The 68,977-nt window shown below is 28.9% G+C and overlaps 6 protein-coding genes across 6 annotated transcripts; 2 read left to right on the top strand and 4 right to left on the bottom strand.

Moving 5' to 3' along the window:
* Window positions 1–2,873: 2,873 nt before the first annotated feature.
* Window positions 2,874–9,544, bottom strand: LOC137827656 (cysteine--tRNA ligase 2, cytoplasmic). Its single transcript, XM_068633876.1, has 9 exons — window positions 9,238–9,544; window positions 8,752–8,815; window positions 6,402–6,563; window positions 5,309–5,479; window positions 4,945–5,226; window positions 4,702–4,827; window positions 3,934–4,155; window positions 3,708–3,824; window positions 2,874–3,602 (listed from the first exon to the last, which is right to left on the bottom strand). The coding sequence occupies exons 1-9, from the start codon at window positions 9,411–9,413 to the stop codon at window positions 3,267–3,269; spliced, it is 1,656 nt and encodes a 551-aa protein (XP_068489977.1). The 5' UTR covers window positions 9,414–9,544; the 3' UTR covers window positions 2,874–3,266.
* An 11,569-nt stretch (window positions 9,545–21,113) lies between these two features.
* On the bottom strand, window positions 21,114–21,865 carry LOC137828199 (uncharacterized). The gene has a single exon (XM_068634670.1). The coding sequence runs from the start codon at window positions 21,725–21,727 to the stop codon at window positions 21,275–21,277; it is 453 nt and encodes a 150-aa protein (XP_068490771.1). The 5' UTR covers window positions 21,728–21,865; the 3' UTR covers window positions 21,114–21,274.
* An 11,549-nt stretch (window positions 21,866–33,414) lies between these two features.
* LOC137828064 (uncharacterized) lies at window positions 33,415–35,097 on the top strand. The gene is made up of 3 exons (XM_068634483.1): window positions 33,415–34,462; window positions 34,583–34,660; window positions 34,761–35,097. The coding sequence occupies exons 1-3, from the start codon at window positions 33,755–33,757 to the stop codon at window positions 34,764–34,766; spliced, it is 792 nt and encodes a 263-aa protein (XP_068490584.1). The 5' UTR covers window positions 33,415–33,754; the 3' UTR covers window positions 34,767–35,097.
* Window positions 35,098–40,809: 5,712 nt separating this feature from the next.
* LOC137828617 (protein LIFEGUARD 4-like) lies at window positions 40,810–42,417 on the bottom strand. The gene is made up of 4 exons (XM_068635264.1): window positions 42,031–42,417; window positions 41,823–41,936; window positions 41,246–41,403; window positions 40,810–41,168 (listed from the first exon to the last, which is right to left on the bottom strand). The coding sequence occupies exons 1-4, from the start codon at window positions 42,278–42,280 to the stop codon at window positions 40,968–40,970; spliced, it is 723 nt and encodes a 240-aa protein (XP_068491365.1). The 5' UTR covers window positions 42,281–42,417; the 3' UTR covers window positions 40,810–40,967.
* A 3,711-nt stretch (window positions 42,418–46,128) lies between these two features.
* LOC137829143 (uncharacterized) lies at window positions 46,129–47,547 on the bottom strand. Its single transcript, XM_068635938.1, has one exon. It carries the CDS (start codon window positions 46,933–46,935, stop codon window positions 46,147–46,149), a length of 789 nt encoding a protein of 262 aa, XP_068492039.1. The 5' UTR covers window positions 46,936–47,547; the 3' UTR covers window positions 46,129–46,146.
* Window positions 47,548–53,636: 6,089 nt separating this feature from the next.
* On the top strand, window positions 53,637–63,515 carry LOC137830127 (glutamine--tRNA ligase). Its single transcript, XM_068637287.1, has 23 exons — window positions 53,637–54,070; window positions 54,204–54,254; window positions 54,431–54,502; window positions 54,703–54,802; window positions 55,048–55,143; window positions 55,426–55,487; window positions 55,571–55,672; window positions 55,761–55,850; window positions 56,084–56,236; window positions 56,326–56,381; window positions 57,075–57,165; window positions 57,248–57,334; window positions 58,024–58,221; window positions 58,313–58,411; window positions 59,039–59,170; window positions 59,269–59,405; window positions 61,898–61,997; window positions 62,075–62,170; window positions 62,326–62,426; window positions 62,503–62,608; window positions 62,701–62,790; window positions 62,890–63,019; window positions 63,101–63,515. Exons 1-23 carry the CDS (start codon window positions 53,933–53,935, stop codon window positions 63,193–63,195), a joined length of 2,382 nt encoding a protein of 793 aa, XP_068493388.1. The 5' UTR covers window positions 53,637–53,932; the 3' UTR covers window positions 63,196–63,515.
* Window positions 63,516–68,977: the final 5,462 nt, after the last annotated feature.

The following is a 68,977-nucleotide window of genomic DNA, read 5'->3' as shown; positions in this document are numbered from 1 at the left end:
ATTAGGTGAATTACGACGAGTTGACATATTACAAAGTTAATTAGATTTTGGAGTTTTTGAGTAAGTAGTTTGTGTGCAATTAATACATGATTAAACATTTGGACTAATTATCTTTTGATACTTATTAATGTTATAACAGGTTGAAATTGTAAAATTATTTTTTATTTTATTTACATAGGAAATTGATTTTGTACATATGAGTTAGTGATTATCATTTTTTATTATTATTGATAAAAAAAAAAGCATAAGAAATCGATAGGTGAAATTTATTTCGTTTGGATTTGAATTTTCTATTTAAAGTAGAAATTCATTTGATGGTGTAGATGTTTTGGAGTTTATATGCTATATAGGTCTTGGATTATAATGTTAAGTTGCTTTTGGATTTGAGGTAATCATTTTGAACTAAACTAATATTATATGGATTTTCAAGTACCAATGTATTGAAAAAAAATTATTTTAAACTTGTTAAAGAAGTTGGAATTGGTAGAAAAATATTTGGGTGAGATTTGGAGGTTACAAATTTTTTAGATAATGAAATTTTTTATAAAGTATTATCACTCAAGAAAAAAATGAGAGAAATAGATTAAGTCACTTTCTGTGATATTTTCTCGCTCAAATAAAATGTGTATAAATTTATTGCTTTTTAGACGTGTCAAATCAAAATAATATACTATCATATACGAATTCATATAATTTTAATAATTTTTATTAAGGTAATATAATCTTAGTAAATTTATTAAGTTAATATATAATTGTAATTTAATAATTATTATTAATTAAAAAACACATTGTATATAATTGATGGTGTAAGAAATAATGTAACTTAGATATAGGTTGATTCATTTTTTTCATATATACTCAAAGATTTTGTAGATAAGATTAAAAAAATATATAACCAGTATAATAGACAGCAAAATTAATACAAAAGTTCTTATACTATCATCAATCCATTAAAATTCATTTTGAATAACGTTTAAGATAGATATTATAAAGTTAATATACATAGTATATAAAAAATAATTTCACTATTAGTATATATTTTATTTATTTTTATTTTAAAACAAATTAAGTAAGAAATTATATATTTTTATTTTAAATATATTATGATTTTTTAACCTATTAAAAATTAAAATAATCGTACTTTTCCTTATCCACCTTAAATATAAAGTGATCAGTTCAAAACTCTTCTTTTAGTAAGGACGTGAGTACAAAATATTCTTATTGAATTAGATACTCAAAGTGTAATTAAACTAAACCATAGTTTTTTATTCTAATTGACGAGTGCCTAAAACTTAAATTATTCCAATGAAGTAAGAAAGAAGTCTTAAATTTTCTTTATAAAAGTAAAAATATAAGATTGCCAAATCCTAAGCTCCAATTCGTTGAATCCTGAGCCATTAAAAGTGGTTTCACATCAGCATTTTCTTTAATTATTTGATTGATTTGCGTGATTTAAACACGCTTACAAAATTTTAAATAACATATTTTGAAACAATCCATGTTTTGTTTAGACGATATTTCATATTTCTTATTTCTATCGGTGTCAATGTTAATACATCAGATTAGTAGTGATGAATTAACAAAAGATATTTTAACATCATAATCCATAAAAATATATTTCAATAATTTTTTATTATAAATATTAGTTTAAAATTTTAATTAAGAATAAAAAATGAAAAATATACTTAACCTGGTGATAAGCGACGTGGAACAAATAACTTTCCAAGAATTTCTTTTCCCTGTAATTTCTAGGTGGCAAAACTTAATCTTAGACATTGCATTTAATTTTACAAATAAATGTTTATATAATCAACTTTACTCAAATCTTAATTTCATCTTTCAAAATCCTAAATCTAATAAAAAAAAGGGCCATAAAATAGATAAATTGTACCTCATTAATCTCAGAAAGAAAATAGTGTAATTTAATCCTAATTTTAATATTCTGTAGTGTACTGAATAGTAAACTAACATATAAATTACCAAGAAAACAATTCAAAAATGGGTACAACTTTAAATTTACAACAAAATTTTATCGTTTGTAAAATGAAAATAAATAAATAAACTTAAATAACAGGTTGTGTGCATTACGGTTATAATTTTGACTTTTATCTACAAAAAAATATTAAAAAAAAAATAGGAAAAAATCAGAAAAAAAACGCTTAAAATCTAAAACAGTTTTTTCATCAATTTTTGTGACGTATATACTTATTCAACAACTTAGCTTAAATGGGTTTAGGTTTTCCCAACCCAACATCTGGATTTAGGGTTCTTAAATGAAATCCACTTGAACATGTCTATTTTTATCCTTTTCAATTTAAGCACCCACACTCTACCCACCCAACACCTCAGAAAATTTCTGAAATGACTCCCACAAATCTCATTTTACCAGTAAAGATGTTCTGCTCAATTAAAAAAATAACAAATAACAAGATAAAAACCAAAGTTTAATATTTCAAGAAAACAGAAAACTAATACATAGACCCGCTTAAAAGTTAAGAAAACCTTGCAGCTTAAATGGTTCTTCTTGTTAAACAACGTGCTTATAAAAAAATAGTTGAGCAACCCCTCACCCCCACCCTTCACTAAATCAAATCCAACTCTACTCAATGAGGCATATTTCATAATTTGAAGAAACCTTAAATATCCCTCTTCATACAAGGCAGCATTGATTTGCTTATCTAGCTTCACTTTGACAGTATTACAATAAAACTTCAAAGAGAAAAACCATAAATTCAGACTGCTCAAATAACTTGTCTGCAAATTAAGGTATGCGGTTTCGAAAATTAGGCGATTTGACTGCCTAGACATAGCTCGGCAGCCTCAAATCAAATGAGATAACCACACTAACCAAAGAACAGAATAGAAAACCAATATAATAAACCAAACGAATATGATAATTTAAGCAATCATGCTAATGTTCATCAATAGCAAACAAGATAAGAGATAATCAGGCTCCAGATTCTTGAAAAAATATTAAGCATTCTGTAGTACGAATTAAGAGCTAAAAACCAAATCTGAGACTCAAAAATTTCGGTATGCAGCACTGTTCATGCAATGGTCAAATCAGTTAAACTAATAATCCACGGACAGGACCGAAAAAGACCCAATCTGAGAAACGTATAAAAAATATTCTTTTCCTAGACTGCTAGGTATGGTCATAAATAACCTTCAACTGATATACAATCTTCAAGCCTTGTGTAGTATTTGATAAATTATAACATTTCTGTATTAATCATAATAGCTAAGGAGAGCCATTTACTCTACCTTTATGTTGTACGAGGGTCATTCCCTTCTCGATCCCCTGGTATTTCTTCCACTTTTTTATTCACTGAAGGTGTGAACTGCTTTTCTTCAACTATAGGTGTCCTCTGGTCTCTCTGAACAACTCCAACTGGTTCACTCGGGATGCATGGTCTCCAAATTATTTCGTTGCCCACATCCATAAGTGCAATGCCCATTGCAGTCAAATCAGTCCTAATCTTATCACTTTTGAGAAAATCCTTATTAACCCTAGCTTGAATTCTTTCTTCTATCAAATGTAGCAATTCACCTTCTGCCAGACCTGCTCTCTTCAATGCCTTCTCTTTCAACTGCTGCAAAATCTGGTGAACAAATAATAATAACAATTGTTTTAACATTTGCAATGGTTTTCAGAAAGAATGTGTCTATTAGATTATATAAAACAGGGCAATTAAGCTAGTGTTAACCTCAGCATAGGATTTAGAGGACAATAATCCTAATACATCCAAAACTTTGGCAACTTCTTTCTCAACTTCCTGTAAGGATTGAATCAATTGCAATTGTGCTCTTTTCTGCATTTTCTTCTGGAAGATAGACAAAACATATTCATTAATTACTAGTGCATTTCCAACGCAAAAATGAATGCAGCAGCACCCGCACATGCAATACAAGAAATTGGTTCCATTTATGTACCTTCAACATCTTCAATGAACTGTTCACAAATTTCAACGCCTCTTGGATAGCACCAGTTAGTATCACTGGCGTCTGCAAGTCATCTGACATTTTTGTTTGAAACTCAACACTCAGTTTCTTAATACATTCCTTGGCAGCCTCATTAATTTGAGGCACCTTTTCATTCTTCTCGGATCCTTCTTGAAGAAATGGTGATAAAGCATCTCTACAATCTTGAAGAGTCTAACAACAAAAAGGACAAAATCAGTCTCACAGTTATCGACTCAGCAGATATAAAAGGAAGCTATTTCGAACAATTTCCCCAGCGTAATGGCATTGTTAAAGCTAACAAAATATCAGCGTCAGTTATCTGTAGCTTTAATAATTTATGTCAATACAACCAAATCACAGTGAAAATTGTGGTAGTTACCTTGATAAATCAAACTGTGTTTCATACAAGTCATGACAGGAACACCACAGACAAATAATTTGCCTTATAATGAGACTCACAAGTGTCAACCTTGAAACATTTGGACATTTAATAATAAACACTAGGGATTTTCATCACATCGGTAACTACCTTCGTCCTCAAAAACTCAAAGTAGCAGGAAAGAAGCACAGGAAATTCTATCTCCAAGATAAAAGTTGCTTAATTTACATAGCAGTATTTAGGTAGGATATATAGAATTACATAACAGAAAAACTCTCAACCTTGAGAGATGAACTCACCCATCAAAATCTAAGCAACAACACACAATTCCTGATACAGATTATTTGGAGGCTGCTTACCTGAAATATATAGTAAATAGCATCTGATGAATTCTCCAGCTGTGAGATAGAGTAATTTAGTGGAGATTTGTAATGGGCACTAATCAAAAAGTGTCTCAAAGCAAGTGGGTGATAGCGCTCAGTGATCTGCAAGAAAAAATATCATGAAAAATATGCATAAGACATCTTGTAAGAACTTCTACAAATTTAAAAAGAAATAAAACTGTCATTGACAAGGAGAATGGAAGTTGGCTAAGAACTGACCTGGCGAATGGTGAAAAAGTTGCCTAAGGATTTTGACATCTTTTCATTATTATTAGTGACATGGCCATTATGCATCCAATAACTGACATGGCTCTCGTTGTCTGCAGCCCAGCTCTGTGCAATCTCGTTTTCATGATGAGGAAATATTAAATCAATTCCACCGCCATGGATATCAAATTTATGAGTTAAATAACAAGCACTCATTGCACTGCATTCGATGTGCCACCCAGGTCTTCCAGGACCCCAGGGGCTGTCCCAACTAGGCTCACCTGGTTTAGCAGCCTGCAATTATTATTATTAAGAAATATAAGAGATTTCAAATGTTTACAAAACATATTTTAAAATAACTGGAAAGGGTTCTCACCTTCCACAAAGCAAAATCAGCTGGGTGACGCTTTCTTGAGTCCACAGCTACTCGTTCCCCAGCTCTATTGTGTTCTAGCTTTTGTCCAGAAAGCATGCCATAATTTGGGCATTTATCAACAGCATAGAAAACATCACCCTCAACTTCATATGCATAGCCATTTTTTATAATCTGCATAGTACATTAATGAATAATGACTAAGCATCTTTTGATAGAATTTATAAATAAAGACATACCTTCATCCAATGAAATGTTAACTTCTATGCCATACATTTAAATAAAAATGACATGCAACCTCAAATAGATATGTTTCTTGTTATCATTAATAAAAAAACTGCTACTTTGTCTCAGGTTTTAAAATTCCTATGCAGATCTGTGAAAACAATAAATAATGAGAAAATATAAGGTGACATTTTTGCAAATGAGACAAAAACAGGAAACTTTGAAAAAGAACTCAAAGCAAAGAAGCTGTAAGTTTGTTATCATTTTAAGTCTCATTAATATTTCAGTTGGAGATTGCATGCAGCTTCTGAGCTTCATATCTCTCTATTAAAAAATTAAAAACAACTGGCCTTTTAACTCTTGTTTTGCTTTCATAGTTCCTGCTTGATTTTAATCTATTTATTAACAAGATAACGAGTTAAATTATCATAATAGGATAAATTATGCATTACATTGCTGCAAAAAAGAAGGAATAGCTTTTATATTTAATATTATATATGTAATCATATAGAAGGTTCAATAGTTTAGGGAAGCATGAGGACAGAAAATCAAAACGCATCCCCACAAATCACTACAACAATAAGAGTAAATATCCAAGATTCTTATAAAAAGTACACAAAATAGCATAATAGTGTATACAGGAAGTTTATTAACATGTAATGTATACAAGGTTTAATTTAACCTGTCCAAGGAAACATATAAATTCAAAATGCACTTGAAAAAAGGGAAGTATTGATTAATATAAAACAGCAAGCAAGACTGTCAACTGGAATTTAATTGAAACACGTGGAGCAAAAAAAATTTTACAATGATATTCCCTTAAAAATTTCAAACTAAAGCGGAGACAGCAATATGTTTAGCAAAATTAAACCTGGGTTATCATGTCCTTTATATCGCCAAGATGTTCAGAAACACGAGGTTCCTTAGTTGGTGTCTCACACTGAAGATCAGCCATATCAGCATTATATTCATCGCAAAAACGGTTACTCAACATCAATGGATCTTCCCCAGTCTCATTTGCTCGCTTAATTATCTGCAGCAATTCTGATATTAGCAGTCTGTAATAAACATTAAAGATTCAGATAAGAAGTGTAAAATCATATGCTTTCAAGACTCATGTTTTCAAGGATGGTGAAACTTGTAACCAATGTTTTGTGAAAGCATAGATCCTACCAAGGATTGGGAAGGGGAGGGGAACTGTGTGAATCATGGTATTGTTATACGAATCACAAGATCCTACCTAAAGCTCTACCATGTATTTATGCATATAAAACAGATGGGAAATGAAAATAACCTTCAAATCACAACATTTAATTAAAAGTTAAATTGAGCATGAATAAGATCAAATGCCAACTCAATAAGTCAAAAAACCATGAGGTAGAGAACCACTGCCAAAAACTATGTTGGGGTGGAATAGTCCACATAGAGACTGAGTAGAGAGATTTGAACAGAGAAAGAGATTTGGGGCACAGACAAAGGAAAATTAAGCTCCACACAGAAGACAGGAGAAATGAATGGGGAATTGAGAGGTGGGACAGGGGGTTGAGTGATAGGGGACAACTGAGGTCAAAAAATGGAGAGGGTGGTCTGCTGCTTCTCCAGAGACAACCAACACAAATCACCTCAGTTGCAGGTTCACAACTCCTACAAGCTTGTTGATCCTATGAGTTTGTCTGGCAATCTTACTCCAATCCCACCATATAAGAAAGCTAGGCAGGGAAAAAAATTGAAGATGTGAACTTGCAGGGTCATGCAATCCTGTGAGTAAAATATATTGCAATTTTGACAGCAATGCTTCAAACAATTATTGTTATCACTTACCATGCAGGTAAACCAGTATTGCTAAAAATAGGCTCATCGTTCAAATTTAAAAGATACCAACTTATAGTAAAGAAATAAGAAGAACAGGAAGCCAACAACAAAAAGAAATAAAGATAGTCCAAACAATAGCAAAAGAAAAAAAAACACCATATTTGAAGATTGACACTTGAGGTATTCTCAAAAAGGATGGTGCTTCCAAACACTAAAGACTCCTGAAGCACATAGAAATATGTACTGTGTGAATGGCTTATTCTAAAAGTTATGCCCACGTAAAAGTTATAGTTAAAAGCACAGACTAAACCTATCTCAATGAAATTCTATCCAGTTGAAAAAATGTTGGAAGATAACACTAAACAAAATATAAGACTTGATAGCAATTAGAAAACCTACAAAACTCGATCCTCTACCATACACTTGAATCACTTTGACAAATGAATTCTAAAGTCACAGAACAGAAATATGGTAACTAACAGGGGTGACTAGATGTCTGAATCAAAGAATTTATATTTTGACTCCCAAAATAATATTATTTAAAATCATTATTCACTACATCTCCCCATTTCCCAGTAAGTTTACTCTATAACATTAAGCCCTATTCATTTCTGAAAACGATTTCATAGATTTGTATTGCTTATATGATAAGGGTCGGTCGGTTATAGCATATGTGACAACAATTGAGATTCTTGCAAACTCTAAGAGAACTGCTCTCAATAGTAGAATGGCACATGACTGAATAACCATACAAGCCACTCCATTAAATTTAAACTTTTATTCAATAAAAATTAAAGAAAATCTTAATCACTTTAGAGTATTGCTCTCAATATATTAATATTAATAGAAAAAAAATGAAATGGCTCAGTTTTTAATACTATTTTACAAAGAAAACCAAAAATGAATTTTTCTTAACCCATTTTTACCTCAAACTGACCATAAAAGGAATGATCATGAAACATTACAAAATTTGTCTGAGAATGAACTGCCATATATTGCCCAGATCTACTTATAATATACACTACTACCACCTGATCTACTTATAATATAACCCTTTTTTCCCTCCATACCAAACTGACTATGAAAGGAAAGATCATGGAAAGATTACAACATTTATTAGAGAGGGAACTACCATATATTGACCCAGACTTCAGAGAAGGAACACAAATCTTATCCCAATTACCATCGCATTGAAAGTATACATTCATATAGTTTCATATTGCAATTGTGTATCATTCACAGGTCCAAAGGAACATGTATGTAGGAGTGACAATAACCAGAATCGTGCAAAGGAAAGAAGGATGAAAAATACTCAAAAAAAATAATTAACAAAAATGGCAGCTGGATGGTGAAAAAGTCTAAAAAGCAGGGAGTTGTCAGCTTTGGTTACAACAAGATATCATCCTCACCTTGTCATCAACATCAGTGAAATTCCGCACATATGTTACTTCATATCCCAAGTGTCTAAGGTACCTACAAGTTTTCATATCAATCAGAGTACAAACAGTGAGTCAACTCTTAATCTTCACATCTAGAAAAAGCAAAATTAAAACAAAAAAGAGTGAGCAGAACAAATGTTTCAAAGAAGTATTCCAATTTAACCTTTCAAATACTGAGATAATCTAATATCTAAACCTACTTAAATCTGGCTAATAATAACAGTCAGACAAACCAAATTAAATCCAACTACACATTTACATGGTAATAAACAAAAACAAATAAGCCCAATACAAAGTGAACCTTAAATCCAGAAAAGACCGAGTCTGAAACAACTTTAAAACCATGGGCTAGATTCTCAATTTCATCGGTACAGAAACCAGTAGATTGAATTGAGGCATGCCAACGAAATGAAAAGAGGGTTGGTGGGAATTGAAGAATGAATGATGAAAAAGTACCTGGTGAGAATGTCAAAGGAAACCGCGGCACGAGCGTGGCCGAGATGGCTGAAGTCATAGGCAGTTACTCCGCAAACGTACATGAAAACCTTGCCAGGGATTTTGGTTTTGAAGATCTCTTTCTGCTGAGTCATGGAGTTGTAAATCCTGAAAACACCAAGCTCCTCTTCAGCCATTGTTACCTGCAGATGAGCACACTCTCTCTCACACTCTGCAGCTATGACCCCTTCAGCCCTAATTTCTTTTCTGTTCTTCAACCCCAAACCCTTCTACCATTTACTTTTGCCTTCATAAATAATAAATAAAATAAATCATTATGTTAATAATAATCACCATTTATAATAATATATTCTTATTTTGTTTAGAGATTTTGTCTATGGTCCGAATGTAATTATATTTTGAATTTTGCATCTATTACAAATAGTTAGTATAAATTATATCTCTATTACAAATAATTGTACCTATTTGTACTATTCTGTAATTTTTTTACTCAAGTATAGGTAACTTATATTATTTTTTCATATTATTATATTTCAAAATATAAATTAATAATATAGGTTTTATTTAGATAAATATAAAATATATTAATATAAATATTAATTTTAAAACTTTAACTTACTAAAATACGATAACATAAAAAAAAAAACATTTCCACCAATAATAATAATAAATACAATATATGATTTCCTTATTTACTTTCTTTTAACTCTGGCGTTGCCTTTGGTTATTCAGTTGACTTTTTTCCTTATTAAATCTATTTTATTTACCTTAGGTTATTCATTTATTATTCTTAAATGATGTAATTAGTGGTTTCTTTATTTTACTTCATTTCCATTCTGGAGTTTTCTTTCTTTCTTCAGTTACCTAACTTACTTTCTTTACTTTTAAATATTTTTACTTACTTCAAGTTGATTATGCATCCTCCTACTGAAATAAAACATGTAATTGTGACATAAAAAAAAACTTATATATTATCAGTAATGGAAGAGTATTGAATTTGTAACATTTTTATTATATTTAGTAATTAGTCTACAAATAAAAACTCTAATTGATCTAAAATTTTATAGACAATACCATTTGAAAGAAGATTTGCCTAATCCATCTAAACAAATTCATCAAATATAATACTTGTCACCTGACCATATAAAATTTTGAATAATTCTATAATTGTCTTGAATATTTTTAATTTAAATGTATCAATAGTTCACATTGTATAAAGATTGTATTTTTCTATTTTGTAACCCTTATACTATACTTATTTTTGTCTAAATTATCACTTATATTATTTTTTTTAATTAAACTTATATTGAAAAATAAAGTTTATAATATAATCCTGGTGGGGTGAGAACAAATAATGTAATTGATGTCCAATATATGAAAAAAAAAAAGGTGACACTAACTATTTTCTTTTAAATTATTATATATTGTATTATACAATAAAAAGCAACTCCAGTTAACAGGTAAATAATCCATCTATATATTTTTTTTCTAACAGAAAAATATACTGGACTCAAAGAAGATATTAAGTAAGGCTGCTTCTTCCTGCACCTCCATAGCTTATTCTCTCACCTCCATAGATTTTCATATTTCAAAAAATGCCCCTCTGTAATATTCCGGATTACATAATCCGGAAGTCATTTTTCAAATTTGTAATTAGCTTCTGGATTATATAATCCGGAAGTCTTTTCTCAGATGCATGATTACTTTCTGGATTAAATAATCTGGAAGTCTTTTTTAACTTCCGGATTATATAATTCGGAAGTCTTTTTTCAAATGTATTTCCGGATTACATAATCCGAAAATTATTCTATGGGGGTGGCACAAGAAGGATAAAAATGTATTTTCATATTGTGTATGGAGGTGCCAGAAGAAGATATGGAGGTGCAGGAAGAAACAGTCATTAAGTAATTATGATCAGACCCTAATTAAGTTAAGGCCCAATGTAAAGAGAGGAAGAAAATTATATAGCAATTACTTCCTGCACCTTTAAAAAATAGAGTACATATAAAAATATATTCCAGAATATGTTTCCAGATTTTTTTTTAAGAACAAATTTTTTGTATTGCAGATTTTCTTATTCGAAATGAACTTTTGATTTTTTTTTTGAATTTTTATTTCTAGAACAAAAAAAAACTCTTCCGAATCTATTATTTTTAATGTATTATTTTTAATTTTTAATTTTCTTATTAAGAATGGGATTTTTATTTTTTTATAGATTTTTATTTTTGAAACATAATAATCTCTTCCACATTTATTTTTTTAAATATATTATTTTTAATTCTAAATTTTCATTTTCGAAATAAAGGATATTTTTAAAAATTTAAATTATGTTGCTTATGTTGAGAAATATTTGGTGTAAGAAGAATTTGCCAAATTATATAAACCCTAATTATGACCCGGCCCACTACTTTCCCTCCTTGTCAGCCCCGCAACTGTTAACACTGCTTATGCAGTTTATATTAGGTTTAACTTTAGATAATTGTAGACAAAACTTTTATCTAGATCCAAATGTGCTAAGTTTAAATCAATATTTGAAAATTTTACTGAAGAAAACCTTTGAAACCTTAGTCAATTGGAATATATATTGACTTTAAAAAAAACAAAAACATAGGGGACTTCTAATGTTTTCCTTTTTGGCAAACATGTTTGGGATTGAAAATCTATAATTCAAGAACAACATATTTAAATTAGGACTTCCATGTTGTTGTATAAAGATGATGTTTCATTTTAACCAACACTTCAACTATTGACTTTATAATAGTTTAATATATTTTTTATCAATAGAGTGTCAAAATATTGTACTGTGTAGATTGTTATGATAACTGTTTTTTTTTCTATAATCCATTATATTTCAATTATCTGTATTAAACGTGTCAGAATAAAATAAAACAAAAAGTTCAATTCAATGTTTCTTCTCTTTTTATTTTGACACTAAAAAAAAAGGTCTCATAATAATATAGAGTTTTTTTAAGATTTATTCATACGGATGTGTGTTTTAATGGACACAGTTGATAGGTATGTTTGAAGTTGACTTGTTCTTGAAAAGATAAATTAAACAAATAACTTATTGTTCAAGACTACAATATTCTATTAAAAAAATGACTTTGAATATTTTTTATCAGTATAATATTCTTTTAATATTTCAAATGGACTTAAATAGCTCATTTTCACTCTTCTACACGAGAATTTGGGCTCAGTGGGTAGAATTCCCATTTTAAATTTCGTCTTGATCAGTAAAAGGAAGGAAAATTGGAAAATAAAATATTATAGACAAAATTAAAAAAGATATTAAAGATATAAGGATGCATATTAAGCTAGAAATTATGTATCATCACATCAGGTATTTATAATTGATCTTTTTCATCAATATACAATTATGTGAATTGTTATCCTTCATAGTTATTTTAGTCAGTAAACTCACGCAACTCAAAAATATATTTCATATTTAAATAATTTCGTTAACATTAATCTTCTAACATCTTTTAATATCTTTTAATATGTTTACATTCAAACATGTTAAAATTAATTTATCTAATTTACATAGTTAACGTAACACTGTACATCAATTATATTGGTCTATGTTTCGATAATTCATCATCTATAGATTCAACTATCCAAACCATTAAGATAAAATACACCATTTTGACCAAGCATATAAAATATATTTTTTTCTCTTTAATATGAAAAAAAAAATTCATACTTTTTTTAATTCTTATCTTGATGTTATACTTGTCTATGATCCAATAACAAAAACTAATGAAGGTGTTTACTTTGGATGTTCATCTCTTAAATTGTTTTGCATCCCACTCAAGTATAACTTCTTTCATTTGAAGGAAAAAATGTGTGTCATTTTGGAACTTCCTCCTCAAAATCCTTTGAAAATGTTGTACTATCATCAACCTCGACTAATAAAACATAGTAAAGTTAGGTGTGATGGTTTTCAAATATTAACTAATGACAATTTTTTCCATTGTTAACTTGGAAGTCCCAATTTTAATTGGTTAGAGTGATTGAACTACGTGTCAAATTAACAAGATCTACAAAAGACTTAGAGGCTTATGAACTAACTCACAGCAAACTTTTCCACAAATTCTATCTAATTAAGTTCCTTAGAAACAATAATATACTACGGGAGACTTATCCAACTAACCACCATAATAAAAAGTCTAAATGGTATGGTCTAGCGTATAGATGCTGGAAACCTAAAAAGATGCAATTCCACACAATTATTCATTCAATCAACTATTTGATAACATATATGAAGTACTACAATATGGCGAGAAGAAACAAGTTACAAAAATGAACTATCAACATCCAGGTTGAGTTCTTTATTAAAAACTCGTTCACGACTCAATAGAAATACAAAATGTTGTTGATGTCGCACTAATGATCAATCATTGAATAAGAACTCGATGTCTTTCCCCAAATATCAATTGGAAAGAATCATCAATCAATTAATATTGAACTATTTGTATAAATACAAGATTTACGCAAGAAAATACGCGATGAAATGGTTAAATACTTAAAAAAAAAAGTAATTACATTGTTGATTAAGAGGTAACAATATCCACATTTAACTAAATTTAATAAGATGCACATCACTTTCAATATGATTTTTTTTTGTCATCCTTTAACCATAAAAAAATAATTTTATATTCAATTGGTCGTATATATGGTTTTTTATATGACTTTTTTCTCAAATATTATTAAATAAATTTATAATTATACTTTAGTAAATATATAAAATTAATTGCATATTACAAAATTGGTATATTGGAATTATAAATCATTTTTTTTAATTTATATTTTATCATCAATTTCTAATAATAATTTCAAATTATCTTAATTTTCCAATCCATTATATAACATATTTTAAAAACAATTTTAATTTTTCTTACTGTTCATAAATTAATTATCAAGATATTAAAATTTTATTTATTTCCAAATAATATTACAAAAACAATATTAAAAAATCATATTTTTTAACATTTCAATTATTTTTTATTCTTCTCATCTTCCAATCCAATCAAAATTTATTCTCAACATTTTTAATTAATTATTTTAAGTTTTTTTTTCTATTACAATTCAATTTTATTTTGATTTATTTTTTAATTTTCCTCCATATTTAAAACAAAAAAATGTCTCAAATTTTGACTCTCAAAAAATTAAATTTACAATTGTCAATATGAAAATTATTTGTCTAGAAGAATTCCCTTGGATATTGTGGAAATATGCCATTTGAGAAGTTAATATTTTCTTGAGTCCATTCTGGATATTATATATTAAAAGAATATTACATCACGAAAAAAAATCCTCTTTGAAACATCCATGGTATTTTTTTATTTCACCATTAAATTAAAATAAAAACTAAGAAATAAAACTTATTATTCTTCCTTCAATACATGTCATGTCCAGTGTACTTTACAATAATTACTTATTCACCTCAGTGTTCCTATGTTTCTTCCTTCAATAATGTCTTTTCCTGACACCACGTCATCAACCTCAATTTAAACAACAACCAATGGAGGACAATGTTTTAAATGAAAACTTTGTTTTTTTAACATTAAAAAACTTTGGTACAAATTACAGTAGGGTTATGTCCATTTTGAATTTTCACCCAGTCTATTAAATTGATTGTAATTATTTATTTGATATAATTTATATTTTTTGTATATCATTTTTTTTTCAATTTTTGTTTTTAATAAAAAAAATTTACTCAAATTTAACTGTTATTCTGATGTGATATAATAATTTCTAACCATTTTAACAGTTAGAACTTGTTTAAATTTTAATAAAAAATTCACCAAACAATCTCTAAAAAATAAAACTATCAAAAATTAATTCTCACTAAATATTATAAAATATTTTGAAATTTAACGTCTCATCATCACTTAATTACTAATTACAAAAATATCATATTAAAAATTAAAATTCTTCAAATATGTCGTATAAAAACAAAGATAAGTTAAATAAATTTTTAGTTTGCCATTTTAATTATCCACATAGAGTAATATACCTACATAGTTAACCACTTGCAAATCATTAAAATTAAAAATAAATCTATTATTGGAAGAATAATTCATATTTTTTTTTCTATTGTATTAAAATAAAAATTATATGAAAAATATATTTGTATTTTGTTTTATAAAGTACGATTGATCACTGACTACAGATAAAATTTTTGGACATTTTTAAAAATTGAACAGTCTTGCTCAGTTAAAAAATCAATATAATCCTCTTTTCACTCTCCACATTAATGTTGTTTTTTTCTAACTTATTTTATAATATTATCTTTTTTTATTAAGTAGTTTCCTAAATACACTTAAAATAAACATTATCTTATATAAATTTATTATGTAGGTCGGATTGTCCAATGATACTTATTTTTTTAATATTTTATTGTGACATACTATTATGTATATGTTGAATATATCAACAAAAGGGTTACAAAGATGGTTTTAAAATTAAAATTAAAAAAATTTATTTTTTAATGTCATATAAAAAATATGAGTTAAGTAAAAGTCTAGATAATAAGAAATCATGTTCTTTACTTATAAAAATTGTAATTAAATAGAAGGAGAAACAACAAAAATTATAAAAATATAGATAAATTCTCATAAAGTAAGAAAGATTAATGAAAAGTTTAAAAATTGAGACTTGATTATTCTCATTGATTCATAGTTTGAGATTACATCATATGGGGACCTAATCAGTTAATGGACTTTGAATTTAGGAGAATGTATATATATAGGACTCACATATAGGTTTATGCATTTATTTTTTTTAGTCAAAAACTACTTCATGACAATAATGCTTTATAAAATACAAACAAAACCTTCAATAAGTGGTCCTCATGGTTGGAAGTTCTTATTGTGTTATATTTTTCAATTGTTACTTAAAATAATAATTGAATAAATTAAAATAATCAAGATGATACATAAATAATTATTAGATTAATATAATTAACAATATGAGGATAAAAATGTTTTAGAAATATAACTAAAGGAACTGTAAAATATAATAAATTTTAAATATTTTAATGTTATAAACTATAGCTAATATTTACCGTAAATCTTTTAATATATTCTATTAAATAAGCTGATTTGATGGGATCGTAATTTCAGTTTGAAGTCCTGTTAACCTATTTTTTAAAAATTAACATTAAAATAAATTTTTTAAAAGATTGTTCTTTTATGTTATATTATTTGAAAGATTGTGGTTTATCCTTATTCAAATAATTTTCTTTTCACTAATCACCAAATTTCCTTTATATACAAAGAGAAAATGTGCCTGCTCAATAAAATTACTAAAACACATTAAATAATATTATCTTGATTTTGAAAATGTTTCAAAACATTCTAACTATAATTCTATACAGTCACATGAAAACAGTATATTAATTAAATTATATATTTTAATATAAAAAAAAACTAAAAACACACATCTTTATTGTCCAAAATACCCAGAAAAAATAACATTATATTTTTTTAAAAAAATTCAAAACAATTCATGACAACAAATAAAACACACATAGAACAAAGTCCAGAAAATATAAATTTAACAAGGAAAACATAATAAATCACCAGCATAAAAAGTCTCTTAAATATTTTTTTACACAAATTCTACAAATACTTTCACTACTCACACAAACATTAAAATAATTCTTTCACAAATTATCTATTTTGTCTTACACTTATCAATTTTTTAATTTTTTTTAAAAATGTATCGTTTCCTGTTTTTGTATGACTTTTTTTTCATCCTTACCGCATTCCCAGTTTCCGTTTTGAGTCTTCTTTAATAACTAAAATTAATGAAGGTCTGAATTTTTTATTTTATTACCATAAATAGTACAATAAATATGCACATGCATATTTATTTCAAATTCAGTTATAATTGACTTTTTATTTTTATACTAAATTAAATTTCAAATAATTTATTTAACTATTTTAAGGAAAGAAATATAAATAACATGTAATAAAATTGACAATAAGAATAATGTCAAGAATAATAATAATAATATAGGTACTACTCATTCTTATCCAATACTCTACTCACAATTATCTATATAACTTTATTTATTATTTTCTCTACTCTCCATTTTTCTTATTTGTTTCCTTTTTAATTACTTAATATAATACCTTTACAAAACTATATAATTTAGTATAGACCCAACAACACAAAATATATAGTATTTCAAAATATAAATTAAATATAAAATATATATAATTTTTTTTTATTAAAGTAGAGTCATAAGTAAAATTCAAATTTGTTCTAAATGTTGTTTTTATATCTATACCTATATTTAATCGTGTATATAGTACAATCATCACATATTACAATAAAAATAATACATACAACATTAAATTATGGAAATAAATTCATATCTTTACAACTATTCACAGTATATAACAAAATATATCAGTTTTACGTAATAATAAAAGTTCTACAATAAAGTAAATAACTATCTATATAATTTAAACATTCTGAATTATCAAGAGTCATCAGTTTCTACTCGTATAACATATATATGAAAAAAACACACAAAAAGAATTGAGATTTTTTTAAAATTTAAATATCAATCTTAATAGACTTAACTGACAATGCAAACAATGAAGGCCTATGACTTAATCCACAATCATAAGACTCAATCTTACTATGAATCTGTATTCCAATTTTGATGACCTACTATGAACATTAAAAGTTATTTGAGAAGTGATTATTTAGTTAAGTAATTCTCATTAAAAATATTGGTAATTATAATTATTTTTCTTAAGAATATCGGTCATTTTCAATTTACAAAAGAAATATATACCCATTACCTAACATCGGTGATGCTGAGCAAATATCATATAGTCGAAAGTTTGACTTATGAATATCTTAGTTTAAGACATTATTTTGAACTATATAGATATTCACCTACTCTATCACTTTCTTAGACCCCACCATGGTCTTTACTTTTTATCTCGTAGTACCAAATTGTGACTTCTCAAACACAAAGATTAATACATTAACATGACTTTGACATAATGCAACAAATTTCATAACTCTTTATGGAACTGATATATTTTTTTATACTTTCAAGAATCATATACACGTGATGACTATTAAGACATGTCATATTTGTATTGCCAAAAATCTATACACACAAGTATAAAAATAAAAATAAAACATACAGGTAAGTTTATTTTATCCAAACTCATTAAATAAAAATAATAATCTATTTTTATTATTAATTTATATGTTTTTTTGAATTATAAAATAAATAAGAATTAAAGCAAACACTTTAAATCATTATATATTGATAAATATATTATAAAAAAATAAAATAATAAAAATATAAACTAATAAAGAGCATCAATGTCAGATAAATTAAATGACATAATTATAAATAAATAAATGAGAGCAATGCGTGACTAGAGATAAATTAAATATAAATGACATAAAATAAATAAATATGACCATGTAGATAAATAAATTAAGTGATGTAATATAAATAAATAAATTGGACCATAGATAAATTAAATGATATAAATATAAATAAATAAACTGTACAAGTTTGGAAATACATTAAATAACATAAATATAAATAAATAAATAGTTCAAGTTTGAAAATACATTAAATAATATAAATATAAATAAATAGTTAAATAAATAAGACCAGTAAGTGAAGATATATTAAATAACATAAAAATAAATAAATAAATAGAACCAGTAAATAACTATAGATATATATGAAATAAATATAATTAAATAAAATTACTGTGTAAGTAAATATCAATTAAATGATATAAATATAAATAAATGAACAAGATTACTATGTAACTTGATATTAAAATAAATAATATATATGAAAGAACAAAGAAATAAAGTAAATAATATATAATGCAAAATGAATAAAAAGTTAATAAAAAAACACATAATTTTATTAATAAATACAAGAATAGCTTAACATCACTCCCCTTACCTTTGATTGAAGTGAAACATTAGAATTAGAGATTCTAGAATATTTAAAAAAATTATCACCTCTTTCTCTTTGTCTTACCTTTCTTTCATCTTCTCTCCCACAACACCTATTTATAAGCCAAAATTTTACTTTATTTAATTTTGTTTAGAGTCATGATTTCAATGAAGATTTTATTTATTATCTTCATCTTATTTTATCTTTTTCTTTTCTATTTCATTTGTTTTTTTTTTCTTATCTAATATGGATAGAATACGATATATATAGATAGATACACACGTGACTATCCAAAAGTTGAATATAGCATGGATGTTTGTACAAACTATGGACTAATTAATAAATTGTTAATGCATTATAAGATTTTTTATTTTATTGGAAGTATATTGTTTTATTTGTTAATGTCAAATATCCTATTTCATTTCTATATCACCCTTTTCCAACTAAAATCGAATAAACTATCATTTTTCTTTATATAACTTGTAATTTATATTTATATTTATTAATTTATCTGATAACCATCTATTATCACGTTAATTTGAAATCTCATACGACAAAATTTTATTTGGAGACTAGATCGTATTAGTGTCCAAATTAACTAATTAAATTTAAGTTAAGCCTACAAAATTTTACATTAAGTTTGTGAATTAATTCAATAATTTATATTTATTCATTCCATAATTCAATTTTTTTTTTATTCTATGAATATACACTACAAAATAAAATAAATATATACATTTAATAACATTTATTACTCTCAATTCTTCTGAAACAAACACCTCGAAAAATTCAAAACTTACAAAGAACGAAAGCTCTTACAAAAACAATTTATATTAAAGAATTCTTGACATGATTTTGAGGCTCTTGGATTTAATTTGGACAATTTCTATATTTGAACTAAGAGAAGCTTTTAAAGTTGTATGTGAAAGAGGCTTTAACTGGTTAAACTAACTACATATGACTATGAAATGAAGATAAAGGTGTTCTTCCTTTCATCCCTCCAAAGAAACTAGGTAAGTAGTCATACTTTTATTTATTATAATAATAATGGGATTGCAATAATGTTATCTCCCTTTCTTAGTAAAGTGGTCCCAGTAAAGTAGACTTTGGTTATGATTTTCACAATCCAGTTTTTTTTCTAGAAATTGCATTATCTTAACTACTATAAAACTATTTGAAAAAAAAAGTTGTGAACTCGTCAGTTTGCTCTGGTTTATATTATTCAGAAGGGAAAAGAACGTGACAAAGATATTTAAACAGAGAATCTCCAACCCTAAAATAACACTAATGTTATAAAACACTTATCATATATTCCCATCCTTTCTGTCTCCTTTGGAAGAAATTTTAGAATATAGATCTTAAATCTTGCTGCATAATAATGCCTGATATATAAAATATCACAATCTTATATGATATAAGAGGAAACAATGGGTCTCTCTCATACAATCTTGATCTAAATCAGAAAAAAGAATTTATGAAATAGTCACTAGGATTTTCTTACAACATGTACCACAACAACTTAGAAATTAGGTAACACAATACTGATACGACATGTTATAAATACAAAAATATGTATAATTTTTAAAATATAAAATAAAAAACACATATTTATATTATATAATTATGAATTATATAAAATGACAATAAAAATTTATATGAAAAATATGTTTTAATTCTTTTTTATAGCAAAAAGTGTTTCTGATGATTAGTTCATAAAAATTTGTCCCATAATAAAAATTTATAAAATAAATTGAATTTTTAAAAAATTATTATATTTTTCTATTTTAAAATTGTAACTAGAATTATCATAAATCGAACAAATATGTTTTTTTTTTAAATTGAACACTTCAACAATACATATTAGTGTTCTGAGTCACATAGATTACAACTCATTAATAAAATTATCATTTAGTTAAGAGATGGAATTAAATTAATATATTTAATTATTTATTATAGATCAAGCAAGGAAGTAATGCATTACTCTCCTGTTTGAAAATAAAATTAAGCAAAACTAAGGCGAAATAATGAAACAATTGAGAAAGGAAATGAATTGAAAAATACAAAAATGAATATGAAGAGCTAGAGCGATTCCTGCCTCTGCATTCTCATCTGGTGGTAGAAACTCTGGATGAACTTCTCAGCCTTCTGATCAACCGATTCACCTTCATCCGCTGAACCACACTCAAACAAATCATGGGCTACGCCTGTTTCATCTCCAATTTCAAAGGGTTCCAATGCCAGCTGCCACTCCCGTTCTACTTTCAGGTTCCCCAGGCAGCAATACAGATACAAGAAAGAACGCAGACCTGGGTTGTCCCTGTTCTTGAACTGGTTTCGATGGTAACTTGGAATTAAGGGAGTGAACTGATACTCTCCGTCGTTGGAGTGATTGAGGAGCTTCAACTCCCGACGCTTCTTGAACCTCTTGAGAAGTTTCGGGAAGATGGGTTTTCTTAATCTGTGGACGAGAAGAGAGAGTCTGAGGAGATGGAGCGAGACTTTGTGGAAAAAGGGTGATGTTTTTCTGAGCATTTTTGAGAGCGAGAAAGAGAATTTGGTGGGGTATGCAATAGCAGTAGCAGTAGCAAGGGTGAGACATGGTGAAGAATGAAGAGTGAAGAGTGCTTTAAGGTAAGAAAAAGGTGGAGAGATCGAAGCCAAGCTGTAAAAGGTTTGGTCGGTTGTGTTTTGTAGTTGGCATGTTGAGGGAATGTGCAGAAGTAGCCGTTGAACCTCTCATGGTAGGGTTTCCCTCCAAATTCACTTTTTTCTTTCCCTTCACCCATTCTCTATGTTTTTTTTCTTAATTAAAAGTTTTGCCTTCAATTACTTCTAATTTTGTTTATGTTAGTTTTTTTTTTATTGGTTCTTGATTGTGAGTTGATTGATTTTAACTAAAGTATTGGATCTTTCTTTTAAATGGAGTAGTTGGCATGTGGATCACTTCTTAAATAATTTTTATTTATTTATTTATTAATTTTGGTGATAAATTTATTTCCCTTCTTTCCTACTATTACTAAATTGTTGGTTTCTTTTATCTTTCTTATGAAAAACAAAATTCAAATACGCGTAATCCACGTCAGTTCTCAATAATCAGTATTAATACGTAATGACCAATATTATTACTTGAGGCAACATATTTTATATGTATAAGATGGTTAGTGAAATATGATATTTTGACTAATTATGTGAAAAATAAAATGAATTGAGAAATTTAGAGTTTTGATAACTGATTTTATTGATGTTTGTTGAAATTTGAGTTTACTAGTAAAATTATAATTGAATCTTATGGTTAGATTATGTGAATTTTAACTTATACTTGTAAATTATAGTTATGCTGGATTCATAAAGCTAATATTTTATTCAATATTCGAGTTGAATTGTTACGGGTGATGGAAGTTTTGAAATTTAAAATTGATTGCGTTTTTGAATTTTGAGTAAAAACTTAGGTTTTAAATTTAATTTAGATAACCATAGAATTTGATACCGGTTATACTAACTTTATGGTTGTTTTAAAATTGAATTGATATGAAATTATTTTTAATAAAAAAAGACTTAAGTTTTTGGTTATTTTTTGAATACTTTTATGTCTATTACCACATGTTAGTTACTTAAATAATATATATATATATATATATATATATATATATATATATATATCAATTAAAACTAAGTTATGTTTTGATACTACTTTGCTATAAGTAATGAGTGTTGTTTTTAAAATAATAATTCAGTCAATTTGTTCTCATATTCATAATGGTTATTTAAATGTTAGATTAACTCTCTAACTTTTGACTAAGCACAATATCATATATTTTATTTCTCATTTATAAATTTCGCTTAACATAAAGTATCTATACAGAGATATTTGTAGATAACTTAGTATTGATTTTTATTTGTTTCTTTTTTAAAAGTAAAGATTATATTTTATACTTCGATTATTATATTTTGTACTTCAATTATAAAATGTGTATTATTCTTTTTATAAACAACAAATAGTATAGTAAATAAAGAGACATTAAACATTTTCGCTTTTATATATTCTACTAATCAGAATATATATATATATATATATATATATATATATATATATATTATATGGTATAATCACATATTGTTTAAGTATTGAGTTCAATAAAAGTTTTAATATTTTTTTATTGAAATATATTTTAAGAATAAAATTATAATGAAATTTTAAATTTTAAAATAGACAATAATTTAAATATGATGACAGATCCTAGTGATACTTAATCAACTTGAAATCGAAATATATATATTAAATTGATTTTTTTTATATAAATATGTTTATATTTATTTTTTTACAACAGATAATAGAAATAGAAATGATATATTTATACTTCTATGATATATATTTATTTTATTTTAAAATTTATATATATCAAAAGATAAGAGGGGAGGATTAGAGAAGAAAGGAAGGAGGAGAATGATAAAAAGAAGAAAGAATTAAAAAGTGTTATAAAAAGTGGATATATTTTAATTATAAAGGAAGTGAAATTTGAAAGGTGAAATAAAAGCAGTTGGAAAATGTTGAGAGAGTGGTGCGTGTGGGGAAGAGAATGGGTGAGTATGAATCCATTGTAGGTTTGCGTGGTGTGTGAGAATGACCTGTGCCACGTGGCATCATAAATCATCATGCACGTGTTTTTTATCTCTTATTTTAATGGACCAAGATAAATTGCAAATTGTTTACTTTAATTTAGAATTAGAATGTAACAAAGCAAGAATTGAATAGGTGATAACGTGGCACGTGGGACTGTGATTGGGATTTGGCAAGCGCTTCCTTCTTTCCTTTTCTTTCCTTTCCCTTCACACAATCCCTTTCATCACTTTATTTACTTCTTTTTATTTTATTATAATTCGCCTTTTTCAACAAATCCCTTTCCTAACCTCATCCAACTCCATTAATTCTTTCAAATTTTGTTTTCGATATACCTATATTTAAAAGGAGAATTTTTTTTTAACTGTTCTTATTTTTTATTTTTTTAATCTTTATATAATATTTAATTATATTATGAACATTATGTCATTTCTTATTTTTTTAAAATATATTCAAATTGAATCTCCTCAATTACCTCATCGTTAGGTATATATTTTATATGCACTAGTTATTAATATTGTATAATTTTTAAAGTTTATATCTTTTATGAATTAAGTGTTGGCATATGTACTCTAATAAACAAATATGAATTTGTTATGGGTCATAATAGTATTTTAAGTTTGATGATCACAATTTTTTTTTGGATAGATTTTAAGTTTATCATTATTTACTTTTGTAGATGAGTCAAACTTAAATATTTAAGTTAATACAACTCTATGAAGTGAGGAATATGTTGAAAATGATTAAAAAATGTTAAATAGTATTATTGTGTTAAAGGTTTGATGAAGCATGAATACTATTATTGAATAATATTTAAGATAGTAAGTTGGCGCATGATTATTGAAAGTGTATCCTTTAGTTAAAATTGATCTTATAAGATATGTAAAGAATTACCTCTTGGAATAAATTTTGGTAAGATACTTTTGGGTTGATTTGTATCATTAATGAATTGATAGTGTTGTTAATGATGAGAGTAATAACTTGACAATAGTAAAATGTGATGAATGTTAGATTGTATCATAACATTTGAAACTCTATGTGATAGATTCATTTTTGAAAATTCTTTGTTTTGTTTAGGGTTTTATGATTAGATTTGGTATGGTTGACTTTGATTATGTTGATAAAAATTTAAAAGTAATGTTTTAGGACGTTGATGTCAGCCAATCTGAGTATTTAATAGTTGAAAATGAGCAATTTAAACTTGCTGTAAAGTGTAGAATTATTTATCAAAATGGAAAATTATGCATTCACCTAACAAATGGTAATTTCACTCAATAAATTTTATCTAGAAATCCAATTTTTCTTTAATGCAAGAAGTTAGATAGTTTTTTGAGAATTGATTAATTTTCGTGACATGGTTAAAGATGCACAATGAATGAAATATTTTATCATCTATGCACAAATCATTTTGGGAGTGTTGATCTCGTAGGGGTCAACTTCTAAGACTGAAACAACTAAAATTGTGGCAGACAAATTACACAACTTGAATTGGTATTTTTCATGCTAATACGAGGAATGTTGTCCTTTTGGTTGGTACTGATTTGTTGGGTATGGGAAAACATTATAAGGTAGTAGATTGAGCGTCCAATATTTGGACCATTTTTGTGTAGGGCGTAGGGTTATAAGGTCTTCTGTGGACATGTTTTTTGTATAAGGGTTGAGACATCCCTTGAATATCTCATTTTTATTCATTTTATTCTTTGTTGAGAAAAAAATGATTAAATGTATGTACTAAGCAAAACACTTTGTTGTGAAAAAGATCCCTTTAACTTCACCAATGACATAAGTGACATTACTAAAAGGTGAAAAATTGAAGGAAGAATAATGATATTGAAAAATAAATATTGAGGTATGAAAGGACTCAAATTGTCAGTTGAGGTGTGAACATGACTATACTTTAAACCCAACTTACTCTTATTCCTGTAGTATATTTAGTAGAATATTTGACTTACCCTTATTGCATGCACAATGTATTTTTTTTTATAAAAGTTTTCATGTTAAGCATTACTATGCAACTTGACATCTCAGTTAGGCTGACACCTCAAGCAACAACAATCATCTGACATCACATGAAAAAAATATTATGAAAAAAAAGGAAAGAAAATACAAAAATATGGGGGGACCAAAACCTATATGCTAACAAAAACGATACATAGGTAGACTATACTTATTCATAAAGAATTCTAAGAACAGACTAGATGAAAGTTTGTTATACCAATGAAATGGTTATCTATGAATAAATCTTAAATTAGCTAACTTATCAACACATGCATTTCCTTCACGAAAAATATGACTAACCCTAGACCTGATTTTCTCACAGTAATTAAGACAAGTATTATATCGATTATGAAGCATTCGCGGAACATTAGTTCTAGAAGTAAACGCAGCACAAACTAAGACAAAATCACATTCAACCCAAACATTAGTAAGCCCCATCTTTTGAACTTCTTCCATAACATGTATAACTCCATAAAACTCACCAATCATAACAGTTTGAACTTCAAGAAACGCAGAGAAAACACCAATAAACTCCCTCATACTCCCACAAAAAATACCTCCACAAGTAGCAAGACCATGATACCCCCTAGCAGTCCGACCAACGTTAATTTTAACCCAACCTGGTGAAGGAAACTCCGATCTAAAAGGAAGAGGACGAAGAACTTTACCACTACGAGTATTAATACCAAAAAACTTAATCACGCTAAAATCCAACATATCATTCTTCATTGAAGTTTTAGATGAATTTCTCACTAGACAAGTTAAGTTTTTAATTACCAAAATAATCCTAGAAACCTCAATCTTATCCTGAAATCTAACATAATTCCTCATACACCATATAATCCAAATAGAAAAAGTTACCACAACAAGCTTAATCAATTTAACCAAAGGATTATCATCACTCTTAATAAAAGAAAAAAGATCATCCTTATTAGAGAAATGAGAAGTAAGAAAATTTCTGTCGAACCCAACTCCAAATATGCAAAACATTAGAATATTCAAAAAATAAATGTTGAGTAGATTCCTCATGCTTTTCACAAATCGTACACATATAACATATATGCAAACCTTTATTCTAAATATGTTGATCTGTAGGAAGTTGCCCATGAAAACAATTTCAGAGTACTAGAGTTTTGGAAGGCGAAATAGATGAAGACCAAATGAATTTACCCCAACCACATGGAACTCCTGATTCCAAGAAAAAAGTCCAAGCCGATTTAAAAGTGAAACGACTAGACTCATCTAGAATCCAATTAGGAATATCCTGTTCTTCCCTAACCATGATATGATTAAAAAAATGAGGCATCTGCTGTAAAGACAAGAGAATATTTCAATCACAACCTGTCCAAAACTGAGAGATTGTATCCAGAATGCTAGCATCATCAGGTAAACCTGCAATATTTGCTAAAAAATTAGTAAAACACCATTTATCATTCCATAAATTAATAAAAGTGCATGTACCAACAATCCAAGAAGTATAATCAAGTATAGTAGAATAAAACTGTTTAATTCCAGGCCAAAGAGATGAGGATCTATAAACCATTGTAAACTCGTATTTTCATTTAAGAACTCAGACTTTCAGAAGAAAAGCCAATACTTGTTGCTATAAAAAAAGATTCAAGCAAGCTTAAGAAGATATGCATTATTTTCATGACGAAGATTAATAATCTTCAAACCTCCATTCTCAAAAGGAGAACAAATCGTATCCCAATTCACTGTGACTATGCCTTTTTTCATAATATCACCAGTCCAAATAAAATTTCGACACCATTGCTCAACTTGGTTAAGAAGTGAAATAGATCATTTATACATATTAAAACTATAAGCTAGAAATCCAGAAGTTACCATATTGACCAACTGAATCCGACCCATCATGCTAAGAGATTTACCTTTCCAAGATGTTAGTTTCAATTTGACTTTATCAACCAAATGTTGAAGAAATCGACACTTTCGAGCACCAACAAAGATTGACACTCCTAAATAATTAAAAAGGCAAACAACCATGACTATAAAAAAGAATATGTTGTATTTTAGTTACAAATCTTGCAGAAGTATTCTTGGTGAAAAAAACTACTTTTAGAGTTATTAACTTATTGACCAAAAAAATTATCATATGTTTTAAGAAAAATACTCAAATTTCTAAGAGACTTAATATTCTCATACAAAAAATAAATATGTCATCAACATATAAAATATGGGAGGGAGTGAGATAACCTTCTAGACTAGTCATATATATATAACTTCTTTTGCAAGAAAAAAAAATAAGTACAACATGTTTTATATGGATCTTTCAAAATATATTAACAAATATTCCTTAACAAATATACTTTGTTAATATAGATATATTCTGGTTTATAAGGATTTCTTTTTATAAAAGGTTGGTCATTTTTAGGAATTTGTTATTCTAAAGAAGTGTCATTTATATGATACGATAGTTTATGTTTATTTTTTATGAATGTATATATAGTTAGTTAAGATTATAATATTTATGGAGTGTTAAACACTAAATTTTAGAAATTGCTTAAGATTTATGAAAAACTGTTTTTTTTTTCTATCAAACATAGGAAATAAGACATCAACAAATATGTGATTTCAATCTATTTAAAAAAATAATACAAATTCTTTGAAAAGAGCTTAAAATACAAGCAACTATGTGAACTTGTTTAATTTTAATGGAGCTCACATTAACCTTCATTATTGTTCTTCCATATTAGGTCTTGTTTAAATTTTATGACTCCATTTGGCAAACAAATAGCTCTAATTATAGTAATGTATCATTTATAATTAAAAATTTAATTCTTTATTAACTCTTCCGTTTTTACCTAATATTTTGATAGATGAATAAAGTAAATATTTAATTTCTTGACAGAAATTGATATATAAATATATATTAGACTGATAAAATAAAATAAAATATAAAAATTTGACGTGTTTGATAAATTGGCGATAATTTGATAAATATTAAATTATGTTTTATATAAAATTTATTCAATTATTTTACTATAATTATTTTAAATTACTTGTCTTTTCATACTAAATATAAAATATTATTTTATTTACATCTTTATCTTTTGTTAAATAAGATTACTGGTTATACTCTTTTTCAAATTGATGGTATAATATATCTATAAAAAAAACACAGGGAACTATTAGGGATTTAGTATTTTATGTTTTATTTGTGAGGTAATAAATGAAGAAAGGATGGAACTGGAGTATATACTTCTGCATGAGTTGTTATCGTAATAAAAAAACAAAAATATAAGTTAAAGTTTATTTTGTAAATTGTTTCCAAGTGTTTAGATAAAGAATTGTGATGCTTTTTAAAACATACAACATTTCTAACATGGATATGTTATAAGAACAACTCTTTCATATCGAAAGTTTAAAAGTAGATTATTAATTGCTTCTCCAAGCAATTTAATCTCTTTAAAAATATTATTTTATGAAAACTCTTGTACATAACTAGTTTTTAATAATAAAACATTACATTATTAAGTAAAATAACAATATATGTGCTACGGATACACATTAAAATAATAGTTCTATGAGATAACATATTATCAAAATATAGAAATTCCTCTTATAAATAAAAATACAAATAGGTTAGATCACTACAAGAAAATAACGATTTAGTCACCAAATTTAACAACCGAAAAATAGTGGTCGCTATTTGAGATTGAAATAGTCACCGACCACTCTTAGTGTCAAATCTGTGACTGAAATAGTGACTGAATGAAGTGTTGATGAGTTTTGTTAGTGTTGCGACCGAAACAACAACCGAAGATGAAAGTAGCAAAATAAAATTAAAAAATAATTATATCTACGATCGAAACTATTTATTTGTCAGCGACCAATTTTTTTCACTCACTAAATGAATTTGCTAAATTCTGCCACCGAATTAGCGACCAAATTTCTTTTATATTTTTAGCTACCAATTATCTTTTGGTCGCTAAATGAAATTGTTTATTTTTGTCACCAAATTAGCGACCGGTTTTATAGCTTTAGCAACCGATTTTGGTGGTAACTAAGGAAGATTTCTTTTTGTAGTGGATTGATGAGACTTAAACAAGTCTGGATTTTACTTATTTAAAAATACATTTTATTATATACATAATATAATGTATAATTATTTTTTACCGAGCTCTTAAATTATTATCAATCTCATTGCAATTACAATAAAGTAATATAAAGGTTTAACAATATCTAATTAAAAATAAACCTACAACAAAGTCTAAAAAAAACTATTAAAAAAGAACTCTAAAAAAAAATAGATAAAAGTTTATTATATCAATAAAAATCCTCTTTCTAAATAAAGTATAAGTTAATAAACTTAATATTTTATCAAATACTTTTAAGTTTATCTTTTTCTTTTATTATTTATTTGATTTTAATCACAACGAAACCAGATTATTGTTTCCTGATCTTGGAAGAATATTCAAACGCTTTTTTTAAACAGGTCTCTAGCTAACTTTTTTAGATTTGATATTTAGACTTAAAAAGTTGTTTTTAATACTTGTAAACTAGAACTAGCAAACAATCATTAACCAGTTAAGCTCCCTTCACTTTCAGTTCCACAAGAAGATTTCATCACAATAATCTCCCCAGATTATAAAAAGTTTTTTATTAATTTATGAAGTATTATACTCGAACCTTTTAAATCAATCTATATAAACAAAAATTATTTAAGAAGCTAGAATCACTGAAAAGGGGATATAAACTGAAGAATATTCAAGGAGAAAAAGATACTACATGATGATTTTTTTATATTCATTTACCCATAAATTTGCTAAACCCTTCAATTATAAGTTAGTTATTGGATTATGATTATCATTAGATTGAAATAAAAACCAATTTATTTAGTTTGAGTTGTTTAAGATTTGAAAGATTGATATAATTTGAGTAGTAAATTGTTTGATAGTGATTTAGTAAAACACAATCTCAACATATTTTCTATAATTACAAATTCTCGCACTACACATGAACTATTCAACTATCTCCTTGTAGTTTTATATATTTTTATGCCTTTGTCATTTACTGTTTTTTTTCCTACTTTTATCTCTATTTCTTTATTTTGTTTACTTTTTATATATTTATATACTTTATTACTGATTTAATTTTTTTATATTTCTCCTTTAACTTTTATTTTTATTTTTCTCTTTATATTTTTCAAATCCCTTAAACACTGTATTTTATAAAAATATAATCCTTGGCATACACCTAAATCAATATGGTTACTTCAAGTTGCTCATACATTGAATTTTATCAAAATATAAATCTTTATATATATATATATATATATATTTTGTTGAAAATCCTACATTAACTATACTAGAAATAAAAATATTTTATAATATATAAATTATATAAATTTTATCTTATAAATTAATTTTATAAATTTGAATTAAGTTAAATTATTTTTTAAGATATGATATTATTTTTTAAGCTTTAAACACAACTTTACTCATAAGCAAGAATTAAGCCATCTCCTTCTGAAGATAATTTTGAGATGAATGGAAAACATGGAAGATGGAGATATTGTGTTTTGATTCCCAAATATAATGTCTTCATCTTATATTACATAACATTAAATTATTCTTTTCTATGGTTCTTTTAATTTTCTATTTATTTTGATATACTAAGTTAAGAAGTTGAGATGTAAAATAATTTATATATATTTTTCTTTATTAAGAAACACCTTTTAAAACAAAATCGTAATTTGAGGTGAGAACACATCTATAAATAATATGTAATTTTTAATAAGGATACACAAGTTTATTTTTAAATATATTTAACTAAGTTTGTTTTGTTAAATAATAGATTTTTCTTTTATATATGAAAACACTTAAATCATATCAACAAATGCATTTTCAATAACTTTTCTAATAAAAACAAAGTTATTTAATAATATATGATTTTACTTATTTAAAAAATATATATACATAACAAAATATTATATTAACCTGTTTAAAGGTACGTTATAATGAGGAATATTTGAATTTAAAAAACAAGGAAATAATTATAATAATCATGATAAGATTCCTTTAAAAAAAATCATGATACGATGTTCACTATTTCAAAATCGTTTATAAAAATATTGTGTTAGAATGCTCTCTTCAACTTTATTAGAACATGTACCATTAAATTAAAAATTAATCCTTTTACCGTATAATTTTTTCATATTAATCGACATTAAAAAACTATATATTTTAATCCTTACTTAAAGAATTATCTTTACCAATGTTCCTTCCCTTTACTAAAATTAGAACTTTTTTACACTTCATACTTTATTTTAAGGTCAAACTTAAATGTACAAAGTGTTAAATTTAATCTTCATTGATGCTACTTTACATGCAGAGAAGAAAAAAAAGGAAAATAATGATTTGATAAGTCTTAGAGCTGTATACAATATGTAATAAATTTAAAAATAAATATATATAATAAAAGGTAATTTGTAATTAAAGAATATAAAAAAAAATATATTAAAATAATAGTATTTATGGTTATATTATGATTGATGTGGACTGTGAATGTTATGATTAAAAAAAATATACTTATTTATAATTTAGTTTTCACAGTGTTTGGTTGGTATTTCAAATTCAATTAAATTACATTAACAACCTATCAACATATTGAAGTCATATTCTGGATATAACATTTCATCTCTATGTAAAAAAAAAGCATTTTATCTTATTTCATTCAAAGTATAAACGAAGTGGATCGATCCCACACGAACCAAACTATATTCTATCTTTTTCACTCGAATTGATTAAAATGTTAAATTAAAAATGTTGGTGTATTTTCTGTCTGAGTGTAAGAGAGTTTATTAGTATTTTTTTTATGTATTTATTGGTATTTATACTTTTTTTTTTTGAGTTTTATGAAATTATATATATGTTATGAATAAAATTCAAAAGATGAGTCTTATTAATGTATAACATTGTGATTCTTTCCTGGTTAGTTGGGCACTTTCTCTTAGAACTACGGTTCTGTAGGTGTTTCGTAATCAATAGAACATTTGTCTCAATTATTAAGGCAAAATAAAGTTTAGAATTACTCATATTTTTCGCAAAGAGAATATGTGTGTAGATAAATTGACTAATTTAGTATTTATTCATAGAGATCTATTTCATTCATATAATAGGATTTCACCAAGTCTATTATTAGGAATTTTTTATAAGCATAGTTTATTTATGTTTCGTTTTTTTTAACATGAGTTTTAGTTTAATCATCTCATAATTTTTTGTATTTTTTTATAATACTTTTTTTTATTATAACAGATGATTATGGTTCAATACTTGAAGATCTAATTGAGATGTGAAATTTCATGGTGATACCTAATATAAAAACTTGATATAAAAAAAAAAAAGATAATGTTGGTGACGGTATATTAATTCTCATCCTTTCAAATCCTTGACCACCAAGAACCCAAAATCAATGGTCCGATTGACCTAGCACAACACGCAAATCAAATTTTAATCCAAAACACAGAGAAACAAAATGAACGGCCTCGATCGAATCACACCATTTCGAAATCGCAAAAACGAACGGCGGAGCGTGAGTTAAAATAAACGAGGTATTTAACCCGGGAAAAAAGGGAAAAAAAGAAAGGAAAAAAGAGGTAAGTATAAGCAGGCAACGCATCGCGGCGCAGGTTAGCGTTGAGCCTAGAAGGCGAACCCGAACGTTAAAACCGCCTCGCTTCGTTCTTTCTTTGTTTCAGAGTTATATAAATAAGAGTTTGCGTTTCCCGGCGACTATGCAACGAAGCGAAACTCGCGAAAGTGCGAAACCCAAACCAAAAGCTTGCGGCTTTCGCGTGGGTTCAATTTCTCAGCTTCGAAAGTTCTCGCTTGGGCTCTGCTGAAGAACAACAAGAAGAAGAAAAGCAAGACACTTGTCGCTGTTTTTTTTTTTTTTTCCTTTTGGGGTTGTGTTTGGATTAAATGGTGTTTACGTGTTCGGAGGAAGGAGAGAGTATGGCCATGGGACCCGAGAGATCGAAGCCTCTTCACAATTTCATGTTACCCTGTTTGAAGTGGGGGAGTCAGCGCCACCTCCGCTGCACCAAACTGGGCTCCGACTCCTCCACTGACGCCGGAGATCGGCGATCTCCGGCGCCGCGGGAATTCGACCCCCCGCCGCCTGGAAATGCCGACGCGCGACTGCGTCTCAAGCGGCCGCGATTCCTCGGCGACGAGGGGATCGACGCCGTCAGGGAGAAGCTCATGCTCGATCTCAAAACCGAGGCTGATAGGATGAAGGACGCGATTCTCGGTAAGGAGGTCGTCGAGGAGGACAATGATGTTATCATGGACGACGCGCCGTCAGTGACGGTGGCGGTTGAGGAGGAGGCGCAGCCGTTGGCTTCTGGAGTCAGGACGTGGAATCTGCGGACGCGGAGGGCTCCCGTGGCGGTCAAGATTGACGAGAGGAAGGCCGGGGTCGGGACGTCGTTTACGCCGTTGAGGAGCCTTTCCGGCGCCGGAAAGTCACCGAAATTAAGAGGGTCGCCGGAGAAAGACGAGCGGCCGGCGAAGTTTTCTATGACGCTGACGAAGAAGGAGATTGAGGATGATTTCATGAATTTGGTGGGCCACCGGCCTCCCCGCCGGCCCAAGAAGCGCCCCAGAAACGCTCAGAAGCAATTGGATGTAAGCTGATCAATTCATTACGTTGTGTTATCTCATATCATTCCTTGAACCCTTTCGATTTTATCATGTTGTCAGTATCAAAAAAAAAAAACAAGTCTTGAGTTTGGTTTTGTGCTGCAGACCCTTTTCCCTGGTCAGTGGTTGTCGGAGGTTAGTGCTGATTGCTACAAGGTTCCTGAGGAAGCTGAAACTGGCAAGGTATGTATAAAGTTTTTGCCGAAGTTTTTCTGTTTTTTGTTTGTTTGGTTGATTGATTGGATTGTGATTTGTATTTTGTGTGTGGGATTTGATTTGGCAGAGGTAGCGTTGAGGCTGGCGAAAGGCATTTTGTTGTTGGCTGCGGAGGATGCATATGAGGCTGATGGGGGATTTCATGGATGGATGGATTTGGTGGTGTTTCCCAGGAGCAGTTGATGCTTGCCTTTGTTGATTTCAATGTTGCTTTTCAACTTCAGAAATATAGTTTCATTCTTTTGTTTATAGAATAATACTCTGAACAGTGATGATTGCTCCAAATCACATATGGTTTACTACTTTGCTTTTGAGGCTGTGTGTACTAGCTTCAAGGATGAAGTTATATTGTTGGCACTTTAAACTTTAATTTGAAATTCTAGATTATGGAGCTTATTTTCTGAGATCTAAGTTTACTCAATCTCTTCTTTCTGATTATTTTTGTTCACACTGTTTAAATTTGGCCGTGCTTGTGAGATTGGGATGGATTCTGTTTCTCCTTGTTAGGGCTTTTCTCCTTTCCGAATCATGGAATAGAGCCATGGTTTATGTGGTTTCCTCTGTAACAAGAGTTATACTTAGTGGTACTGTAACTACTACGAATGCAGTTCTATCCATCGAGTGCAGTGCTATTCTAGCCACAAGATAGCCAACTGTTTATCCATTGCCGAGGCTAGAATGCAGGTCCATCCACCATCCAAACGGCACCAAGAAAACCTCTCAGCATATTTAACATTTGATGAGATGAATATCGGCTAATCATTTAAAACCAAGCAACACATCTCTAATGTATCTCTTCAAACCTTTCATAAATCAGCCCTCACATTCATAATTGCATTTACTGCGAAATGATAAGTCAACTAGCTATGCAGGCCACGGATTCAACACTGTAAAGCACATATTTTGGCTAAAATGCTTCACCTGTTGAGGTAAAGATTGTGCAGCTGAACCTCTCTGCTCTCTATATCTACCAATGAAGATAGTCTTTCAGTCTCACCATTAGAGCTTTAAACTGCAAAGCACGGATAATTTTCCTAGGACTCGAGAACAACATTTTCATTGTCATAGTTCTCCATTTGTTTAGAAGTAATGCAGAATTGATTCTGATATAACTGAATGTAATTTATTGCAGTCACAAGTCTTGCTTGTAGAAAGAAGAACTGAATTCAGTGTTTTGTCAGGCAAACACTGAATCACTTGGGTGAAGTTGTATAGTTGTGCATGTTGTGATTTATTATGTATGAAATTACTGTTGCATTAATATATACAAAAGTTTATTTATGAGTTGAAAAGAATTTAGAAGTCAACCTTGCATGATCCTACATTGGTGTTGGAAATGCATGATCCTACATTGGTGTTGGAAATGGGAATCTTGTCCGTAAAGGTGTTATTTAGAAAAAGACGCGTTATGAAGCACTGTGACTTAGCATACATGGACATAAAGCCTACATGGTGGCCCGGTGATCATGGTTTTGTTCAACTTCCTCAGAGTCCTAGTTTTTCATGTCTGCACGCTGCCAACGTCATATATTGTGACTTGTCTTTGTGAAATGGGATCAAAGATGGTTAGGTGAAGAGTGAGTAATCTTTATGTGTATGCATCTAAAATCCAAAAGTAGAATTAATTTCAACACATGTTGAGTTAAGGTTCAATCAGTTTAGTCTGTGAATAATTTATTAAAATCTGTTTGTATAGAGGGAGAGAGAATGTGTACAAGATTTGTTGATGTCATAAAGAAAGATAAATAACAAAATTGCTTAGGAATAAAATATGGTAAAAAAATACAACACTTAATTTTAAGATTTTTTAAAACATACTGTTGGCAACAAAGGAGTACAAGGTAAAACCCAACAACAATTTACCATAACAATTTTTTGTACAACAATTTACCATAACAATTTTTTGTACAACACAGATATATATGCTATGTATTTTTAAAAAAAAAATTATTTTGGTTTTTAATTTAAAATTTAGATCTACTATTAGAAAGAGTATTTTCAATTTTTTTAACTTAAAAATGTGAAATAGGAAGTTAAAATATTTTATACGTCATAGATATTATAATGCATAGATATTATAATGTTATAATATAATTAAAAATTTATTTTCTAAACTAAAAAAATCAATAAAAACTTATTTTATAAATATTTAAGAAGTGTAAAGTTTAGACTAAAAGTAAAAAACTAATTTTGCATTATAATATATAAAAAAACATATTTAACATATTTCTTAAATTTGTTTGAAGTGATACTCCTAAATATTTGAATGAAATATTCATAATCTTACAATGGAGTATAATTTTCACCTCAGTATTCTTCTTGTAGAGATTGACAGTAAATTCAGATACTACTTTAAAATATCTCAATATTAACCTATTGTGATAGTGGGTTTTCCAAAGTTAAGATATCATCAATCATATACTTACTAATTCGATTTCCATTTCAATTCTTAATTTTATTTATATTTATTTATATATTTTTACATTTTTATTGATTAAAATTTAAATAAAAATGTTCAGTTTAAGATTTAATTGAATCAAAATAAAATACATAAAACTGGAAATTGTATTAAAATTTATAAGTTTTCTAAAGTAATGAGAGAAAATGTTTTTATTTTAAATTGGAGAGATTTAAATTGTGAGTTGAAAAAAATAATGAAACAAAAATTATATTTAAGTAAAAAAGAAAATGATCTGCAGACACTTGGTTTGACACATAGAATGAGAAAGAGAAAATAAAGAAAAAGTTAGGAATGATAGATAATATTAAATATACTAAGTTTTGTATATCACTAGTTGACCGATTCTTTTAACAAATGCAAATCACATTTTACAAAATGTCTACTTGCGTTTAAGAAAAATTGACGCAGACACGGTTTTCAATATTAAAATGAAATTGTGATAAAATACACAAATATGTATAACAAATTATATGAAGTTAACAAAAATTATTATATTATTCTTTTTAAATATATTTTTCTTAGAGAAAAAAAACTAAAAAATGAGAGTTACTTGATTCATTACCTCAAAATATGACTACTTTTTTTTGGATGTATGTAATTAAAAGAAAAAACTCTAACTTATTGAATAAGATGAAATTGATGATATTAATCCAATCTATTTATCATCTCCAATTACATCATCATAATCATTATCATAATAATAATAAAACAAAAAAGATAATTGCTAGTATATATAATCATAAATGTCTCTTTACCGTTTGAAAGTCATTCATCTCCATCATTTCAAATACACATCACATCATATGCACAGCCTTGCACTTAACCAATCAGTAAATGAAAAATAAGCTGAAAATAAAATAAATAAATAAAATTGTTAATCAATTTGTTTCTTGGTATGTACATCCTGGTTGATATTGATTTGGTCTGACAAAAATTAACTATCATATGAATATTGTGGATTTAATTCATGACACTTTATTAGTATAATGCATTTTACTGTTCTTCACAACGGTTAACTTATTTGAATATATTATATACTAAGGAGAGTCAACCGAACAATAGTTAGTTAATAAATGCATTTTTTTTAATAAAAAGTGTTTGACCAAGACCAAACACTGTTTATGAAACATATGCAGACTCCAACTTAGTTTAAAAGATCATGAAAGCAGCTTTGACCATGTTTATTTAAAAGATCTTTTTAATGATTAATAAATTATACGGAAATAATTATTATTCATACTTTGTTATATTTCAATAGAACTAGATTATTAGAGATGAAACTTTAAGATGTTGCTTGACTATTTTTATAAAAATCCTTCATTTTCTATTAAAAAAAATAATTATTCACATCCGTATATGTTTCATAGAATTGAAATATATATATAATATTGACGTACAAGAAATATTAAGAGTTTAATATATATAAAATAATTTTGTTTGGCTCAAATGCCAATAAAAACTATACAATACACAGGTGGTTCCTTTCTTTTAAGGCGAATTGACCAGACAAGGAATTAACTTATAAAAACATAGTTTAATTTTTTTATAAAAATAATTTAAGTGGACAAATTGATCATTTAGCACTATATCCACAGTGCATTTTGGTTTAGAGTTGAATCAAGTCAACATGGTGTTGACCTAGTATCAAAACGAGTTGAACAACCAGAGAAATAGAATAATATTAATTATCAACATATTAATAAGAAATTATGAACAAATGATATTTAACCCTATACGAAGAACCATCTTATTTATTAAGCATATAAATTTTATGAGATATATAAAACTTATACTAATAGAAATATTTATGATTATTTATTGTTATATGTATGATAACTAACATACACACAACCTAGTTGTGCTACAGTGTATAAAGAGTTGAATATGTCAAATCTACCATAAATCTAAGTGTCCCTGAAACTAAAATTAATTAGGTGTTCTTACTAATAACGTATATACACCATATATATATTATTCTTTGTGTAAGGTGATTTAATATCATGCTTCCTACATCATAAAATTAATTTTATGAGATTTTTTTTAAAATTTTCCATTAAATAAAATAATTTAGAAGATAGTGGTTTGAGTGGAAGAAGGTTCAAATAAAAGAATTTGTGTTTATTTTGAAAGGTCAAACCTTTAGCTCTAGGAAAGATAGTTGGATTTAGAGAGATCCTTATACTAGCATGTATAATAATGTTAATTCAGCTTATGCAATCTTATCAAAATCGCACATAGGGTTAAGCAACGCTATGTTTACAGACCTGTGGAGTTTCCACCCTTGGCTTAATGCTTTGGCATAATCTATCTAGAAGGGTTGTCCAACTAGCAAATTCTCTATGTGTTTTATGTGGGAGTGAGGAAGAAACATCTTCTCACCTACTCTTAACTTACTAAATTGCAAGTTCTGTATGGAATTTTTGTTTTATCGATTAAGTCAGTTAATCATAATTCTTGGAAGGATAATTTTGACCAATTCGAGTGTCCTTGGTTTGACAAAGAAGACAATAAAGTGTGAAAAGGAGTGTGGGTCTTCATTATTTAGTGCATTCAGAAGCATAGAAATGGGACAGTATTTAACCAAGCAAAAGTGGAAGTGGTTGAAATATTTTTCCTAGCCCAGATGCAGGTTTCAAGGACATGTTTTTCGTTTTCAGATTGGATCCAATGTCCGAGTACATGTATTAACATAGTAGCAAAATGATGGGTTCCTCAAACAAACGGGTATCTCTTGGTTTGTTATACTTTACTTTGTCTTGTGGATGCTGCACTCAAGTTCACAGTTCGATTATATTGGGTATCATGTGATTTGTAGATGATCGGAAGTAAATGAATTATAAGATTCTTCTTGATTGTTGTTGGCACAGACTTGCCTTTTAAACTGAAGAAGAAAGTGCAGATGTTTTCAAGTACAGGGAGCAAGAGTCACTCATTGTAGCTATACGTCTTTTGTTACTTGTTTGTTGTGAGAGGATTCAGTTTGCTATGATTTTAGTGTGTCTGCTATGATTTTAGTGTGTCTTAGTGTGGTTGTTGTCCAAAGCAATTTACACCTAATTGTGGGTTTTTCTCTCTCCATTTTCTCTATATTTTAGCAGTTGATTGTGGTCCATTTGTTGCAGTTTTGTGTGCTTTAATTGCTTTTATTTTTAGTAAAAGAATGATGCAAAGTTGTCTTATATTGTAAGAGTTTTATGCTTTTGTAGAGTCATAGAGAATATAACAAGCTACTCTATCTTGTATAAGAGTTACATATATCCCTTGAATGTTTCTCATTATTTATTTATTTATTGTTTGTCGAGTAAAAAAACCTAGAAGATTTTATCTTTTTTCTCAAGTGTTGATAAAAAAATATTTTTCTTCTTTGCTTATTTAAAAATTTCAGAACCGATTAAAACTATTTCTATAAAAAAAAATTCTGCTAAAAAACTAAAAGATGAAAAAAAACTCACTCGTAGGGTAGAAGTGATTTCGATAATTAATTAACCATGCAAATGATGAACGAAAGAAATATAAACTCACTTTAAAATACCATTCCCAAATATAAAATAATGTTTTCAAAACTAATTATACCAAAACCAAGTCTAAAAGAATCCAATACAAACAAAACTCACAATTTTTTTTTAAAGTGATTGAAGCATATATAAACTTGAATGAGGTAGTATTTTTCTGAAGTTCAGTAATCCAGATTGTTTAATTACAAAAGTTCAGCGTTTCATAACTGACAAAATAAATAATCTTTTAATGTATGTTTCACATCTCGTAATTAATATAAGTAGGTGTAGTAATATAGTAACCCTAGTTGCTAAAACCTTAAAGGTCGTTCAAAATGGTAAGCAGATACAGGAAGAGGTTTATGATGTCGCCATAGATGGCAATAGCAGCCCAGATGTAATCGTCGTAGGTATATCTTTTGATGAGATCATCAGTGTCGTATACGATGAAACCACACATTATCAGTGCACCAATCCCAGCAATGATCATACGCCCAATTGGTCCAAAAGGGAAAAACACCTGTAACCAACAAAATGAGATCACTCTACAAAAGAAGAAACAAAAACAAATGACAGTGTTGGCGATGAAATTTTTACCTGAATGATCGAGAACAATAACATGACCATAAGGGAAGCAAAGAGGAACGGGCCTAGGAAACTGAAATCACTGCCTCTTTTAACAGCCCAAAATGTGTACATCGTCAAGCTCCCAGTCACCACACCTGTTAGTAGTGCAGCCTCCATAACAATCATTGCTGTTTCACAAACATAAAATGTTCAGACATGTCCAGATCTCAAGTAGGTTTTGAAAAAAGAGGGTTCAAGTTAGAGGGGTTTTTGGAATTTGTTTGTGGGTGAGCCATTTTGTTTTATAATGTAATTGTGATCTTTTGGTTGTATTCGGATCACTTATGTGAATTGTTTTGACTCAAGACTGGTTATAAGGATTATCATAGATAAATTTTTATGATGATTTGTTGCATGTCTGAAATATGTTTGTAGGTTAGGTACTTTGTATAAAGATTGGACACTCTTAAATGTCTGTAGTTATAACATCCTTGTACAAGTTATAACATCCTTGAAGCAAAAAAAATTCAAATCTCAAATTTGGTGTGGCTTCATTTCATAAGATGATAAATTTTGTTAAGAGTAGGAAGAAGTTTAGAAAGGATACCGTCGACAAAAGCACAAGCGAATCCAACTGTGACAGACATGCCGAGGGTATAGAGACCAAGAAGAACGAGGTTGATGGGGTGTTTGTTGTAGTATTTGCTCAACACAAACAAAACTGCATGCACATGACAGACAGAAGAACCAATTAACTACAGTTGATTAATGAAGGAAAAGTAAAAGCCATAGACAAGAGGAGAGAGGTTAATTACGTATGATAGAGAAAATGGCGGCTCCAAAGAAAAGGAAGAGACCATAGGGATTATAGCGAGCGAAATTTCTTGCGGGTGGGAAGAAGATGAAGATGGAGGAACAGGCAGCTGTGAAAAGCAGCTGAATAGAAATAATGATGTAAACCTTTCGTATGAATCCCCATCGTAGCTCAGGTGACTCAATCATGTATGGGTAGAGGTTGTTGGTTTGTCCATGGGAGAATCCCGATTCAATGTCACCTTTACCCATGTGGCTCACCAACTGTTGAGATAGGAAGAACCTTTTTTTCCTTCTCTTATGTCTCTATCTTTTCAAGAAATTCTCAATGGGTTTTAGATTATGCAGATTCAATGGCTTCTTTCTTTTCTGGTTTAAACCCAAACCCTCATTGCAACGCATGCATATATATATAGAATTGGCGTGGCTTAATTTTGGTGTGCTTTAGTACTTCATTTATAGCTCTTCCTCGCTGTTTTCCAACCATTTTTACATGCATACACAACTAATTAACGACCATTGCTATTAAAAATAATGCCTAAACTAAAATATACATGACAAATTTAATCACATGGCAAATTCAAATTCGGACACTGACCCTAAAATATACATGACAAATTTACATCAACTATTAAATTCACAATTTAATACTTCATGTGACATGTAACACATGTAACATTTAATTGTTGAGTTTATTTGATGTTTATAAGCTCCTCACAATTGGTAATTTATCTCGATTAAATTATCATTTCTAAATTTGTGTGAATAATATCTAGAATGATAATAGGGAGATCTTTCTCAAATGACAAAATACTTGAAATCTGATAACGATTTAGAGATTTTATATTAAATTTAGGTGGATATTGCTATGATAATTATAAGATGATGATTCAGAGATCTTTTATAAATTTTGACAAATATTCGTTGTTTTAGAGATCATCGTTATGATAGTTATAGGATGATGATCAAGAGATCTTTCATAAATTTAGACAAATATTTGTTATTATAGAAATCAAGTGATCTTTTGCAAATCTAGGTAGATATTCTATAATGACAATATTTTTGTTACAATTTGAGTTGTTGAACGTGATATTAATATAATTTTTAATAAAATATATATATAATTTTTTTAACCATAACAAAATAATTAAAATATTTTTATTGTATGATTTTTCAATTATATTTTGTAATACATGCTATATTTAAATAAATTAATTATTAGGTGAAGAAAACAAACTTAAATAACTAAGAGAAAACAAAATTTAGTTTGGAGTTTGAGAACAAAACCCTTCCTAACTTTTTTTTTGGAAATGTTAATTATTTGCAATAATAATAGATATTGAATCAGGTTAACACCAATTGATATAGCTTCTAATGACTAAGACGAACATTGTAAGTATAAAAAAATAATGGTGAAGATATAAAGTTATTGAAAATATCAAATTCATTTAATTATATATTTGAGTGAGAAATCAGCTTTATGTGGACAATATTGTATAAAATATAAAACATGTGGAATAAATATGTATGAATAAAAAAGAGTAGTAAAAGAAACCTTTTAAAAGAATAATGGTTTAATAATATTAGTATGACAATAATTAATACCTATTCAAAGATAACTATGTTCTGCAGTGAATCTTGTTTTTTAAGGATTGGGTATCCTTAAATATCTCTTTTTATTCTATTTATTTTTTTTATATATAGAAAACCATTCAAAGAGAAATAGAACAAAAAAATTACACAATTTTATGAGCACCTATACCCCCAACAACTATTTTTTCTCTTTATTAGCTCATAATTTTTGCTCGTAAGAATTATGGGAAGGATATATAGTAGATTATGTCATCATATTTAGAGTATAAATTATAGAAAATAGTTCTAAAAATATTAGATCTCCTATTCATACTAAATATTGAGAACTTGTAGTAAGTTTTATATATATACTAAAAAAAATTATGAAATAAAAATTAATTTTTAGAAATCAAAATAATTAGTTGCAATAAATTAGAAACAATTTTACAAATTAAAAAAAAATTGATTTCTAAACTAGTTTATAGTTTCTAATTAGATACCAATTTAAAAACTATTTAACAATAATATAAACTAATTTAAAAACCAATTTTTTTTTTAGAGGTCTAAAATGGTCTCTAATTTAGTTAATATTATAACTAATTATTTTGCTCTCTAAAAATTGATTTTTATTTCATAATTTTCTTGTAATATATATATATATATATATATATATATATTTTTCTGATTGTGGACTGTGATTTTATTGTAAGATTAGATTAGATAAAAAAAAATTACAATTATTTTTAAATCCTTTTTTATACAGCAATTTCAACTTTCAAATATATGAACTTTAATAAGTTGTAAGAGGATTGGGGCTTGAAACTTGAAAACAGAGAACAGTTTGGGTCAATGGGATGGACCTTCTTTGAGTTTTGTACCTTTTCTGGTCCTCTTCAATTTTTTTTCTAGTCAATTATTTTCCTGCACTAAATGATTTTAGATCTAACATCAAATAATTTTTTAATTTTCAAAAGTATATTTTATTTTTGAAATTAAAAACTAGAATTACAAAATATTTAAGGAAAAGGAAATTCAGAATAGATATTTATGTATACAAAAATCCATTAAAAAATATTTAAAAAAAAATTCCGGAAACATATTTTACATAAAGGATTTCAGAAAATTACTGAGAACATTTTCAGTTATGGAGTATAAGTTTAAATTTGTTGGGTGCAGTAACCAATTTCCTTTATTTTATCCTATAATCCATGACATTTTTAATCATCCAAAATCTTCTTTGATGGAAGTGTATGAGATCATTTTTCCCCTCACAAGAATCTTTCTTTCTAACATAAGCTTATCTTATGCAGCATGGTATTAAATGGGAATAGAGTGTATGAGATAATAAAGAAGAAATATTCTTTTACAGCTTCATGGATTAAGATTTGAAAACAGCAAACATTGTGCATAGCATTGATGTTATTATTTGATTTTTATCTCTGTCTTTTGCTCCTGACTCTGTTATTGTTTGAAATTTGAAGGGTGTGGAGGTTTACAAGTTACAATTCTGAATAAAGGAAGCTGAGGGAAGTTAAATCATGGACCCCACTCTGAAGCAAAGAAAAAGGACATAAGACATTTAAATAGTCTAATCTTCTATAAAGCAATTGATGAATGGCTGGTAAATTCAAAGAATGGGCCATCTTGGAAACAAAAACATAGAACTTCACAATATTCTGTGAAGTCACATTAATTGGTTAAATTAAGTCAAGAATGGGTGATGTTCTTAGAGTGGTTAACTGGCCAAGACTTGTGAAGGATTAAAGCAGTGCAAATAAATAAGAACAAGAAAAGAAGTAACAAACAGTGTAAGCTAAAACATAGAGGGGTATTTTAATCAATGATTTCTTTTTCTAACCTATTCTTTTTGACTGAACTGCTTTGTCATGCTGCCACAATAAAACAAAAAGAACAAAATTAGAGGGTCCCATAAAACAGTAGGTTTGGAATATTTTTGAGCATACAAAAAGAAAAATGGAGCCCTTACAGCAAGTCTTCAATCAGTGTTGAAGTGAACAAAAGCCAGTCACATGTAGTTATCAGCAGAAATTTTTTAAAAGGATAGAAGAGGGAAAGAGCATGGGAGAGAGGTCTCCAAAGAAGGATTCCTTGTTTATTTGTCTCCTAGGTCCTAAACATAGTGATATGCATGAATTATTTTTGTCCATTTCCATCTCTCAACTGTACTTTTCACCCTCCAAATTTATAATTAACACCTTCATCATAATTTTCTGTAATGCAGTTTTTAATACTCTTGTTCCATTCATTCACAGTTAGCCTCACATGATGCTACATGGACCAAAATCACAGAAACCAGCATAACCCTCTCAAGGATTTCATCATCAATGACAGATTAAAAAATGAGTTTATTTTTCTATACATGCATTATCAGATATAATTGTTTTGCACAATTAACTGATAAAGATTTATAAGTGGTTATTCTAGAATTTAGTAAACTTGTTGAGAGTTCTTAGTTGATTAAGAGTGTAAGAACATTTTTCTACTCTCAGTAAAAATGAACAAAAAGATTAAAACTGTGAATGCTCCTATTTCTTCTTTCTTTTAATCTTTCCATTACAGAACAGGGAACCAAATCCAAAAAATCTGGCAGTAGCTTTGGGAATATATGCTTGTGGTAGATTCAGAACAGGACTTATTCTAACACCATTACCCGAATATCCACCGCTTTTCTTTAAGGAAGCTTTTTGAGACGAACTATAAAAATAATATGTACTTGAACTCGAAGAGGAAGACGAAGACCTTCTGCTCGAAACAGAGGATTGTTTCTGCAGCCTCTGCTTGTGAGTTTCTCTTGGAAGCTCTGTTTGCTTCGGATTCAGGGCCGAACCGGTTGATTTGCTTCGTGACAGGAACTGAAGCGACCGAATCAAGCCATTCCCACGGGTTGTATCGAAATTCAAACTGCTACTGCGCTTGAATTGCCAGAAATACTTGGATGATGGTTTTTCTTCTTCGTTCTCTGCTTCGTCAGAGGAAGCAGACAAGAACTCTTTGAGCCTCTTTCTTTGAGTCTTTTCAGTGGTTGCAGGATGAGATCGAGGAGGTTCTGAAGGTTTGTTGGAAACGGTTTTGATCTCTGTTGGGACAATCTTACCATTAGAGAAGAGTTCATCGGCGGAAGAGAGATGCTGAGCTAAGCCATTGGTGATGCAGAACACGAAGTCAGAGCTTGAGTCCAAGAGGCACAGGTCTGATCCGCGGTGGCGATCTTCGACACGAACGGATGCATCTTCCGCGTTCTTCAGATCGTGGGAGAAGGAGATTCGCGGGCTGATTCCCGTGCTGGATATCTCGGAGCACACTTCTATTGCCATGGGGATTTGTTCAGAACAGGGGAACTCTGTTTCTGGGGAACAGACAGAGGAAATGATGTTGTCTTGAAATGTTGGGGAAGCCGCGAAAAAGTTTCAAAATTTATGAAATGGGGTGAGGGGGTTGGTTGAAACGGTGATGGGTTTGAGTCAAAGGGAGAGAAAGAGACACTGGGAGAGAGAAATAGATAGAAGTGTGGGAATTAAGGGGTTGAGAAGTCAGAAATGGCAGCTTTAGCTTTTGGTCGTGTGTTGATGTGTTGTGTAGGTTGGGTGTGTGTGTGTGCTAGGTGCGTCCTCCGAAATTGAAGGAAGAATTATGCAGGGTGCTGCAGATTATATTTAACATTGTGGTGCTGGATTGCGTGAGATCCTTTTCTTTAAGATGTGTTTAGGGAAGGTTAAAGGGAAAGCAGAGCAAAGAGAGGGAAAGAGGTGAAACTAATCACCGAAAGGCTATAAAAGGATAACTCTTTTTGGGGGTTTCCAAAGAAGCTTTAGAAATCAGCATAGTGTGATGAGAGAGAAAGAGAGAGAGAGAGAGGGAGAGAGAAATTGACATGCACCACTTGAGAATGATGCAGTGGAAGAAGAGTATTTTTTAAGGAAAAAGATTACATGCTAATATGCTAAGATAACATGCTCAACTATCATAAATGCTTATTATGCTAGAGTTTAACTGTTGAGAATAACTTGCTCATGAAGAAGATTGCTTGCAAAGTGGAATCTTTGCTTAGAAAAGAGTAAAACAATCACTTCCAAAGTTAAGAACAATGAAATGATGGAGCTTATCAATGTCACTAGATTAGAAATAAAAAATAAAAAAATCTTATATTTTTTTTATTGAAATTAATAAAGTTTATTGTATTTATTAGTTTCCAAAAAGATTTTTAAAGAAAGCTAAAAAGGTATTTTATAAAATGATCACATTTTCTTACTTCTATCTAGTTCTCGAAAAGATTGAAAGCGGTAATTAGTAAATTATAATGTTAACAAGAGTTCATTATTAGTAGAATTTATTGGAAATATTTTCTTTGCCAACAAGAAAAGAAAAAAAGGAGCATAAATGCTCTACTTGCTACTAAAAAATTATTATGCTTATTTTTAAACAGTTATCGTTAAAGATGATCCAAAGCTGATTTGCGTCAACAAGAATAAGGTTTTCATTTTTTTTGTAAGTTTTGTGAGAAAAAGTTTAATAAGTTATTACGTATTTCTAATTTTTCAAAAAGCATAATTATATTTTTATTAATTTGTTTTCTACTTATACATTTTTATTAATTTGTTCCTACTAATGTTCTTAAAATGTCATCATCTAAATTATTTTTTTCTCATTTTCTAGCCTTATTTTTCCAGTAGGAAAAATGCAAATCTTAATTGCATGAACAATATATACGAGATTCTGAAAATGAATGATTTTGAGTTTTAACAAAACAATAACCCTTTCTTCACAAATACGTAAGGAAGGTTTTCTCAAGCACAATAAGCGTTTTTTTATTTAGCTTGTCATCCTAATAAAAAACAAAGTGATGAAAAAAATTATTGACTTTTATCGTCTTCACAAGTACGTATGATCACGCCAATATTAATTTAATATTAACCTTAATCATCTTTGCACAAGTTTCTTATGTTAATGACAGATCTGATAAATACTAAACCAGGTTTTGGATCTTGGCAATCATCAACATTTTCAGTGTTTGTGCAAATCTTGTTCTAATTTCTTAGATCAGCTAATATTCATTGATCATGATCTGTCATTAAATCAAGAAAAATCTCTAACATTTTTAATGCACTTATCAGAATAAATTATTAAAAATATACTTTAAACCTAATTTAATCTCATAAAACTAACTTATAAAATAAAATTTATACTAACTTATATAATATAAAATGCTCTAGTTTTTCATTGACGTGATGTCTAACACAAATTAGAACACACGAGGATTTAAAAGCACTCTTAGTTGTTACAACGATTTCAACATTTGGATACATGGGTTAAAAGCATTAATGTTGTCCTATGTGGTGGAAACATGATGTTCTGAGTTAGCATTATGTGGCAGCGATGTGGGATTCCTTTTAGGACAACAAGCATAGCAAAAAATGATATTGATTCATAGGAAATTATTGTTGCAATGACTAGGCACTGTCACAGGAGTACTGGTACCACACCTTTAGTACTTCTTGAAGCAATGTAAACATCATGAACATTATTAGGGTCATAACAGAATGCTTCTTCTTCTCGAGAAGAAGATGAACCTTTTTCAAATTCCATACACATTATTTAACCTTTGTGGAGGAGGTGAAGATCTGGTAGCATAGAAATGGACATTCTTATTCTCTAGAGTGAAATTGGGTTGGATTAAAACACAGAGGTGATGTCTGAAAAAAGAATTGGCAAGAGAAAGAGAAAATGAAAGGGGAAAGGGAATCTCTAGATGAGATTTGGGGGCATCCCTATATGTGTGGGAGAGTAGTACTTTGACAGTGTTGGATGATTCCTACTGTGTTGGCACGTGGGTAATGGTGATCCCGATCAGATTATGATTCTTGCTGGCTATTCGATTGGATGCACTTGGCATCTTCATCTCATGAATTTTCATGGAACAATCACACACTCTACAATCTGGATACGGGTACAAAGTACGAGTGACATAACATACACTCAATTCTCAATTCAATGCGTACATCACTCTTTCTCCATCACTTCTCAATCAAAGTGTTCAATGCAACCGCATCATTTTGGTTGAGATGTTACTCGTAAAGATAAGTCTATTTCATATAGTATATAAATAATAAGTATAAATCTTTTTATAAATTGATTTTATAAGGGTGAATTATATTTGACGAGGATTCCATATCGATTAGAGATTATCAGAATCCAATCGATTAGAGATTGTGACAGTTCATTTTTTATAAGTGAGTGTCAGCCTCATTTCAAAAGTCGATTGTATAAGGTTAAGTTAAACATAAAATTCATTTAATATAGACAATTTATTATTTATAAATAAATATAAAATTCATTTTATTGTTAGATACTTTATTACTAGATGTAAGAATACGAAATTAACAAATCTCCTTCTTGATTTATAATCAATTTCATCCAAATTCATATGAATAATTTTAATAAATTATTATTTTTACTAGTTTTTCGCTAAAATAATCAAAATTCAATTTTCACAATTTCAAATATTCTAACATATATACTTATATCTCCAAATTAGCTGGAACAATTTTTTTAAAATGATTTTCAAAAGTAAAACCTACAAAATTAACCATTGTTCTTTATGTATGAATTTGAAATAATTTTATAATATATAGAGTAAAAAACTTAGCAAGATGTTACAATATTATCAAACTAAGTACAGTCTCCACTTCGTATAAACAAAATTAGCTTGCTTCCTGAGGGTACTACTTCAAATGATATCATATATATATATATATATATATATAGTATTGTCGTAAACATGTGTTTACTTTTCATTGAGAAAAGTGCTTATAATTATTAAAAACATTCTTAATTGTTAAGACTTTTATTTAATTTTGATGTTTAAATGTGAAAATATTCCCTGGGAAATATTTCAAGAATTAAGTAAACTTCTATTCTAAGTATTAATTGTACTTTAGCTATAAATGTTGTAGACAGTGTAAGATTAATAAATATTCTCTATTTCTTTAAAGTAAATGAGCAAAAAAATGTAAGTTTAGTAAATGTGATTATGTTGAGAAAAATATTTTTCTTAATTTATATAAGGGAATAAGAACATGTTTACTATTATCGATATTTATAGTTGAGTTTAAAATATTTTTCATGATATCAACTACAAAGTTACTGTTAATATATTATAAATATTTTTATTAGTTTTTTTTAAAGATATAGATCACATGAGTTCTTTCAACATATAAAATATCACATGTTTACGGAGCTACATGAAAAATATTCCTCACATAAAATATATTTGACATGTGATCATTAAATCATATTCATTTATGTGGAATTGAAGTGAACGAGATATATCACTACAAGAAAATTATGAAATAGAAATTAATTTTTAGAAATCAAAAATAAACTTTGGTAGCTAATTAGATATCAATTTATAAATTATTTAACAATAATAGAAACTAATTTAGAAACCAATTTTTTTTAGTCACTAAAATAGTATCTAATTTAGTCAATATATCAACTAATTATTTTTGTTTCTATTTCATTATTTTCTAATAGTGTATTATACATATAAAATGTAAAATACAAGATGTATAGCTGGGTCAAATTGTTTCACAATAGTTTTACTTAGAAAAAATAATTACTTGTAAGCATAAAAAATGCATTGAAATATTATTAAATCAATATGGTATAATCTATAAGTTTATTAAGAAATGTTTGAATATTATTATAGAGTGATGATTGGTGAATTAAATTTTATTAGTATTTTTTTTGTTGGAATATATGGTTTTAAATGATAAAATTGATATGTTAGTGTATAAGTTATCATGTGATGATATGTAAAATTTGAAGTGTATGATATGAAATAAAATATTATTTGAGTTGGAATGTATATGAGTGATGATATATTATGATTATGTTATGATAGAACATGAATGCAAACATGGTTGTTTTCAGGGAGAGAATTTCATGTTAAGATGTTTAAGTGACATGTTGACTTGAGATTATATATGAAATATCCCGAGTTTATTGATATTAGATTCGTATAGAGGAAAATATGAGGTGGTGAGAGTAAAAAAAGATTTATAACCTTGTATGCAATGTGAAAACAAAAGTTGTGTTTAGTAGTTTATAGCGATCCACTTGTCACATGAGTCGATACATTCATATAATGTAACTTTGTTGTCATGACAACCTAATAGATGTATTGTGTTAGATGCACATATGTGAGTGTAGTTCAGCAAATGTGTTTCCCGAAAATAGAGTCAGATGTTTATGATGTTAATATTAGATATAGATAATGTTCTGAGAGTTCTATATTTAATTTTGGTGTATGTTTAGTGAGTAAATTGAAAGTAGATGAAATATGAGTGAATTTTTAAAATATATGTATTCACATATGCATGTAGTGAGATCTTAAAACAACATTTACTTTTTTTTTTTTTTGTTATAAGTTTGTGATCCAATATGATTGTATATATGAAACTCATGCTTTTATGAATAAGAAAACTCTCTACAAATAAAATGATAAAAAAAATTATATTATATTATATATTAACTTTTTAGTAATATATATAAATCTCTATGAAGAGAAAAAAGTTAAAATTATTATATATATATATATATATTAGTTAAATCTAAGTATTACCACTAGAGCAAAATGAGGAATATATGATAACTTTTTATGATGGTTGATAGTCACCCATTATAATAAATGTTACGGTGACATACTTGTAATTTTGAAAAAAACTTATTATGTGAGTTGTAGATCGAACTGACATAATAATTAGTTATTATGTTAGGTCATATTTTAAGTGTCATAAAAGTTATTTATTATGTGTGTTCAATTTAAAACCATCATATAGTAAAATTTGTGATAGATTAAAAAAATTATAAATTTCTAACTTCTCCTTATCTTAGGGTTTGTGTGTTGAGGGTTTGCAAAGGAACAAAAAAATGAGTGAAAGAGTGAGAAAGTGAAATGGTTCAATGATCAAAAGGGGTTTTGGTTCATAATCCTGGACGAAGTTTCAAGGATTTTTTTTGTTCATCAATTGCAGATCAAATATGACGATTTTCGAAGTCTTGCCGAGGCAGAATCCGTTGAGTTTGCCATTAAATTTGACAGTGACAGACGCACCAAGATGATCAATATCACCGATTAATTATATTCTAGTAGTTCTCCCTCTAATAAATCAAACCAAGATTCCTAAGTCATTTGGACTATATAATAGGTGAGTTTAATCTAATTTTTTTTTAATGCACCTAGATTAAAAAAAATGCCAAACAGAACTGTAAATATTATTGCAAAAACTTTATAAGGTGAGACATGCTATAAGAACTTCATTGTAAAGATATCCCATTTGAATAAAACTGTAAAGTAATAGTGTCTTAATTACAAAAATTAGGTTGAGTTAAACATTTTTTGTGTGGTTATAGTTTCTTGAAGGTGTAATTATTTAGTTTCTACAAAAAAATAATAATTAGATTTTGAATATTAAAGGTTAAATAATTTTAGGAGATGTAAGATTGAATTTAATGGTAAAAATTAGACGGATGTTTGATTCAATTACTAGTAAAAAAATATACTAATATTTAATATTAATTAAACAATTTTAGTTTACTGTTAATATATCATTTAATTACTGAAAAATATGATTATTTTTATTACAATAACAAATGTAGAAGTTCATTGTTAAAAATAATTAACAATATTTTGTAATAATAGACATTTGACTTTTTTATCACATTTTAGTATTGGATGATATATTAATAGCAAATAAAAATTGTTTAATTTTGTAAATTTGTAGGAACAATTAAATATTTACAGGAAGCGGAATTGCGTGTTTATAAAATTAAAGATATCAAAAGTAAATTTAAGTTAATTTAAAATCAAAATCAAAGCAATTCCTTTCTTAAAAAATTATAATTTCAAATAAAATGTTTTCCAATATGTTATAATAAAGAATATATTTGGTCAACAGGGCCAATAATTTTAAAAATATTAAATTAATTCTTATTGCGGGCCCAGTGCGTGAAGCCCAAGCTAATACGTCAGAAAGTGGGATCCAAGCCCAAGTTGAAGCGGTAAACGTCAACCTAAGTCACTCTCCAGTGGGATGTAGAGGATGATCGTAAAGCCCACAGGATCTTAAACCAAGAATCTTTACATCCTCACTCTTAACGTTAACAATAAAGCTCGTCGACTCTGGATTAGTTAATTTCTTACACACCCTTCTATATCTTCACCACTACCATTTCTGTCGTCGCAGTCACAGCCAAAACCCTAAAGTCTCTCACACTTTGTCGGAATACGATTTTGGCTTTTTCCGTCACAAGATGCCGGCGAAGGATGGCGGCTCCGATAAGGAGAAGTGCCTAGATCTCTTTCTGAAGATCGGTTTAGACGAGCGCACAGCTCGAAACACTGTCGCCAATAACAAAGTCACTGCCAATCTCACTTCCGTCATCAACGAGGTATATACACAACCATCCATAGCACAATGATTCTCAATTCAACAATTCCTTCTGCAACCAGTCTTTCTAATTTCGGAAGGTTTCCGTTTCCTTTATTCGTTATATTAGTTGCATTTGTTCTGTGTTTTTTTAGGCTGGTGTTACTGATGGATGCAGTCGAACGGTTGGAAATCTTCTTTACACGGTAATAAATGTCTTTGCATGCACTCGAATTTGTGTTACACTCGTAATTCTGGATGTCTTTATGTTCTGTATTCTGCTGTGCTCACTGAACTACGCGAGTCTATGGTAAAGAGAAATTGTATAACGTTTTATTGTGGTTTTCTTGATGACTGTTGTTGACGTTGATTTATGTGGCAGGTTGCGACGAAGTACCCTGCAAATGCCTTGCCGCATCGTCCAACATTACTTCAATACATTGTTTCTTCGAAGGTGTGCATATTAGATTCTTGATTGCCGTCTTATGTTCGTCGATTGGCACTAACTGTTTAATTTGTGTTATTATTGTATTCCACTTTTTATTTGTTCTCTTGATTGGTTGTCAACTTTGTTATTATGTTTTCTGCAGATCTCTGGTTTAGATGAAGTTTTATGTTTGAGATATTTCTTCTCTTCTATGATTGTGCTTGCAGGTCAAAACAACTGCACAGTTAGATGCAGCCTTATCATTTCTTGCTTCTACGGGCTTGGAGAATCTTGATTCGAAAACATTTGAAGAAGCTTGTGGTGTTGGTACGGTAGAAAAAACTTTAGCAGTGTAGTCTCGTATAAAGTTGACCTTATGATCTATTTGGACGAGCTTCTTAAAAAGACTTTTAAGAGAGAAAATTAAGAAGAAAACAAGGAAATTGATTTCCTCATAAGTTAAATTTAGCTTGTGGACAAGTTTAAAACAAAACTTTGGAGAAGTTATGTGCAAATTTCTAGAAATTAACTTATGATAAGTGTATCTCTTAATATCTTGCATACTTGAGCAGGCGTTGAGGTTTCAACAGAAGATATCAAACAAGCTGTCAGTGAAGTTGTTGAGGAGAACAAGTCTACAATTTTGGAGCTACGTTATCGAACAAATGGTAGTGTTCAGTCTTTGCCGTGATAGATTTAATAATTCAATTCTGGCAGATTTCATTACTTTGAAATTATAACTTTAAATGAATTGATATGATTTAACTTTCCAATATATATACTGTAAAATCTCACTACAAATTTTAAATTGGAATGCACCTTTTTAATTCTTATAGAGAAGTTCATTATGTGGATGATTGGATGGTTTATTATTATGCAATTTGTTTCCCTTTTATATTGAACTGTCATTCTATTCAGTGCTGAGAACATTTATATTTTATCTTTGCTAGTGGGTGAGTTGCTTGGGCATGTGCGCAAGAGGCTGCCATGGGGTGACGCCAAAGTTGCCAAGGTGACAGCTATGGAATAAACCTAATTCAAGGGTCGTTCGTTTACTTATTTCATGTTTTTAATACTATTTAGTTGCTTTCGCAGCAACTTGTTGATGCAAAACTATATGAACTACTGGGCGATCGAACAGCAGCAGATGATGAAAAGCCATCTAAAAAGAAGAAGGAGAAACCTGCTAAAGTAGAGGTGCCTGTGTTTCCAGTTGTCTATTTTGGCTTTACTTTTTTTATGACATTACTTATTGGTTCACAATTCTACTTACATGCTTATATAGGATAAAGCACCTGTTGCCACTCCTGAAAAGTCACCTGAAGAAGATGTTAATCCATATTTAATATTTCCTAACCCAGTGGAAAATTTCAAGGTATTTTCTTTTATTTAAAATTAAATTGCATTTTAGTATGAATGGAGTCATTTCCAATGCACTGCTTGCTCATGGCATGACATATGAGTGTTTCTTATCGAATCTTTCTGGTTGCTATATTGTTCTTGCAAGGCTTTCAACGCTATAAAGTTCCCTTGGTGCCCTTAGTTTGAAGTTTAACTTTGTTCCTTAACTTGCATCTGCAACATGTCTTGATGATAAGTTGATTTCAGGTGCATACTGAAGTGCCTTTTAGTGATGGAAGTATTTTGAGATGTTGTAATACAAGGGCGCTTCTTGACAAACACTTGAAAGCAACATGTGGAAAAGTTTTGACCCGCTTTCCACCCGAACCAAATGGATATCTGCATATTGGTCATGCAAAAGTATGTAACTTTTTTTGCATTGTAATCATTACTCTGGTTTTTCCCCCCAGTGATATATAGTTTGAAATAAAAACTTAATTGTTGTTCAGGCTATGTTTATTGATTTTGGGCTGGCAAAAGACAGGGATGGAGGTTGTTATCTGAGGTGTGTACTTTTTTTTCAATTTTTCCTTTATTTATTGTCAGTTCAGCTGAGTTTCTCTTCTTTCATCTGAAAGAGATGGACATTGCTCTTGTGAAATATATCATCTAGGAATTATCTATGGGGGAGTTTTAGCATCTTTAACTGGCCTAGAATATTTTAAGATTGAACTTAAAAATGCTTTATAAATAACAAATCATGAGTAGTGTGAAGTGTGGGTGTTTAGATTAAGAGAGAGTTAAAAAGTGGAGAGAAATGAGTGGAAAGTTTATGAGTCATTTGATTGATGTGATAGAATAAAAGAAACTGTAGATTGATATGTTTAGAAAATAACCAAAGTGCCCTTTTGTGAAAAATGAAATTTGATTCCCTTGTGTTAAGAAATGTTTAAATAAATACCTAACACCCATGTCGGATCAAACCGCGGGTACTTGATTATAAAATAATTGTCAATTATTTGATACCTGTAAGTGTTCATAATTATGTAAAATTACTTGATGTAAAAAATATTTTTAAAATATAAATTAGAGTTAAGATAAATTATAAATTTAAATAAAAATTATTTTAAAATTTTAGTAGACAAAATAAATTAAATTTTTAAACAACAAATTAAATTAAGTTATTTCATGAAACACCAAATTTTAAATTTATTTATTTATTTAAATTGTTATTTAAATATTTAAACACCAATTCCAGGTATGATGATACAAATCCTGAAGCAGAAAAGAAAGAATATATTGATCACATTGAAGAAATTGTCCAGTGGATGGGTTGGAAACCATTCAAGGTATGTTCGTTTGTTTCATGACGTGTATTGGCTGACGTGATCTTGGTTATTTAGATGTTTAACAGCTTTGTAATGTTTGCAGATTACTTACACAAGTGATTACTTCCAAGAGTTGTATGAATTAGCTGTGGAGCTCATAAAAAAGGGTCATGCGTATGTTGACCATCAGGTTGTCATCCAAACATCTGAATATCTTATTGCTACAAATATTTAACATTGTTGTTAAATGTTTCATTGGTTCTTCCCTTTAGGTGGTTTTAAAACATCTGACATGTAATTAACTTGATTTATTTGAAGCACTAATTCTGATCCCTTTGGCAGTTTACTCTGAAAATTTCAATTGCATGGAATTATATTATCAACCCTTATGTTATAAATTTGTGTTCTCGTGCCTAAGCATGAAGACATCTCTTTTTTGTATTCTCTTTCTGATTGTGATGCGTGCATCATCAACACTATTTAGCACTTATTGTATATTTTTAAAACTTTTAAAATTATTGATTATTTATGTTTTTCTTTTACGTTGGAATTCCTTCTTTCCTATAAATCTTAGCTTTAATCACTTTCAATTTTTAATATCAAATTTTTCTTTTTTAAATACCTTAGATTTAGTGAGAATTTTTTTAAAAGATTAAAGGAATTAATTTGATAGTATTACTCATCACATATTTACACTTTTACGTTTATTTTATATTTTAAAAAAGTTACTTCAATTGTTGCAAAGGATACTTGCTATTCCAGAAGAAAATGTTAACGTGGAATACTAAGGAGGATGTGATAATTGTCTCCATGTTGTTGAATTTTGTATTAAGCAAGCACAACAAACATTAACAGTATTTAATGATGATTTGGTTGTAGACACCTGATGAGATAAAGGAATATAGGGAGAAGAAAATGAACAGTCCTTGGAGAGACAGACCAATTTCAGAGTCATTGAAGCTCTTTGAGGATATGAAAAATGGCCTTGTAGAAGAAGGAAAAGCCACACTTAGAATGAAGCAAGACATGCAGAGTGATAATTACAATATGTATGACCTTATTGCTTACAGAATTAAGGTAAGTACTTGCCTAGATGATTTTGATTACTCAAATTTACGGGGAGATAATGATCCAATTTCATGTGATGTGAATGCTTTTGGTCTTTTAGTTTACTCCACACCCTCACGCCGGAGACAAATGGTGTATTTATCCAAGTTATGACTATGCTCACTGCATTGTTGATTCTCTAGAGAATATCACACATTCAGTAAGTTGTCTTTCACTCTATTTTTTCTTGGTGATGTTACAATTTTCTTGCTAGTAACCCGGTTTCTCCTTTTTTATTTACCCATTTCAACCTTCAACAAGAATGTGTTAATCCTAGATGCTTAAATTCTCCTAATTTAATCTCTCTCTATCTATATATTTATAGTGGCGGTCCTTGTGATAACATCCGTTTTTTATACACGTGATATTTGGATATCCTAATATAATAATACTTAGACAGCTAGATTTCTAGCTTCTTCAACATTATTTTATGCTCTAAACTTTTGTAATATTTATAGTCAGTTAGATTTTTGGAAGATCATTGAGTTGGAGTTATTATGTTTTAAAATGTGTGGTTCTCCTTAAAAAAATTGTAGTTTCAACTTTCATGTATATATACATAATGGGAATTTTAAATTTTCTGTCCTACAAATAGCGGTGTGCTGTACAGAATGTTCTATTCACTATAGTTGGTTCTTTGTGGCTATAACTGTGCTGGGAACTTTTGTAACTAATGGTCAATGTTTTATGGCTTCATACCTAACAAATAGCATTCAGATTTCGTATGCGATTAATGCTAACTCTGTTGTTATTTTATATATATCTAATTCACGAATATCTCATGCAGCTGTGTACACTTGAATTTGAGACACGTCGAGCATCGTATTATTGGTTGTTGCATGCGTTAGGCATTTACCAGCCTTATGTATGGGAATATTCAAGGTTGAATGTCTCTAACACAGTTATGTCAAAGCGTAAGGTGAATCAGCAATTTTGCACATTGTAATAATTTTGTTGAGTTTTGTTATTATGCTTATAATTTGCTATCCCCTAATTACATATTGTTCTTTGTTGAAGCTGAATCGTCTAGTTACAGAGAAGTGGGTTGATGGGTGGGATGATCCTCGTTTGATGACACTAGCTGGTTTGCGGCGAAGAGGCATGAGCCCCACTGCAATCAATGCTTTTGTCCGAGGAATTGGAATAACTAGAAGGTATGTTATCAATTTCCAACTACAGTTGGTTGTATAAGAATGCTATTTCTAAGTTATTGGTGTGGAAAAGTACTTGAAACACCACATACTTCAGTTCATGTTTTATACTAAAAATTGACCTGAATTTCATTTTAGCTTTTACCATTTCCTTTATATCTTGATGTCGGAAGTTGCTTTGGTAATGCTTTATTATATTTATCATATTAATTGCTATTTATGTCTTTTTCAATCTATAATTTTTCAATGTAATTGATGAATTATTCTGTTAGCAGTTATAACAAAACATTTTGTGATCCATGTATTTGCCCCCACCAAAAGCCTAGGTTGTTTTTTTTTTTTTGTAGTTATGAAGGCACAAATTCTCTACATTTGTCAATTCATTATTGCGTATTAGTTTTGGACGTCATGTTATAGTTTGTGTTAGTAAAAGATGTTTATTTGTCAACTTAGTCTCTCTATCTCTGAGAGAAAAGGCATAGTCTACAATGACTTGATCCATCATGTGCTGTGTTAATAAAAATGGCTATAAATCTTTAGTATTTTTGTTACCACTAATGACTACACCCCTGTTCCCATCCTCAAAGTAAAAATTCACACACATTCTTGTCTCCATCCCCATTGGATATGAAATTTGTCTCATCCCCCATAGTCTTCGAGACACTTTGAGTAGTGAGTATTATCGTCCCCCAAATATTAAATAACTCTCACAAAAATAAAAAATTCAAACAGAATAAAATAAACATGATATTATCAAATATTCAATGTTAAAAGAACACATTTTCTTTTCTTCAATATCAAAGATCAAAGGAATATTTTATAATTGCATAAATTTTAGAATAGAGTACGAAAAAAAATTGCATAAATGACAAGTAATTATAAAAAAAAGTAAACAATTACGCAATTGAAATTTCATGACAACTATAACATGTATTACTTTTTGAAAATCTTGAGAGGAAAAATACAAGGATTTGAGTCAATTTGGTGAATATTGAAAGAGTTGAACCATTGAGAGAGAATGAAAAATTGTGTAGTGAATGAAGAATTTTTCAAATGAAATGAAACTAAGAACCAAAGATAAAAGATATTATAAGTTCTTTATGTTATCTAGTAAAGTAAGGGTTTACATGATTGAACATTCAAAATTGATGACATTCTCGCATGACAGAAAATAAACAAAAAATAAAATATTAAAAAGGAGTACAAATGATCAAATGGGTGACTTAATTCATTGAAAATGAGGTTTACATTTCTTGAAATGCAATACATTGTTTGAACAAAACTGGATAAAGGAAAAAAAAAGTGTAATTGAGGTTGTGATGAAGGAGAAAATACTTTAGGGATTTGAGTGAACTTGGTGGATTGAGTTGAACAATTGAGAGAGAAGATGGAAAATTATTTATCGAAAGAAAAATTCTTCAAATGAAATGAAACAAAAACCCAACAAGAAAATTGAAAATAAGTTTTTTTGGCTACCTACCTAATAAACTAATAGTGTTTTAGTTATTTTAAATGGGGACGGGAACATACATACCCATCCCATCTATGTACTTGAATTAAAATATTGGATATTACTCATACTTATACCTGGTAAATGAGGGGATTCCCGTCAAAATCATTATGAGTTCGGACAATACAGCGAGTGCAAATTTATTTTTCCTACCTTTTAGATATTGTGATTGAGTGTTATTTCCTCTTTTTCTACTTTTAATTTTTGTTAAAATTGTAAGTACTTTGTATCCTTTGTAGAGTTTAAAAGCTTGCCAGTTATTAGCAATTTTTTTAAAAACTGAACCATTAATAAACTTGTGATTGAAAACATTAGTGCCAAGAAGATACTACATTCTAAATATATCAGTCTCGCCAGGAGGGAAATATTGCATTGGAATGGCGGGATTGTTATTGCCAGAGGCAGAAACAGAAAATAGGGAGTAGAGAAAACAACATATAATTTAGCAAAAGGCTTAACTTGGTGAACAGTAGGCCTATTTATTCAGGTGGATGTAAAGAAATATTTGAAGATTACAGAAAGTAGCTCCTGACCACTCAAATCCTATTTTTGTGTCACTTGTATTATACAACCTAGCATTTTGCCTTCATTGTGTGTATCTGTACTGCAGGTTTTTTGGGTCAGGTCATGATGTGTCTGGCAGAACCCAAAATTAAAATTTCAGCAAGCAGCCACTTTCTCTTTATAGGACCAAAAAAATACTGATCTCCTTAACAAACAGAACATAAGTCTTTGAAGAAATAGTTGTCTAGGTGATGCCTTATCCAAATAGTTGATTCACTATTGTGTTCTTTGCACGGGATTGTTATTTTATTTATTCGTTTATTTAATGTGTGCTTTAGGAAATGCACATTTGAAGCTTTAATCAGTTGACTGTAGCTTACTTTCAAGAACAAGAACCTGCGCACTGTTTTTTCATTTAAAAAATAGGTATATGAGGGTGGAGGTGCATCATTAATTACAATTATTCTTTTTGTTGCTGTAGTGATGGCACTTTGATTTCTATTGAACGCCTTGAATACCATGTTAGGGAAGAATTAAACAGAACAGCTCCTCGTGCAATGGTTGTCCTTCATCCCCTCAAGGTATATTTATTTTCTTTCTATGCCAGTATACCGTTCTGATTTAATCAGCTTAAGACTAATTGATTTAATCTTGTAAGGTTGTTATTACTAATCTTGAAGCCAACCCAGTTATTGAGGTTGATGCAAAGATATGGCCTGATGCAAAAGCTGATGATGCTTCTGCTTTCTACAAGGTAATGCTTAGCTTGTGAAAACCGATATCTTTGGGCAATGCTCTGGTTTTAGGATGATGATTCAATATGTTGACTTTTTTGTTAAGCTTTATCATGATATTACCAGTTCATATGTTGGTTGGTTTCTGATTCTCTTTTCATGTCTACGTTTGTAGATTCCATTTTCCAATATTGTATATATTGAACACTCGGACTTCCGGATGCAAGATTCGAAAGATTATTATGGTCTAGCTCCTGGGAAATCTGCGATACTCAGGTTAGTTGAGGGTACAAATTGATATTGTGGTGAGAATTTAAAGTCCACTGTTCAAAGTTTTCATTGTTTGGTGTAGATATGCATTTCCTATAAAGTGCACTGAAGTGATTCTAGCTGATGATAATGAGACTATTCTTGAAATTCGAGCCGAGTATGATCCTTCAAAGAAGACAAAGCCTAAGGTTTACAAACTTTGCTATTTCTGTTGATTAAAAATAGTCGACGAGAGTTGTGGAAAACTGATTGGTGATCTGTGCAATCCTTTTGTTTTTAGGGGGTTCTCCATTGGGTTCCTCAACCTTCTCCTGGAGTTGATCCATTAAAGGTGGAAGTCAGGTTGTTTGAGAGGCTATTCGTATCAGAGGTTTGCTATCCTTTACGTCTGCCTGTGATTTTACACACACGCTATATAGTTTGCTAATAATATTTTCCTTCTTTGTTGCTGTTTGAATCACTGGAATAGAATCCCGCTGAACTTGACAATTGGCTCGGCGATTTAAACCCTAATTCCAAAGTGATAATCCCGGATGCTTACGGCGTGTCCTCCCTGCAGAATGCGAAAGTTGGGGACAATTTCCAATTTGAACGATTAGGTACTTTACGTTGAGTGCTACTTGATTATTAGTTCATCTTTCTTCACTTAATATCTAACCCTTATATCTCTGCTCTTGTAGGCTACTTCGTAGTTGACAGGGACTCAACTCCAGAAAAACTTGTTTTTAATAGGACTGTCACCTTAAAGGACAGCTATAGCAAAGGTGGAAAATAGGGTTCCTCAATATTGGCACATGCAGGTCCTGCGGTTCATACATGTTTAAAATAGATACTTGTAACACAGAAATTTTTGGGGTTGGGGGGTTATGTAAAACATTTACTAGCCACTTAGCCGTGTACATTTTCTTAAGGGATCATTTATAAGTTCCTCAGTTATTTAATTACTTTTTGGTTGGTTGGTTTTGTAGTTTGGATATTTTATTTGTTTTTACTCTTGGTGAATTAGTGCCAACGTTGATGTTTTTTCCTATTAGTCGAGTGTAACATTAGTATTAAGAAATCATTTCCCTCTAAAAAGAAATTACATTTAAGTCAGATTAAGTCTAGTGTTTGCACTGTATGCATGTATGTGACATGTGACAGGACAATGTTGTTCTGATTGACAGTAATGTGTATCCAGGTTGAATTAAAATGGCAGTTTTAACTTTAATAGTTATCTTAAACATAGCCCTTTTTAGATTGAAGTCAACTATTAAGCATTTGTCATCGAAAGAGTTTTAATTTGCTTAAACTATTTATAACGCCTTGAATTAAGCACAAGGAGACTCGAAAAAATAATTTTTACTCTATTACTTCATGAAAAGTACCTAAAAATTCAAATGGAGATTGTATTCCACCTAAGCCCCATCTATCATAATAGATAAATGGTGTTAACCTAAATGTTTTTTTTTTTATCGGCAGTGTTAACCTAAATGTAACATTTTAATTAAGTTAATTTCTGATTTTATGAATTCACAGGTACAAAATTTGACTATCAGGTGTCAATTTTATATAATTGTTTTTATAGGTTTGGTTTTAAAATTTGTTTAATTTTTATAATCAATTTGAAAACTTGTTTAATTTAGAACCGGTTCTTAAAAACTGTTTTGATTTTGAAATGATTCTTTCAAATAATTTACACTATTAGATTAAGAATCCAATTACTTAAAATTGTTCTGTTTAAAAAAAAGAATTTTGCTCATCCCTATAACTAACTCTAATTTTATTTCATTGGAAGGATCAAGTAAACTTAGAGGGTGTTTGCTCTGGTTGCCATATGATATAGTGAGTCTATAATAAATTTGTACTTTATAAATTATTTTACTAACTACAAGTTGGGATTGTTACCTTCTTTATTTTAATGGTTTAAAAATAGAAATAATGATACTCATTAATGCAATTAAAAAGAGATGCTCCTTAATTATAAACCTATAGTGAGTTAATGGGTTTTATTTTTGTAAAATGAAACTTGCAATTCTACATCCTAATATTATCATTAAATTTTGTTTATGCCTTCACTGTTTTTCCAACTTTAAATATACTGAAACTTCATATTAGTTTAAGAATTTGTTTTTCTTGTTAAGATATACTGGAAGAATATTAACCATAAAAGGGAAATGATAATAATGATGCATTGTATTCCATTATTCCAAATTTTATTGCCAGCAAAATCAATCAGCCAACAGAAAGTTATTCTCCTACACTATCACTAGGGCATCTTTAATAGTATATATACCATCATCGCCTTTAGAATCTAATGTATTGCATTATGTTTCTATTCAGAAAATTCAAATCTTAATATGCAACAGTACTTCCCACAACCATGATTTCCCATCACGAATCAGTCACCAATTTGAAAACCTTAGACTTTAAATCTGCTTATTGCATATTCTTAATTTAGATAACAATCTTAAGCTAATTGCCATCTATTTTCTTTATTTTAAGTTTGTCTGAAATAGGTGTACCCTTATAAGCTGAAGATGTTCATAACCATTTATCTCTCTTCAAATTCAATACACTACTAAAAGATTGCACTATTCTTAGAAGTCTAACTACTCTTCGACACTTTTTTTTATTTCCATTTTTCATACTTCAATGTGTCTATGGTGATCTCTTTTTTTTTTTTTTTTTTCTCTCGTGATCTTCCTTCCTTCATGATTTTTCGGTATGTCAGATAAGTAGTGCCTACAAGGTATAAAGTTAGAATATGTTTAATTAAGTATCTTTTTCTTTAAAAAAACACTATACCTACCTACTAATTGAGTTACCTAATTATATTACAAAATATTGAGTTTCATCAGCTTTATTGAACTTTACTATTTATACTTTTATTTACTAAGTTCAACACTATACTTTGAACTTTATTTTGGATCTTAGTGTGATTCATATTGAACTTAGCCAGATTGACTTTAACTTTGTGTAGGAGGTTTTAAATTTAGGTTCTTTTGATTAGACTTACTTGTAATCTGTTACTTTTGATCAGTACATCTAAAAGTTTCTCACGAACCTTTCGGTCTCTCGGCACCTTGATTTATAAAAGTACAAAATCCAAACATCTTGCTCACACTTCACATATATTCGAGTGATTGATTTCAATATTTAGCGTTTAGTAGAGTTGTGTAAAATGGGCTTATGGTGCACTCAGATGTGATTTTGCAAGTATTCTCTATACTCTCTGGTTGGATCAGAATCCTTATCCTCTTATCACCTCAAGTGAGTCTCGAGCATAAAGGTTGGGCTACACCAGCTTCCATACTAAAAAGGGATGCAGGAATGTTATTAGCATTGCAATTTTCTTCATTCACACATCAAAAGTTATTCTTAAAGAGAAATAAAGGGTGACTTAGTGTCATTCCCTTCTATGGGGCTCATCCCCATACCCCAAATGGTGAAAATGTTCACTACTCTACAATTCTCAATCTTTTACTTTCACTAAGCAGAATTATTGTTTTTGTCATCATGAATGCAACTCAGAATAAAAGTCTCAAGAACAAAACAGAATCTTGGAAAATAAAGAGAATAATGAAGTGCATATATTGATAAAATAATGAAATGGATGTGGGGTTAGTTGGTTTTGTACTTATTGGCTGCGATAACCAATGAAAGCAAACAAGATCACTCTTCTCTTTCTGGAGGAAAGTAAAAGGGTCTGAGTCTCATTCTCCCAATTATGGAGTTTGGTCTAGTCACGCTTACATTTGACAGTGAAAGGTTGATTTGATTGAAAGTAAGGGAGAATGAGTATTATTTATCTATATCCATCTACCAATCTAATCTCTGCCTTTCAAAGGTTCCAATTCTCATGAATAATTAGCACCAACATCAGAGCACATGCTTTGGTGCCACCTTTTCTTTCCTCTCCAAAAACACTTCATTTCTTATCTCACTCATCCATCTTCCTACGCCACCTTATCCACCTCACTCACATTCTAGAGCATATGCTGCAACCATTCACTCCCACCACAGTATTTATCAATCAAAACACAAAAGTATCAGTATCTGTACATATATACATGTAACATTTAATGTAACTAATACGTTTTTGTTGTGACTTACAATAAAAATCAGTATTCTTAAGATAAAAGAAAAGAGGGGTGGAGAATGATGCTGTAGACTTCACAAGTGGCTCCAAAATTAGCACGCCTCAGAAAGAACCATGCACAAGCAAAGGGGACAGTTGGCAACTTTATTATAACAGAGACTACATGCTGAAAGTTTCAACACTCGTGCAATTTTTCTTTGAATAAAATTGTGCATTTACATTGTATGTCGAAAATACCACATTGAATCGAATGATAAGAAGGTCGAATGATCTTCTTAATTCAAACACAACCTATAAATTCACAATTAACTATAATTAAAGTATGATTAGATCTTTTTTTTAGACCCACAAGCAGGTTTATAAGAGTTGAAGTTCATCCAAAAAATATAAATATCAGAAAAGACTCAGGATTTAGAGTCAAGGTTAATTTTTTTCATTCTCAACTCATATGTATATTATACTCGAACTAACTTGATAGTCAGAATGTTTTAATCGTATCTACTCTTCTTATTGAAAAGTCGTTCAAAGACCATAGTAAAGACCGGAAGATAAAGACAAAAAAAATTATTTTTAAGACTAGTCCCACCTTGTAAGAAGTGTATATACTTAAGATTTAAGATTGAAGTTTGATAGAATTAGTTAAACGTTGGGTTGATTGTTGCATGAATAAAATGTGAGTGGCTTGTTTGTTTTTGACCGTGGCCTTTATTTTCAGAGGAGGACTTTGAAAATTGCACAGTAAATTTGAGCAGTAGCTGTGTGGTTGAATGATTTGAGGGATGTTTCTTTTCCTGATTCGTAGAACAGAGAGAAAAAGAAATGAAGGTAGCAGACAAGAAGTTTAAAAGCAGTCTTTTTCTGTGGTTGAACGTAGAAACCGGTGCAGTCACGCCCTCTCTCTCTGGCTCCATTATAATCTTGTTTAATTGCCAAAGTGTAGTTTCTTCATGTCTGTTGCTTTCAGTTTCAAATCATACCAAAGAAACACCTCATTATTATTATTATTAAGCTGTCACAATCACACATCATGCGCATGCACTGTGTTTTTTTTCTTTCTGTAAGACCCAAAAGAGATTCATGGGTTTAATGTCACACATTTCTTTGTGTTTAGTTCCGAATTGCTGCCACCCCAGCCGCTAATTTAGCAAAGGATAAGGATTTGGTTTAAATTACTGTTCCAAGGTCGTAGGTACAACTGAATCAGAGTCAAACATTTCTAAATCTTTATTTTATATTTTAATATTAAATAAATTATTGCACGTGCCTTTCAATACACTGAAACTAACACAACACGTGTCTCTCAATCATTACTGCCCGCTTCCTGTTCAACTGTTACCAACTACTTCTTTCATCATATTACTCTTTCATTTTTAAATCAAATTTATTAAAAAGCTTTTAAAAAATCTCCATATAAAGTATAAATATATTTATATTCTAATTTTATTTTAAATTATTTTAAAATTCATATTTATTGTATTTTTTATGCATAGAAACTGAACTAGAATAAAAAGACAATCTTTTGTGAAATTTATTCACTTAAACCTTTTCTATAAAACCATTGTTTTGGTTTTTCTTCATATATGAAAATTAAGATGCTTATGTAAAATAAACATGTTTATATCAGCGGCTTTTTAAAAGTAAAAGAAATAACAAAGTAGTTCAAATTAATAACCAATATCTTAAATTTTAATTATTGTTCGAGTACTTAAACCTTTTTTTCTTTGTACTCGTACGAAAATGAAAAGTCACGTGTCCTTTCGTAACAGTTCTGAGAATTTAGATAAAATATAAATAAAATCAATTTAAAAAATTACGAAGCTTTTATAAAAAGTAGCTTTAATATTATGACGATACTATAAGTAGGATATAGATTTGGGAGCAAATCATAAATGGAGTAACTCATTCGTACCCTTAAAATTAATTTCCACATTTCATTTAAGAAAATAAGTCCTTTTTTTATTTGTTTGATAAGGCGGAGACGAGCAAAAGTGCCTTGAAAATTCCGTTCGCAATTCACACCTTAGATTCAACTATTTCTTTTTATATAGAAACAGAAATTCATTATATACGGAAAAAACTAAATAGATAACTATCGCGTTTTATGAAGAAAAAAAATTATACTCTGACAACTCTTAAAGTTGTATACACTCTTAATTCTTGATGTGATGAGTTTAGAAATAAATATATAATAAAACGTAAGTTTGGAATTAAATGATATGAAAAAGTATTAAAATAATAGTAGTGGGAGTTGTAATGTGATTGTATAAAAAATGTGAGTTGTCAACATATCATTACTCGAAAAAAAAATACTATCCACCAATTTAAACATAAAAAAGTATATAAATATTTATGTATGATTTAAATGATATTATTTTCTTAGATAAATCAACATTTTCTTTATAATGATCTCATATTTGAATGCTTTGGTGATCTTTTATTGTTTGAGTGATAGTCTCTATTTATTTATTTATTTATT

Source organism: Phaseolus vulgaris, chromosome 7, assembly GCF_000499845.2.
Source record: "Phaseolus vulgaris cultivar G19833 chromosome 7, P. vulgaris v2.0, whole genome shotgun sequence".
Classification (NCBI taxonomy): domain Eukaryota; kingdom Viridiplantae; phylum Streptophyta; class Magnoliopsida; order Fabales; family Fabaceae; genus Phaseolus; species Phaseolus vulgaris.
The sequence above is the reverse complement of the archived record's forward strand: the minus strand, read 5'-3'. Positions and strand labels throughout refer to the sequence as shown.

Excerpts from the sequence above, each read along its gene's own strand:
- LOC137827656 (XM_068633876.1), bottom strand. The coding sequence starts at position 9,413 with ATGGCTGAAGAGGAGCTTGGTGTTTTCAGGATTTACAACTCCATGACT. Across the intron at positions 6,564-8,751 it reads TCACTGATGTTGATGACAAG|ATAATTAAGCGAGCAAATGA; the intron begins GTGAGGATGATA and ends GAATTGCTGCAG. Across the intron at positions 3,603-3,707 it reads CCTCTAAATCCTATGCTGAG|ATTTTGCAGCAGTTGAAAGA; the intron begins GTTAACACTAGC and ends TTTGTTCACCAG.
- LOC137828199 (XM_068634670.1), bottom strand. The coding sequence starts at position 21,727 with ATGCTCAGAAAAACATCACCCTTTTTCCACAAAGTCTCGCTCCATCTC.
- LOC137828064 (XM_068634483.1), top strand. The coding sequence starts at position 33,755 with ATGGTGTTTACGTGTTCGGAGGAAGGAGAGAGTATGGCCATGGGACCC. Across the intron at positions 34,463-34,582 it reads ACGCTCAGAAGCAATTGGAT|ACCCTTTTCCCTGGTCAGTG; the intron begins GTAAGCTGATCA and ends TTTGTGCTGCAG.
- LOC137828617 (XM_068635264.1), bottom strand. The coding sequence starts at position 42,280 with ATGGGTAAAGGTGACATTGAATCGGGATTCTCCCATGGACAAACCAAC. Across the intron at positions 41,404-41,822 it reads CGCTTGTGCTTTTGTCGACG|CAATGATTGTTATGGAGGCT; the intron begins GTATCCTTTCTA and ends TTTGTGAAACAG. Across the intron at positions 41,169-41,245 it reads TATTGTTCTCGATCATTCAG|GTGTTTTTCCCTTTTGGACC; the intron begins GTAAAAATTTCA and ends TGTTGGTTACAG.
- LOC137829143 (XM_068635938.1), bottom strand. The coding sequence starts at position 46,935 with ATGGCAATAGAAGTGTGCTCCGAGATATCCAGCACGGGAATCAGCCCG.
- LOC137830127 (XM_068637287.1), top strand. The coding sequence starts at position 53,933 with ATGCCGGCGAAGGATGGCGGCTCCGATAAGGAGAAGTGCCTAGATCTC. Across the intron at positions 55,673-55,760 it reads AGAAACCTGCTAAAGTAGAG|GATAAAGCACCTGTTGCCAC; the intron begins GTGCCTGTGTTT and ends ATGCTTATATAG. Across the intron at positions 61,998-62,074 it reads TTGTCCTTCATCCCCTCAAG|GTTGTTATTACTAATCTTGA; the intron begins GTATATTTATTT and ends TAATCTTGTAAG.